The 72089-nt window shown below is 35.6% G+C and overlaps 1 protein-coding gene across 1 annotated transcript; it reads left to right on the forward strand.

Moving 5' to 3' along the window:
* The first annotated feature begins 46700 nt into the window (after window positions 1–46700).
* On the forward strand, window positions 46701–50120 carry LOC139900632 (phytosulfokine receptor 1-like). The gene is made up of 2 exons (XM_071883397.1): window positions 46701–46873; window positions 47256–50120. Exons 1-2 carry the CDS (start codon window positions 46701–46703, stop codon window positions 50050–50052), a joined length of 2970 nt encoding a protein of 989 aa, XP_071739498.1. The 3' UTR covers window positions 50053–50120.
* The last annotated feature ends 21969 nt before the right edge of the window (window positions 50121–72089 follow it).

Here is a 72089-nt window from a genome sequence, read left to right on the forward strand (position 1 = left end):
CGGGAAAACGCTCGAAGAAGTAATATATAACAATTATCGTGTTTTTCGAGCGTATTTTGAGGTTTTAGCTATTGGGGTTTAGATATTAGGGTTTAGATATTAGGGTTTATATATTAGGGTTTAGAAATTTAGGGTTTAAGGTTTAGATTTAGGGTTTAGATTTAGGATTTAGTGTCATAACCCGACCTTAACCATAAGGACGAATACAATAACATATGATTTCATCGCGAGGTATTGACCTCTATATGGGACATTCTTCAAAAACTGCATTCGTTTTTACAATACAAACCATAGCTTTTATTACAAATACAAGGTTTAAACAACTTAATAATGATTATCATTTAGCGATAATCTTAGACTTACAAACTTTACATGTGATAATAACAATACGACCTCCAACATATTTTACATTACAAATCCTCCGATATGCAGTTTTATTTTTGACACAAATATGCATACTCAAGATCTTGCTTAAATTCAACATGTTGCAGCGGAAGCTTTTAGTTATCACCTGAGAATAAACATGCTTAAAACGTCAACATAAAGTTGGTGAGATATAGGTTTAATGCCGGTAGCGTTATAAATATAGACCACAAGATTTCATATATAAACGTTTTAATAAAAATATTCTAAGTTGTTGCGCACTTGATAACCATACTTAACATTTAATCAACGTCGCATATTCCCTTTATTATGAAATCTTACTACACCGTACCAAGTGTAGTCACCGAAACAAAGTACTGTGCAACCGTTGAATACTGGTCGTCCAGTCCGGTTGAGGTTGTCAGGCCCGATAGATCTATCAACAGGATTCGCGTTTACAATACCTCATGTAAATAATAGTTACCAAGCTACAGGGAAGTATGCCAGTGGTACAACTCAACGTAGAATATATATTTTTAATCACTTGTGTCCATAACGTAAATCATAAAATGCATGTATTCTCATCCCGAAATATTTAGAGTTTAAAAGTGGGACTATATACTCACTTTTGCCTTGAAGGTAATAAACACGACTTGGTCTCCGATTGATATCACAAACCTAACCATATATATAATATATCAACATATTTTCTTTTCAAGTAATCGTTACACATATATATATATATATACATACTTTTAATACTTTTAATATTTTCTTAGTCCGTAGTTAGCAGTCCGATGTTAGTGGTCCACAATTAGTTGCTTAAATAAAATAAATAAAGACCCCATCGTATTCGTATTGATCAGAATTAATCTCGACCCATGGTACCATGTTGTCAAGTGACGTGTTGCGTACATAAAGTACCGTGTTGTCAAATGACGTGTTGCGTACAATCATGAGGTCTTATGATTAATCTTCTCGTGTTGTTTACGGGTGGTCCTGAAATATATAAAATCAAATCATAAGTAAATATATATTAAATATTATGTTAATTAGCCAAGATATGATTAATCCGATTTTGTCATAATATGATATATTACAGGTCTTGAAGTGTTTTTAAAAATCAAATTAGAAGGATCTATTTAGTTTGCGAACAAGTTTGAAATCACTCAAACTATGTTCTTGTTGTTAAAATTTTACAACACAAAATAAGATAGCTATATAAATATGAATCGAATAAGGTTATGAATAAGGTTACTACCTCAAGTTACTTGGACAAAGCTACTAGAAAAGGTAAGAAAAATCTTGGAATCAAAAGAGTGGTGGAGTGGGATTGAAAGATTGGAAGTAATCTCCTTGAAATCGAATGACTATATTGATACGTTCTTGAGTAGGTAAATGAAGAGAGATTAGGGAGTGAATTAACTTGAAAGAAAATTGGAAATGAAATTGTATGTATGTGTGTGCAAAATAGCATGATTATGGGATGGATATATAGGAGATTTAGTTTGTTTTCTTGCACAAAAGTCACACATGAGGTTAAATGGCTGGTTCCCACATGTAACATCATGTCTAGTGGCTGATCATTGAAGTTTATTATTGGTATATACCAATAGTAAATACGTATAGAAGCTGGGTATGATACGGTTACATATACCCTAGATATACTTGTAGCAATTTTGAGGAATCGGATCAAGAATTCAAATATGGACGGGTTTATAACTGTAAAAGAGGCTCAAAAACTGGGCTTTTATTTTTGGGTCAAACCGGGCCAAAATAAAATTTTAAGACATTTTTAATAAAGCAATGTTAGCACAAAAACATACAGCTCGACCCCAGCCAGGGGCTCTGCCCCTTGGACCCCGCCAGGGGTTGCCACCCCTTGGACCCCGCTTATCGGGGGCGCTACCCCCGAACCCCCGTCATAATCAAGATAAGTTCAAACAAGTGTGCACTCCACACTTCCCCAAACTTATTCGATATTTATCAAGATTATTTTGGTTACAAGTTAATCCCATTACACTTAAATCATATTGGTGACATAGATCACCAACACATTATAGATTGTAAGTATATATGTCAAAGAACGTTACATATAGTTATCGTTTTGAAAACTTAAGTTTGTGGTCTCAAAGTATACTTATAACTCATTGTTGTTAATTCACAATGAAATGTTAAACCATCCTTAAATCATGTTAAATATGTATAGATATGTACATATACATAATCGTATAATTATCGTGTGTTATATAGTTCGTGATATCATCAGTCAAATTGGACGGTCAAACGTTGTGTGAAACTCTTTTCAAAAACATAAGTGTCAACAGTTTGGATTGCTTATCATGTTGGTAAGGTTTATTTTATTTAAATATTAATCTCATAAGTATAAAACGATCGAAAAATCCGGGTCGTTACAGTACCTACCCGTTAAATAAATTTCGTCCCGAAATTTTAAAGTTGTACCTATTTTGCGTTGTCGGGAAACAAATGTGGATACTTTTGTTTCATATGATCCTCTCATTCCCAAGTAAACTCGGGACCCCTTCGAGCATTCCAACGAACCTTGACGATTGGTATGTTGCTCTGCTTGAGTTGTTTAACTTCACGGTCCATGATTTCGACTGGTTCTTCTATGAATTGTAGTTTCTCGTCGACTTGGATTTCTTCAAGAGGAATGGTGAGATCTTCCTTTGCAAGACATTTCTTGAGGTTTGAGACGTGAAATGAATTATGTACCCCGGCGAGTTGTTGTGGTAACTCGAGTCGATAAACTACCGGTCCGATGCGTTCGATGATCTTGAACGGGCCTACATACCTTGGGTTCAGTTTACCCTTTTTTCCAAAACGCATTACACCTTTCCAAGGTGACACCTTTAGCATAACCATGTCACCGATCTAAAACTCTAATGGTTTCCTTCGGACATCGGCGTAGCTCTTTTGGCGACTACGGGCTGTTTTCAATCTCTCCTTGATTTGCACTATCTTCTCAGTAGTTTCATGGATGATCTCGGGACCAGTTAATTGTCGATCTCCTACTTCATTCTAACAGATAGGGGATCTACACTTCCTTCCATACAGTGCTTCGAATGGTGCAGCTTTAATGCTCGCATGATAACTATTATTATACGAGAATTCTGCTAATGGTAGATATTTATCCCATCCGTTTCCAAAATCGATCACACATGCCCTGAGCATGTCTTCAAGAGTCTGAATTTTTCTTTCACTCCGTCAGTTTGCGGATGATATGCGGAGCTCATATCCAAACGGGTTCCCAGGGCCTCCTGTAGTGATTGCCAAAACTTTGATGTAAATCTACTATCACGATCGGATATAATGGAAATAGGTATTCCATGCATTGAAACAATTTCCTTTATGTATAATTGTAATAGTTTCTCCATTCTATCTGTTTCCTTTATAGGCAAGAAATGTGCAGATTTGGTGAGACGATCAACTATTACCCAAATGGTGTCATAACCCCAGGCAGTCTTAGGTAACTTTGTGATGAAATCCATGGTAATACCATCCCATTTCCATTCTGGGATTTCTGGTTGTTGAAGTAACCCTGACGGCTTCTGGTGTTCTGCTTTGACTTTGGAACAAGTTAAATATTCCCCAACATATGTTGCAACATCTGTCTTTAAATTAGGCCACCAATAATGCGTCTTAAGATCTTGATACATCTTTCCAAATCCAGGATGTATCGAGTATCTTGTCTTATGTGCCTCGTTCAATATCAACTTCCTTAATCCACCCAACTTCGGTACCCAAATACGGTTTGCGAAATATCGAATTCCGTCTTTCTGTATAACGAGTTGCTTCTCATACTTCTTCATTATTTCATTTCCTATGTTTTCTTTAGTAAGAGCTTCTCGTTGAGCCTCTTTGATTTGTGAGTTGAGATTCATGTGAAATTTTTATGTTCATTGCTCGTACTCGAATTGGTTCCCGTTCCTTTCTGCTTAGAGCTTCGGCCACTACATTCGATTTCCCGGGATGATAGCGAATCTCACAATCATAGTCGTTTATCAGCTCGACCCACCTACGTTGCCTCATGTTCAGCTGTTTCTGATCAAAAATATGTTGAAGGCTTTTATGATCAGTAAACACAGTGCATTTAACCCCATATAAATAGTGTCTCCATATCTTCAATGCAAACACTACTGCTCCCAATTCAAAATCATGCGTCGTATAATTCCGCTCGTGAATCTTCAATTGTCGGGATGCGTATGCTATAACTTCCTTCCGTTGCATAAGGACGCAACCAAAACCTTGTCGCGAAGCGTCACAATATATCTCAAAATCATCGTTCCCTTCAGGTAACGATAAAATAGGTGCTGTAGTCAACTTCTTCTTCAGTAATTGAAATGCACTCTCTTGCTCAGAAGTCCATTCGTACTTCTTCCCTTTTTGCGTTAACGCTGTTAATGGTTTAGCTATTCGGGAAAAATCTTGAATAAACCTTCTATAATAACCAGCTAAACCCAAAAATTGGCGTATCTGCGTTGGTGTCTTAGGAGTCTCCCATTTTTCAATGGCCTCAATTTTAGCTGGATCAACCTGAATTCCTTTGCTACTAACAACGTGGCCAAGAAATTGCACTTCTTTCAACCAAAATGCACACTTAGAAAATTTAGCGTATAACTGTTCTTTTCTTAACAATTCTAATACCAACCTTAAATGCTGCTCATGCTCTTGCTCACTCTTGGAATAGATAAGAATATCGTCAATGAAAACGATAACAAACTTATCTAAATACGGACTACAAACTCGATTCATGAGGTCCATGAATATAGCTGGCGCATTAGTCAACCCAAACGGCATGACCAAAAATTCATAATGACCGTAGCGTGTCCGAAAAGCAGTTTTTGGAATATCTTCTTCTTTGACGCGTAGTTGATGATAGCCCGGCCTTAGGTCGATTTTCGAGTAAACACATGATCCTTGCAATTGATCAAATAAGTCATCAATTCTCGGTAGTGGATACCGATTCTTGATAGTTAACTTATTTAATTCACGATAATCTATACACATTCAGAAAGATCCATCTTTCTTCTTGACGAATAAAATCGGAGCTCCCCACGGTGAAGTGCTCAGTCGAATGAAACCACGGTCTAGTAATTCTTGTAACTGGCTTTGTAACTCTTTCATCTCAGATGGTGCAAGTCTATATGGAGCACGAGCCACTGGTGCAGCTCCTGGTACTAGATCTATTTGAAATTCTACAGATCTAAATGGAGGTAATCCCGGCAACTCTTCCGGAAATACTTCAGGAAAATCTCTTGCCACAGGCACGTCGTTGATGCTCTTCACTTTTTTCCTTCGTTTTGACTTTATTAACATGCGCTAGGATAGCATAGCACCCTTTCTTTAAGCACTTTTGAGCTTTCAAACAACTAATGAGTTTTAGCTTTGAGTTACCCTTCTCTCCATAAATCATTAATGGCGTTCTATCCTTACGAGGAATGCGAATTGCCTTCTTGGTGCACACAACTTCAGCTCTTATTTTAGACATCCAGTCCATGCCGACTATTACATCAAAACTTCCTAATTCTACGGGTATCAAATCAATCTTAAATGTTTCTCCGGCTAAATTTATTTTACAATCACGGCAAATTTTATCGGCTTTAATTAGTTTACCATTAGCTAACTCAATCATGTACTTAGCATCTAGACGTAATGATGAACAATTCAATTTAGCGTGAAAGTCTCTACACATGTAACTTCTATCGGCACCAGTATCAAATATAATAGATGCGGATAAGTTATTAATGGTAAACGTACCCGTAACAAGCTCCGGGTCTTCATACGCCTCTCTAGCATTAATAACAAATGCTCTTCCACGTGCAGATCCGTTATTCTTCTCTGGATTCGGGCACTGACTCTTATAATGACCCTGTTTCCCACACCCATAACAAGTAACAGTGGCCAAGGCAGTTCTATTTGCATTGGTGGCAGGAGTCTTGGTACCGTTTGTATTTGTAGTGGGAACCCTACAATCTTCAGCAAGATGACCTTTTCGATTACAATTGTTGCACACCACATTACAATAACCAGAGTGATGTTTGTGGCATCTGTTACATAAAGGATTTCGTCCTTTGTAACCTGAGTTTGAACCGCTACCCGTACCTTGCGTGGTTTCTTGTTTCTTATTGGATTGTTGATGATTACCTTCCCACTTTCTTTTATTTCCCGATGTCTTGACATCGGTGTTCTTATCCAGAATAATCTGGTCCATCAACTCGTTCGCCATGGTGATAGCTTCATGAATAGTCTTGGGCTTGGATGCTGTAATATTTGCCTTGACCTTTTTAGGCAAACCGTCTTTGTACAGTTCAATCTTCCGTTCTTCGGTTGGTACCAATTCGGGACATAGCAAAGCTAATTCCATGAATCGCTGATTGTAGTTGGTGAGTTCAGTACCAACAACTTTCAAGCTTCTTAATTCAGCTTCCAACTTCCTAACCTCGTTCCTTGGACAATATTCGTTGATTAGCATTGTTTTGAATTCTTCCCAAGGAGTATCATAAGCTACATCTCCTCCTACGGCCTTCACATAGTTTTTCCACCATGTGAGTGCACTATCTTGTAGGGTGCACGATGCATACTTGGTTATATCCTTCTCAATACAACCACTGATTTTAAACACACACTCAATCTTTTCGATCCATCGGGTTAAACCAACCGGTCCTTCTGTTCCACTGAATGATGAGGGCTTGCAACCTTGAAAAGTTTTGTAAGTGCACCCCACACGAGGATTTGGGTTAACTGCAGCACCTCTTGCAGCCTCGACCCATAACATTCTGTCGTTCACTCGCTGATTGATGAGTTCATGGATTTCTTGTTCCGTCATTCGGTTCAATCGCGCCATAATCTTCAACAAGAATGAAAAAAAATAATTATTCACATGGAATATTATAGATGTAGTATGTATTTACAGTACATCGTAGCTTATTAATAATATGAACCAGTTATTATTATAAAAGCCTTTTCTTCTTATTAGCGTTTTATAATTATATCTAGGGTAGTACCTACCCGTTAAAGTTCATACTTAATAGCTTAGTACGAAAATCAATTACTACCACCCACATAATACTTAACCATGGAAAATTATTGCATTTCACACTTCACTATTTTACATATGCTTATCTTACATCAAACATTAAGCAAACCACACTAGTAATATTATACAAAACATTATATGATCCCATGGTTTAAAACAACAGCGCATCATTTAACCCAAAGCATTTGTGTTCAAAGAAATCGCTTAAAGGTTATCCTGGTTGTCTCCCTGCGTTTTGGCTGAGGAACCAAAGAACTGGATGTCGGGATAGAACTAATAGGAATAGCGGGAATAGGTGTGGAAGTATCTGGTGGAGTTGGTGCGACAACATTCTCTCTAGACTCGGAATTTGGATTTTCCATTTCAGTAGCCTTTCGTTTCTTTCCTCGTTCGAACTTGTCTTTCGTAATTTCCTGTATTTCTTCCTCCTCAGGATCACTTTCTGGTTCCTCTTCAATTGATTCATCCGGAACTTGTGAGTCTTCCCCAAAGGTGTCGTTTTCATCATCGGATAGGTTAATGACTGGAACACCATCTGAAGATTCTGGTTCGGAGTCGCTAAATGTGATAATAAGTTCTAAGCCAGACATCTATCACATAACAACTAGCACGTTAATACCACATAATATTTACATATTAATTTTTAACCAACAAGGATAAGCAATAGTTTTCGAAATCAAACACGGTCAAAGTCCAGACTCACTAATGCATCCTAACAAACTCGATAAGACACACTAATGCAAATGTTCTGGTTCTCTAAGACCAACGCTCTGATACCACATGTCATAACCCGACCTTAACCATAAGGACGAATACAATAACATATGATTTCATCGCGAGGTATTGACCTCTATATGCGACATTCTTCAAAAACTGCATTCGTTTTTACAATACAAACCATAGCTTTTATTACAAATACAAGGTTTAAACAACTTAATAATGATTATCGTTTAGCGATAATCTTAGACTTACAAACTTTACATGTGATAATAACAATACGACCTCCAACATATTTTACATTACAAATCCTCCGATATGCAGTTTTATTTTTGACACAAATATGCATACTCAAGATCTTGCTTAAATTCAACATGTTGCAGCGGAAGCTTTTAGTTATCACCTGAGAATAAACATGCTTAAAACGTCAACATAAAGTTGGTGAGATATAGGTTTAATGCCGGCAGCGTTATAAATATAGACCACAAGATTTCATATATAAACGTTTTAATAAAAATATTCTAAGTTGTTGAGCACTTGATAACCATACTTAACATTTAATCAATGTCGCATATTCCCTTTATTATGAAATCTTACTACACCGTACCAAGTGTAGTCACCGAAACGAAGTACTGTGCAACCGTTGAATACTGGTCGTCCAGTCCGGTTGGGGTTGTCAGGCCCGAAAGATCTATCAACAGGATTCGTGTTTACAATACCTCATGTAAATAATAGTTACCAAGCTACAGGGAAGTATGCCAGTGGTACAACTCAACGTAGAATATATATTTTTAATCACTTGTGTCCATAACGTAAATCATAAAATGCATGTATTCTCATCCCGAAATATTTAGAGTTTAAAAGTGGGACTATATACTCACTTTTGCCTTGAAGGTAATAAACACGACTTGGTCTCCGATTGATATCACAAACCTAACCATATATATAATATATCAACATATTTTATTTTCAAGTAATCGTTATATATATATATATATATATATATATATATATATATATATATATATATATATATATATATATATATATATATATATATATATATATATATATATATATATATATATATATATATATACTTTTAATACTTTTAATATTTTCTTAGTCCGTAGTTAGCAGTCCGATGTTAGTGGTCCACAATTAGTTGCTTAAATAAAATAAATAAAGACCCCATCGTATTCGTATTGATCAGAATTAATCTCGACCCATGGTACCATGTTGTCAAGTGACGTGTTGCGTACATAAAGTACCGTGTTGTCAAATGACGTGTTGCATACAATCATGAGGTCTTATGATTAATCTTCTCGTGTTGTTTACGGGTGGTCCTGAAATATATAAAATCAAATCATAAGTAAATATATATTAAATATTATGTTAATTGGCCAAGATATGATTAATCCAATTTTGTCATAATATGATATATTACAGGTCTTGAAGTGTTTTTAAAAATCAAATTAGAAGGATCTATTTAGTTTGCGAACAAGTTTGAAATCACTCAAACTATGTTCTTGTTGTTAAAATTTTACAACACAAAATAAGATAGCTATATAAATATGAATCGAATAAGGTTATGAATAAGGTTACTACCTCAAGTTACTTGGACAAAGCTACTGGAAAAGGTAAGAAAAATCTTGGAATCAAAAGAGTGGTGGAGTGGGATTGAAAGATTGGAAGTAATCTCCTTGAAATCGAATGACTATATTGATACGTTCTTGAGTAGGTAAATGAAGAGAGATTAGGGAGTGAATTAACTTGAAAGAAAATTGGAAATGAAATTGTATGTGTGTGTGTGTGCAAAATAGCATGATTATGGGATGGATATATATGAGATTTAGTTTGTTTTCTTGCACAAAAGTCACACATGAGGTTAAATGGCTGGTTCCCACATGTAACATCATGTCTAGTGGCTGATCATTGAAGTTTATTGTTGGTATATACCAATAGTAAATACGTATAGAAGCTGGGTATGATACGGTTACATATACCCTAGATATACTTGTAGCAATTTTGAGGAATCGGATCAAGAATTCAAATATGGACGGGTTTATAACTGTAAAAGAGGCTCAAAAACTGGGCTTTTATTTTTGGGTCAAACCGGGCCAAAATAAAATTTTAAGACATTCTTAATAAAGCAATGTTAGCACAAAAACATACAGCTCGACCCCAGCCAGGGGCTCTGCCCCTTGGACCCAGCCAGGGGTTGCCACCCCTTGGACCCCGCTTATCGGGGGCGCTGCCCCCGAACCCCCGTCATAATCAAGATAAGTTCAAACAAGTGTGCACTCCACACTTCCCCAAACTTGTTCGATATTTATCAAGATTATTTTGGTTACAAGTTAATCCCATTACACTTAAATCATATTGGTGACATAGATCACCAACACATTATAGATTGTAAGTATATATGTCAAAGAACGTTACATATAGTTATCGTTTTGAAAACTTAAGTTTGTGGTCTCAAAGTATACTTATAACTCATTGTTGTTAGTTCACAATGAAATGTTAAACCATCCTTAAATCATGTTAAATATGTATAGATATGTACATATACATAATCGTATAATTATCGTGTGTTATATAGTTCGTGATATCATCAGTCAAATTGGATGGTCAAACGTTGTGTGAAACTCTTTTCAAAAACATAAGTCTCAACAGTTTGGATTGCTTATCATGTTGGTAAGGTTTATTTTATGTAAATATTAATCTCATAAGTATAAAATGATCGGAAAATCCGGGTCGTTACATTTAGATTGAGTTTTTAACACGAACGGTTTAGAGTTTAGGGTTTAGGGTTTAGGGTTTAGGGTTTGGTGTTTTGGGTTTATGGAATAAACCCAAAACACCAAACCCTAAACCCTAAACCCTAAACCCTAAACTCTAAATCGGGCTAAATTTTACTTCACAAAACATGGAAAAAAAACGTTCATATTCTTCACGAACAATATTATCTTGAATGTTATTTTTGTCGATCGTTTTCCCGCCTAAATAATAACATTCATCACGAAGTGTCTCTTCTAAATGTTCATATTTTTGTGTGATCTTGATGCCGGAAAAAAAAAAATTTCAAAAAAAAAACGAAAAAAAAAAAATTTTGCTTCCCCCTGCTTCCCCCCTATTGGTTACTTCCCCATTGATCCTGCCCCTATATATATATATATATATATATATATATATATATATATATATATATATATATATATATATATATATATATATATATATATAATTGCTCGATTACGATTATATATATTAATATATATAAATGATATAAGTTCGTGAATCCAAGGCCAACCTTACACTTGTTCAATGTGTCATATGTATTTTTACTACAAAATACAGTATAGTGAGTTTCATTTGCTCCCTTTTTAAATGCTTTTGCAATATATATTTTGGGCTGAGAATACATGCGCTGCTTTTATAAATGTTTTACGAAATAGATACAAGTACTCGAAACTACATTCTATGGTTGGATTATCGAATCGAATATCACCCCTTTTAGCTTGGTAGCCTAAGAATTAGGGAACAGACTGTAGTGACCCGAACTTTTCCATGTTTATATATATTAATTGAGATTAATATTTACATGATTAAATGTTTCCAACATGTTAAGCAATCAAACTTGTTAAGACTTGATTAATTGAAATATGTTTCATATAGACAATTGACCACCCAAGTTGACCGGCGATTCACGAACGTTAAAACTTGTAAAAACGACATGACGATATATATATGGATATACATATGGTTAACATGAGATTATGATAAGTAAGTATCTCCATAAGTATATTAACAATGAGTTATATACATATAAACAAGACTACTAACTTAAGGATTTCGAAACGAGACATATATGTAACGATTATCGTTGTAACGACATTTAAATGTATATATATCATATTAATATATATTAATATATCATAATATCATGGTAATATAATAATTTAACATCTCATTAGATATAATAAACAATGGGTTAACAACATTAATTGAGATCGTTAACTTAAAGGTTTCAAAACAACACTTACATGTAACGACTAACGATGACTTAACGACTCAGTTAAAATGTATATACATGTAGTGTATTTAGATGTATTAAAATACTTTTGGAAGACTTCAAGACATATATCAAAATACTCATACTTAACGAAAATGGTTACAGTTACTTTCCCATTCTTTTCTTTCATCAAGAATTCTAGTCGTATTCTTACCCGTATTATACACAGCTTCAAAACGTACTTACTATGGGTATATACCAATAGGAACTAGCATGGGATTCCACTCTTGATTATGTCATGTATGACTAATCAATTTTAACTTCTACCATGAGCTAGTCAACTAACTAGAACTCCTTTTAACCCCACTCACCACTCACCAATTACCACTCATCATTCACTCCATTTCACTTCCAATTCTCTTTCTAATTCTCTGTCAACACACACACACACACACTATTATGAACGTATTTTTTCAGTAGTTAATCATCATCTTCATCAAAAATCACTTCAAGAATCAAGCTATAATCATCATAGGAAGAACACTTCAAGAACACTTCAAAAATCCCTTCAAGTTTACTAATTTACTTCCAAGCTTTCTAATCCATTCCAAGTAATCATCTAAGATCAAGAAACCTTTGTTATATACAGTAGGTAATCTTTATTATTCAAGGTAATATTTATATTCAAACTTTGATTCAATTTCTATAACTATAAACTATCTTAATTCGAGTAAAAATCTTACTTGAACTTGTTTTTGTGTCATGATCCTACTTCAAGAACTTTCAAGCCATCCAAGATCCTTTGAAGCTAGATCATTTCTTGTCACTTCCAGTAGGTTTACCTACTAAACTTGAGGTAGTAATGATGTTCATAACATCATTCGATTCATATATATAAAACTATCTTATTCGAAGGTTTAAACTTGTAATCACTAGAACATAGTTTAGTTAATTCTAAACTTGTTCGCAAACAAAAGTTAATCCTTCTAACTTGACTTTTAAAATTAACTAAACACATGTTCTATATCTATATGATATGCTAACTTAATGATTTAAAACCTGGAAACACGAAAAACACCGTAAAACCGGATTTACGCCGTCGTAGTAACACCGCGGGCTGTTTTGGGTTAGTTAATTAAAAACTATGATAAACTTTGATTTAAAAGTTGTTATTCTGAGAAAATGATTTTTATTATGAACATAAAATTATATCCAAAAATTATGGTTAAACTCAAAGTGGAAGTATGTTTTCTAAAATGGTCATCTAGACGTCATTCTTTCGACTGAAATGACTACCTTTACAAAAACGACTTGTAACTTATTTTTCCGACAATAAACCTATACATTTTCTGTTTATATTCATAAAATAGAGTTCAATATGAAACCATAGCAATTTTATTCACTCAAAACGGATTTAAAATGAAGAAGTTATGGGTAAAACAAGATTGGATAATTTTTCTCATTTTAGCTACGTGAAAATTGGTAACAAATCTATTCCAACCATAACTTAATCAACTTGTATTGTATATTATGTAATCTTGAGATACCATAGACACGTATACAATGTTTCGACCTATCATGTCGACACATCTATATATATTTCGGAACAACCATAGACACTCTATATGTGAATGTTGGAGTTAGCTATACAGGGTTGAGGTTGATTCCAAAATATATATAGTTTGAGTTGTGATCAATACTGAGATACGTATACACTGGGTCGTGGATTGATTCAAGATAATATTTATCGATTTATTTCTGTACATCTAACTGTGGACAACTAGTTGTAGGTTACTAGCGAGGATAGCTGACTTAATAAACTTAAAACATCAAAATATATTAAAAGTGTTGTAAATATATTTTGAACATACTTTAATATATATGTATATATTGTTATAGGTTCGTGAATCAACAGTGGCCAAGTCTTACTTCTCGACGAAGTAAAAATCTGTGAAAGTGAGTTATAGTCCCACTTTTAAAATCTAATATTTTTGGGATGAGAATACATGCAGGTTTTATAAATGATTTACAAAATAGACACAAGTACGTGAAACTACATTCTATGGTTGAATTATCAAAATCGAATATGCCCCTTTTTATTAAGTCTGGTAATCTAAGAATTAGGGAACAGACACCCTAATTGATGCGAATCCTAAAGATAGATCTATTGGGCCTAACAAACCCCATCCAAAGTACCGGATGCTTTAGTACTTCAAAATTTATATCATATCCGAAGGGTGTCCCGGAATGATGGGGATATTCTTATATATGCATCTTGTTAATGTCGGTTACCAGGTGTTCACCATATGAATGATTTTTATCTCTATGTATGGGATGTGTATTGAAATATGAAATCTTGTGGTCTATTATTATGATTTGATATATATAGGTTAAACCTATAACTCACCAACATTTTTGTTGACGTTTTAAGCATGTTTATTCTCAGGTGATTATTAAGAGCTTCCGCTGTCGCATACTTAAATAAGGACGAGATTTGGAGTCCATGCTTGTATGATATTGTGTAAAAACTGCATTCAAGAAACTTATTTTGTTGTAACATATTTGTATTGTAAACCATTATGTAATGGTCGTGTGTAAACAGGATATTTTAGATTATCATTATTTGATAATCTACATAAAGCTTTTTAAACCTTTATTGATGAAATAAAGGTTATGGTTTGTTTTAAAATGAATGCAGTCTTTGAAAAACGTCTCATATAGAGGTCAAAACCTCGCAACGAAATCAATTAATATGGAACGTTTTTAATCAATAAGAACGGGACATTTCAGTTGGTATCCGAGCGTTGGTCGTAGAGAACCAGAATTTTGCATTAGTGTGTCTTATCGAGTTTGTTAGGATGCATTAGTGAGTCTGGACTTCGACTGTGTTGACTTGAAAAATGATTGCTTAACAAATTTTGTTGGAAACTATATATTTTTAACATGTGAATATTATGTGATATATTAATCTCTTAATGCGTTTGATATTATGTGATAGATGTCTACCTCTAGAACAAGTCCCATTGACTCACCTAATAATAATGAAGAGTCAAATGTAAATTGGAATGATTCGTGGACTGATTCACAAGTTCCCGAAGAGGAACCGGAAGAAGAGTCGGAACCAGAAGAAGAATCGGAACCGGAAGAAGAATCGGAACCGGATGAAGAAATAGAACCGGTAGGGGAAATAATAAAACGGTTAAGTAAAAGAAAATCCTAAACCAACCGACCAAGGTTAATTATGGTCAATGGTGTTTCCGCTAAGGAAGCAAAATATTGGGAGGATTACCAATTCTCCGATGAATCGGATTCTGACGAGAATTCCGATGATGTTATAGAAATTACCCCAACTGAATTTAAAAAGGCAAAAGAAAATAATAAGGGAAAGGGCATAAAAATAGAGAAATCTAATTCCAACCCCGATGAACTTTATATGTATCGTCAACCCCCGAAGTCCTTAAGTTGTAATAATGACCCGGGAACCTCTAAACCACCAGATTTTTCTAAACCAATGTGGAAAACGACGGCTCGTATTAGGGGAACATCATATATCCCTAGAAACTTGGCAAAACGAACCAAACCGAAGAAGAAGAAACAAGCGAGTCGGAATAATATAGTTGTATTCGTGTGGTGTAATATATGTAATATAGTGTGCTTATGCTTTATGATATATGTAAAAATTGCTTGTATTAATAAGTATTTTTTTTATGAATCTAACTCTTGTCTATTTTACAGTATAAAAACACAAAATGGATAGACAACCCAATATTTTAAGAGACCTACCCGGAGACATGATTGATGAAATCTTGGCTAGAATCGGTCAGAATTCTTCGGCACAACTATTTAAGGCGAGATCAGTTCGTAAGACATTCGAAGAACTTTCCAAGAATGCCTTGGTTTATAAAAGGCTTTTGTTCGAAAGATGGGGGATATCACATTGGGAAATCCATAAGTTACGATGTGTTTACTTTGACGCATATATTGCGGGGAACCCAAATGCTATTTTACGCAATGGGTTAAGAAATTATTTTGACTCAATATATCCGAATATTGGACTTCGTGATTTAGAAAAAGCAGCTAACATGCAACATAAAGAAGCATGTTATGCTTACGGATTAGTAATGTTCGCTTCTCACCAAAGTGAGAACAAGAACATCGGGCTACAACTATTAAACAAAACGTTCCCACAAGTGACGGAGTCGGTAATTAGGGTAAGAAATGAGGTTTTTAGATTGTTACGGGACTGTTGGACATTACGTAACCCTCGTCCCTTTGACGACGTTACAACACGCTGTCTTATCAATGGCCATAACGGTTATGTTCCACAAGACCAAGGATGGGAAGTAATCCTAGTAAAACCAGAATGCATGACTTGTTTCTGGACGTATGAATTACGTGTCTTTATTGCCTTTGCTGAACGACTTGTGTACTAGCTAGAATTATCTTCACAACCATCTTGTATCAAATTTATTGTGTGCTATATTTCATGCTATATGTAAAATAAGCGGTATTGTAAGTTTGTAAAATATTGTGTAAAAGTTTGAACGCGAAATATTATTATAATCAGTTTTTCATATAGAATTGTAGTAGTTGAATTGTATATTAGCTACTAAGTATGAACTTAACGGGTAGGTACTACCCGAATTTAAACTTATAAAATGCTAATATGAAGAAAAAGCTTTTATAAATGAGTTCATATTATGCTACGAAATACTATTAACTACTCTTAATATTCTGTATGATTAACTTGTTCCATTTGACTATTTTGAAGGAAATGGCACCGACTACTCGACACACCGTGAATATGAATGAAGAGGAATTCCGTACTTTTCTAGCTTCAAACATAGCCGCAGTACAGGCTGCGCTACATACCAACAATAACCTTGGATCTAGCAGTACAGGAAATTGTGTAGGATGCACCTACAAAGAATTCACTGCCTACAAACCTTTGGAATTTGATGGAATCGAAGAACCGATCGGATTGAAACGGTGGACCGAGAAGGTCGAATCGGTGTTTGCCATAAGTAAGTGTACTGAAGAGGACAAAGTAAAGTACGCTACGCATACCTTCACAGGTTCTGCGTTAACATGGTGGAATACCTATCTAGAGCAAGTGGGACAAGACGATGCGTACGCACTACCGTGGTCAGCATTCAAGCACTTGATGAACGAGAAGTACCGTCCCAGAACCGAGGTCAATAAGCTCAAGAAAGAACTTAGAGGGTTACGAACCCAAGGATTTGATATTACCACGTACGAAAGACGATTCACAGAATTGTGCCTATTGTGTCCGGGAGCATTCAAAGATGAGGAAGAGAAGATCGACGCGTTTGTGAAAGGATTACCGGAAAGAATCCAAGAAGATATAAGTTCACACGAGCCCGCCTCCATACAACAGGTATGTAGAATGGCTCACAAACTAGTGAACCAGATTGAAGAAAGAATTAAAGAACAGACTGCTGAAGAGGCCAATGTGAAACAAGTCAAAAGAAAGTGGGAGGAAAATGGTGATAAGAATCACCAATACAACAACAACAGCAATTACAACAATAATCGCAACAATTATCCCAACAATCGCAACATCAATTGCAACTACAACAAATGGCCCAACAACAACAGCAACTACAACAATCATCCCAACAACAATAATAACCGCAACAACAACAACAACAATCAGAAGCAGCTATGCCAAAGGTGTGAAAAGTATCACTCGGGGTTCTGCACCAAATTTTGCAACAAGTGTAAAAGAAATGGTCATAGCGCGGCGAAGTGTGAGGTCTACGGACCAGGGGTTAATAGAACGAAAGGAACAAATGGTGTCGGAACGAGTAATGGCGGAGCAAGTAGTGTCGGAGCAAGTTATGCCAATGTAGTTTGTTATAAATGTGGAAAACCGGGCCACATTATTAGAAATTGCCCGAACCAGGAGAACACGAATGGACAAGGCCGCGGAAGAGTTTTCAATATTAATGCGGCAGAGGCACAGGAAGACCCGGAGCTTGTTACGGGTACGTTTCTTATTGACAATAAATCTGCTTACGTTTTATTTGATTCGGGTACGGATAGAAGCTATATGAGTAGAGATTTTTGTGCTAAATTAAGTTGTCCATTGACGCCTTTGGATAGTAAATTTTTACTCGAATTAGCAAATGGTAAATTAATTTCAGCAGATAATATATGTCGGAATCGAGAAATTAAACTGGTTAGCGAAACATTTAAGATTGATTTGATACCAGTAGAGTTAGGGAGTTTTGATGTGATAATCGGTATGGACTGGTTGAAAGAAGTGAAAGCAGAGATCGTTTGTTACAAAAATGCAATTCGCATTATACGAGAAAAAGGAAAACCCTTAATGGTGTACGGAGAAAAGGGCAACACGAAGCTACATCTTATTAGTAATTTGAAGGCACAAAAACTAATAAGAAAAGGTTGCTATGCTGTTCTAGCACTCGTCGAGAAAGTACAAACTGAAGAAAAGAGCATCAATGATGTTCCCGTCGCAAAAGAATTTCCCGATGTATTTCCGAAAGAATTACCGGGATTACCCCCACATCGATTCGTTGAATTTCAAATAGATCTTGTACCAGGAGCTGCACCAATAGCTCGTGCTCCTTACAGACTCGCACCCAGTGAGATGAAAGAACTGCAAAGCCAATTACAAGAACTTTTAGAGCGTGGTTTCATTCGACCAAGCACATCACCGTGGGGAGCTCCTGTTTTGTTTGTCAAGAAGAAAGATGGTACATTCAGGTTGTGTATCGACTACCGAGAGTTGAACAAACTTACCATCAAGAACCGCTACCCACTACCGAGAATCGACGACTTATTTGATCAACTACAAGGATCGTCTGTTTATTCAAAGATTGACTTACATTCCGGGTATCATCAAATGCGGGTGAAAGAAGATGATATTCCAAAGACTGCTTTCAGAACACGTTACGGTCATTACGAGTTTATGGTCATGCCATTTGGTTTAACTAATGCACCAGCTGTGTTCATGGACCTTATGAACCGAGTGTGTGGACCATACCTTGACAAGTTTGTCATTGTTTTCATTGATGACATACTTATTTACTCAAAGAATGACCAAGAACACGGTGAACATTTGAGAAAGGTGTTAGAAGTATTGAGGAAGGAAGAATTGTACGCTAAGTTTTCAAAGTGTGCATTTTGGTTAGAAGAAGTTCAATTCCTCGGTCACATAGTGAACAAAGAAGGTATTAAGGTGGATCCAGCAAAGATAGAAACTGTTGAAAAGTGGGAAACCCCGAAAACTCCAAAACACATACGCCAGTTTTTAGGACTAGCTGGTTACTACAGAAGGTTCATCCAAGACTTTTCCAGAATAGCAAAACCCTTGACTGCATTAACGCATAAAGGGAAGAAATTTGAATGGAATGATGAACAAGAGAAAGCGTTTCAGTTATTGAAGAAAAAGCTAACTACGGCACCTATATTGTCATTGCCTGAAGGGAATGATGATTTTGTGATTTATTGTGACGCATCAAAGCAAGGTCTCGGTTGTGTATTAATGCAACGAACGAAGGTGATTGCTTACGCGTCTAGACAATTGAAGATTCACGAACAAAATTATACGACGCATGATTTGGAATTAGGCGCGGTTGTTTTTGCATTAAAGACTTGGAGGCACTACTTATATCGGGTTAAAAGTATTATATATACCGACCACAAAAGTCTTCAACACATATTTAATCAGAAACAACTGAATATGAGGCAGCGTAGGTGGATTGAATTATTGAATGATTACGACTTTGAGATTCGTTACCACCCGGGGAAGGCAAATGTGGTAGCCGATGCCTTAAGCAGGAAGGACAGAGAACCCATTCGAGTAAAATCTATGAATATAATGATTCATAATAACCTTACTACTCAAATAAAGGAGGCGCAACAAGGAGTTTTACAAGAGGGAAATTTAAAGGATGAAATACCCAAAGGATCGGAGAAGCATCTTAATATTCGGGAAGACGGAACCCGGTATAGGGCTGAAAGGATTTGGGTACCAAAATTTGGAGATATGAGAGAAATGGTACTTAGAGAAGCTCATAAAACCAGATACTCAATACATCCTAGAACGGGGAAGATGTACAAGGATCTCAAGAAACATTTTTGGTGGCCGGGTATGAAAGCCGATGTTGCTAAATACGTAGGAGAATGTTTGACGTGTTCTAAGGTCAAAGCTGAGCATCAAAAACCATCAGGTCTACTTCAACAACCCGAAATCCCAGAATAGAAATGGGAAAACATTACCATGGATTTCATCACTAAATTGCCAAGGACTGCAAGTGGTTTTGATACTATTTGGGTAATAGTTGACCGTCTCACCAAATCAGCACACTTCCTGCCAATAAGAGAAGATGACAAGATGGAGAAGTTAGCACGACTGTATTTGAAGGAAGTCGTCTCCAGACATGGAATACCAATCTCTATTATCTCTGATAGGGATTGCAGATTTATTTCAAGATTCTGGTAGACATTACAGCAAGCATTAGGAACTCGTCTAGACATGAGTACTGCCTATCATCCACAAACTGATGGGCAGAGTGAAAGGACGATACAAATGCTTGAAGACATGCTACGAGCATGTGTTATTGATTTCGGAAACAGTTGGGATCGATATCTACCGTTAGCAGAATTTTCCTACAACAACAGCTACCATTCAAGCATTGAGATGGCGCCGTTTGAAGCACTTTATGGTAGAAAGTGCAGGTATCCGATTTGTTGGAGTGAAGTGGGGGATAGACAGATTACGGGTCCGGAGATTATACAAGAAACTACCGAGAAGATCATCCAAATTCAACAACGGTTGAAAACCGCCCAAAGTCGACAAAAGAGCTACGCTGACATTAAAAGAAAAGATATAGAATTTGAAATTGGAGAGATGGTCATGCTTAAAGTTTCACCTTGGAAAGGCGTTGTTCGATTTGGTAAACGAGGGAAATTAAATCCAAGGTATATTGGACCATTCAAGATTATTGATCGTGTTGGACCAGTAGCTTACCGACTTGAGTTACCTCAACAACTCGTGGCTGTACATAACACTTTCCACGTCTCGAATTTGAAGAAATGTTTTGCTAAAGAAGATCCCACTATTCCGTTAGATGAAATCCAAATCAACGAAAAACTCCAATTCATCGAAGAACCCGTCGAAATAATGGATCGTGAGGTTAAAAGACTTAAGCAAAACAAGATACCAATTGTTAAGGTTCGATGGAATGCTCGTAGAGGACCTGAGTTCACCTGGGAGCTTGAAGATCAGATGAAGAAGAAATACCCGCATCTATTTCCAGAAGATTCGTCAACACCTTCAACAGCTTAAAATTTCGGGACGAAATTTATTTAACGGGTAGGTACTGTAGTGACCCGAACTTTTCCATGTTTATATATATTAATTGAGATTGATATTTACATGATTAAATGTTTCCAACATGTTAAGCAATCAAACTTGTTAAGACTTGATTAATTGAAATATGTTTCATATAGACAATTGACCACCCAAGTTGACCGGCGATTCACGAACTTTAAAACTTGTAAAAACGACATGACGATATATATATATGGATATACATATGGTTAACATGAGATTATGATAAGTAAGTATCTCCATAAGTATATTAACAATGAGTTATATACATATAAACAAGACTACTAACTTAAGGATTTCGAAACGAGACATATATGTAACGATTATCGTTGTAACGACATTTAAATGTATATATATCATATTAAGATATATTAATATATCATAATATCATGATAATATAATAATTTAACATCTCATTAGATATAATAAACAATGGGTTAACAACATTAATTGAGATCGTTAACTTAAAGGTTTCAAAACAACACTTACATGTAACGACTAACGATGACTTAACGACTCAGTTAAAATGTATATACATGTAGTGTATTTAGATGTATTAAAATACTTTTGGAAGACTTCAAGACATATATCAAAACACTCATACTTAATGAAAATGGTTACAGTTACTTTCCCATTCTTTTCTTTCATCAAGAATTCTAGTCGTATTCTTACCCGTATTATACACAGCTTCAAAACGTACTTACTATGGGTATATACCAATAGGAACTAGCATGGGATTCCACTTTTGATTATTTCATGTATGACTAATCAATTTTAACTTCTACCATGAGCTAGTCAACTAACTAGAACTCCTTTTAACCCCACTCACCACTCACCAATTACCACTCATCATTCACTCCATTTCACTTTCAATTCTCTTTCTAATTCTCTCTCAACACACACACACTATTATGAACGTATTTTTCCAGTAATTAATCATCATCTTCATCAAAAATCACTTCAAGAATCAAGCTATAATCATCATAGGAAGAACACTTCAAGAACACTTCAAAAATCCCTTCAAGTTTACTAATTTACTTCCAAGCTTTCTAATCCATTCCAAGTAATCATCTAAGATCAAGAAACTTTTGTTATATACAGTAGGTTATCTTTCTTATTCAAGGTAATATTCATATTCAAACTTTGATTCAATTTCTATAACTATAAACTATCTTAATTCGAGTAAAAATCTTACTTGAACTTGTTTTTGTGTCATGATCCTACTTCAAGAACTTTCAAGCCATCCAAGATCCTTTGAAGCTAGAACATTTCTTGTCACTTCCAGTAGGTTTACCTACTAAACTTGAGGTAGTAATGATGTTCATAACATCATTCGATTCATATATATATAACTATCTTATTCGAAGGTTTAAACTCGTAATCACTAGAACATAGTTTAGTTAATTCTAAACTTGTTCACAAACAAAAGTTAATCCTTCTAACTTGACTTTTAAAATTAACTACACACATGTTCTATATCTATATGATATGCTAACTTAATGATTTAAAACCTGGAAACACGAAAAACACCGTAAAACCGGATTTACGCCGTCGTAGTAACACCGCGGGCTGTTTTGGGTTAGTTAATTAAAAACTATGATAAACTTTGATTTAAAAGTTGTTATTCTGAGAAAATGATTTTTATTATGAACATGAAATTATATCCTAAAATTATGGTTAAACTCAAAGTGGAAGTATGTTTTCTAAAATGGTCATCTAGACGTCGTTCTTTCGACTGAAATGACTACCTTTACAAAAACGACTTGTAACTTATTTTTCCGACTATAAACCTATACTTTTTCTGTTTAGATTCATAAAATAGAGTTCAATATAAAACCATAGTAATTTGATTCACTCAAAACGGATTTAAAATGAAGAAGTTATGGGTAAAACAAGATTGGATAATTTTTCTCATTTTAGCTACGTGAAAATTGGTAACAAATCTATTCCAACCATAACTTAATCAACTTGTATTGTATATTATGTAATCTTGAGATACCATAGACACGTATACAATGTTTCGACCTATCATGTCGACACATCTATATATATTTCGGAACAACCATAGACACTCTATATGTGAATGTTGGAGTTAGCTATACAGGGTTGAGGTTGATTCCAAAATATATATAGTTTGAGTTGTGATCAATACTGAGATACGTATACACTGGGTCGTGGATTGATTCAAGATAATATTTATCGATTTATTTCTGTACATCTAACTGTGGACAACTAATTGTAGGTTACTAACGAGGACAGCTGACCTAATAAACTTAAAACATCAAAATATATTAAAAGTGTTGTAAATATATTTTGAACATACTTTAATATATATGTATATATTGTTATAGGTTCGTGAATCAACAGTGGCCAAGTCTTACTTCTCGACGAAGTAAAAATCTGTGAAAGTGAGTTATAGTCCCACTTTTAAAATCTAATATTTTTGGGATGAGAATACATGCAGGTTTTATAAATGATTTACAAAATAGACACAAGTACGTGAAACTACATTCTATGGTTGAATTATCAAAATCGAATATGCCCCTTTTTATTAAGTCTGGTAATCTAAGAATTAGGGAACAGACACCCTAATTGACGCGAATCCTAAAGATAGATCTATTGGGCCTAACAAACCCCATCCAAAGTACCGGATGCTTTAGTACTTCAAAATTTATATCATATCCGAAGGGTGTCCCGGAATGATGGGGATATTCTTATATATGCATCTTGTTAATGTCGGTTACCAGGTGTTCACCATATGAATGATTTTTATCTCTATGTATGGGATGTGTATTGAAATATGAAATCTTGTGGTCTATTATTATGATTTGATATATATAGGTTAAACCTATAACTCACCAACATTTTTGTTGACGTTTTAAGCATGTTTATTCTCAGGTGATTATTAAGAGCTTCCGCTGTCGCATAGTTAAATAAGGACAAGATTTGGAGTCCATGCGTGTATGATATTGTGTAAAAACTGCATTCAAGAAACTTATTTTGTTGTAACATATTTGTATTGTAAACCATTATGTAATGGTCGTGTGTAAACGGGATATTTTAGATTATCATTATTTGATAATCTGCATAAAGCTTTTTAAACCTTTATTGATGAAATAAAGGTTATGGTTTGTTTTAAAATGAATGCAGTCTTTGAAAAACGTCTCATATAGAGGTCAAAACCTCGCAACGAAATCAATTAATATGGAACGTTTTTAATCAATAAGAACGGGACATTTCACAGACACCCTAATTGACGCTAATCCTAAAGGTAGATCTACGGGCACTAACTCCCCCCATACTGGAAAATGGTATGCTTTAGTACTTTGAGTTTATATTATACAGATGGATTTCTGTTTTGGGGATATTCTATATGCATGATGTTAATGTCGGTTACCAGATGTTCAATCCATATGAATGATTTTTAAACACTTGCGAGTGTATGATTATTGAATAATGGAAATCTTGTGGTCTATTAAAATTATGGAAATGATTGTTTATGTTAAACTAATGAACTCACCAACCTTTTGGTTGACACTTGAAAGCATGTTTATTCTCAGGTATGAAAGAAATCTTTCGCTGTGCATTTGCTCATTTTAGAGATATTACTTGGAGTCATTCATGACATATTTCAAAAGACGTTGCATTCGAGTCGTTGAGTTCATCAAGATTATTATTAAGTCAACTATAGTTGGATATATTATGAAATGGTATGCATGTCGTCAACTTTCGATGTAAAGAAAGTTTGTCTTTTAAAAACGAATGCAATGTTTGTAAAATGTATCATATAGAGGTCAAGTACCTCGCGATGTAATCATATGTTATTGTATTCGTCCTTATGGTTTAGGACGGGTCGTTTCAGGTAATAATTATAATACCATTTCAGATGTCTGTTGTTTGTAAAGAATACTTAGAAATGAAGTGGATATCTTTTTTGTTACAGAAAAGTGGCAGTAATCATCTTCATACAAATAATGGGTTAATTCAAAAGTAGGGTTACCAATGTCCGTAAATCGAATATAATCAAATTCATTCACATCAAACAGTTTGCGAATGTTTTCCTTACCCATGGTGAAATGCACTTTTAAACCATCTCTTCGAACTCCCATCCTCAAAGTACGTCGTCCATCTTCTTTCTTCACAAATATATCAATCTATTCCTCCCATGAGAAGTTGTTTCTAACAAAGCCTTTCGGTATAAGCTGTCAGTTAAATAAATGAAATCAACAATATATATTGTTCATTATATATTCATTAATTTGGGACTGGTTAATCATGTTGAAATATAATATTTTCATTATTTGTATCCGTAAACAAATGGTAGTATTACCAAGCGAGATAGAAAATGCTTCTTCCGTGATCTTGATCATGAACATCCTTCTCGATTCATCTCCATTGTATGAAAATTTATGACAACAAAATATAAAGTAAATAAAGGAATCAGGTATCATTATAAAATATAAAGGATTTTTAAACATTATTAGTTATAAGTTTGTGTAAATTATAGTAGCAAAATTCATCATAGTACACATTTGGATCATTCGGTTCGCATTACATAATTAGTTTCTAAAAATTAGATTGATATTCATGGAGATAAGAAAAAATATTACAACCACATTGACCAACATTAAATTAACCTTAAAATAAAATTTATATTTGACAAAGCTAACATAATTAATTAAACCTTACAGCCATTCTATGATGGTAACCTTAATGGTGGTAAGCTTAATGTTGGTAACCTTAATAACTCATTATGCTTAACACACATACACACACACACTCTCTATAGTGTACTATTTTAATATATTTTATAAAAAAATATTATGAGATATCTATAATACAGATGCGTGTTATACGATGGAAAGCATAATCAACAGTATTAAAAATGAGTTAATGGTCAAATTGTACCTTTACGGCTAAACTAAATCAAGGAAGATATACAGTTAAAGTTGAAGGTAGAGTGAAGAACCTGCTATCTAAGTCGATTATTCAAGTATATTATTAAGTACTCCGTATAAAATTAATTTTTGACTTTTGATTATTTTAGTCTTCACCTAACAAAGAATCAAAGTGTGTATATTGTTGAGCTAATTTTTCGGACATGTCTAAATAGGTTTCGAGAGTGGGGTATAATAGTTTTATAATATATCATGAGCCAAAGATAATTTATGGTTTTAAAAAAGTAATATACAAAATTTATTTTGATAAAAAAATTTCATTATATCTTTTATCAGTTGATGGAGTTTCATTTTAAAAATCCTTATAAAAAAAAATATTTGTCTTCTAGTTTAAAACCGGATAGGTCGAATTCTGTTGTGATTTCTGGGCACTTAGGATTACATGTGAAAGTTACAAATAATACGGGAGAGCAAAATACACGAAAAAGTGCCATAGCATCATGATAATTCATAACTTTGAGTGCATCATTATCTCCGACCTTAATGATACTGGTAGATGTGGACATTATTTAAAAGTAAAATGAAAACAAACAAAAATTAAGAAAATAAATTATCATGAAATAAATAAGTTATGAATAAATAACCAAAAATAAAACATGGTGAATTATGGAATTAAGAAATTTGAGTAAAATAATAATACCTGGATGAGTCTGGAATTTGAAATCGAGAGGCAAAACAGAATTAAATCATCATTGCAAATACACTATAATTAAGAAAATCGAGTAAAAATATTATACCTGGATGGGTGGGTGTGCAACGATTATGAAATCGAGAGAGAAATGAAACTGGAAATAAGAAAGAAGATTTTGAATAAAATGATATAATGGGCGGGATTAAGCAAAAATGAGATTTGTCAAGATAAGATATGTTGGTAAATGTGTGCACTTGAATGTATTTTTGAAAAAGAGTACTTTTTGAAAAAATGTGCGCACTTGAGTGTATTTTTGAAATAAAGCAACATTCTCACCTCTTTCTATAAAAAAAAGAATTTTGAATTTAAACTGATATCACTATTCGGATGCAATGTAGGATGATGAGGTGGTGTATGTATTGTATGTATAGGTTTGGTGTGAGGTAAAAAAAATAGCAACAAATAGTGTATATGTATAGATTTTTTGTGAGACAAACTTTTCTCCTACATGGACCGAAAATTAAGGGTTGAAGGACATGTGGACAAAAGCTTACCGATTTATATGTATACATAGATACATAGATAGATATATATATATATATATATATATATATATATATATATATATATATATATATATATATATATATATATATATATATATATATATATATACATATAAGGTGAGGATCCAGAGAGAACGAATAAGAGAGAACTCACACACTAAACTCAATATGTAATCTGTAGTGCAGATTGACTCAATTTGTGTGCATGTCAGTGTTGTAAATCTCCCGAGATCTCCCCGAGATCTCCCCCGAGATCTCGTTTTTAGAAGGCAACCGAGACGAGATGTTCATCTCCCGAGATTTCTCGGTCAACGGGGTCAAACTTCGTCAAAGTCACGATTTCTCGGATTTTCTTGCTAATTTGTAAGATTTTCTTGTAAAATTTGTAATTTCTAAGATTTTCTCGTTCATTTCTCGGATATTTTTGTAAAATCTCGTAAAAACGTATATAAATATACATATATTTATGTTTTTATGTATATTTTTATTAAAAAAAACTATAAAGTCAACATAAGTCAACGTCCGAGATCTCCCCGAGATTATTCCGAGATGCTGAGATTGAAATGTCCCGTTCTTATTGATTAAAAACGTTCCATATTAATTGATTTCGTTGCGAGGTTTTGACCTCTATATGAGACGTTTTTTTCAAAGACTGCATTCATTTTTAAAACAAACCATAACCTTTATTTCATAAATAAAGGTTTAAAAAGCTTTACGTAGATTATCAAATAATGATAATCTAAAATATCCTGTTTACACACAACCATTACATAATGGTTTACAAAACAAATATGTTACATCGAAATCAGTTTCTTGAATGCAGTTTTTACACAATATCATACAAACATGGACTCCAAATCTTGTCCTTATTTTAGTATGCAACAGCGGAAGCTCTTAGTATTCACCTGAGAATAAACATGCTTTAAACGTCAATAAAAATGTTGGTGAGTTATAGGTTTAACCTATATATATCAGATCGTAACAATAGACCACAAGATTTCATATTTCAATACACATCCCATACATAGAGATAAAAATCATTCATATGGTGAACACCTGGTAACCGACATTAACAAGATGCATATATAAGAATATCCCCATCATTCCGGGACACCCTTCGGATATGATATAAATTTCGAAGTACTAAAGTATCCGGTACTTTGGATGGGGTTTGTTAGGCCCAATAGATCTATCTTTAGGATTCGCGTCAGTTAGGGTGTCTGTTCCCTAATTCTTAGATTACCAGACTTAATAAAAAGGGGCATATTCGATTTCGATAATTCAACCATAGAATTTAGTTTCACGTACTTGTGCCTATTTTGTAAATCATTTATAAAACCTGCATGTATTCTCATCCCAAAAATATTAGATTTTAAAAGTGGGACTATAACTCACTTTCACAGATTTTTACTTCGTCGAGAAGTAAGACTTGGCCACCGATTGATTCACGAACCTATAACAATATATACATATATATCAAAGTATGTTCAAAATATATTTACAATACTTTTAATACATTTTGATGTTTTAAGTTTATTAAGTCAGCTGTCCTCGTTAGTAACCTACAACTAGTTGTCCACAGTTAGATGTACAGAAATAAATCGATAAATATTATCATGAATCAATCCACGACCCAGTGTATACGTATCTCAGTATTGATCACAACTCAAACTATATATATATTTTGGAATCAACCTCAACCCTGTATAGCTAGCTCCAACATTCACATATAGAGTGTCTATGGTTGTTCCGCAATATATATATAGATGGGTCGACATGATAGGTCAAAACATTGTATACGTGTCTATGGTATCTCAAGATTACATAATATACAATATAAGTTGATTAGGTTATGGTTGGAATAGATTTATTACTAACTTTCACGTAGGTAAAATGAGTAGTTTTTATCAATCTTGTTTTACTCGCCATTTCTTCGTTTCTAATCCGTTTTGAGTGATTCCAGTGGCCACGGTTTCGTATTGAACTTAACTTTATGAATCTAAATATAAAAAGTATAAGTTTATAGTCAGAAATACAAGTTACAAGTCATTTTTGAAAGAGGTAGTCATTTCCGTCGAAAGAACGACATCTTGATGACCATTTTGAAAAACATACTTTCACTTTGAGTTTAACCATGATTTTTGGATATAGTTTCATGTTCATAACAAAAATAATTTTTCCAGAAGTATAGCTTTTAAATCAAATTTCTTCTTAGCTTTTAATTATCCCAACCAAAACAGTCCCCGGTTTTACTACGACGGCGTATATCCAGTTTTATGGTGTTTATCGTGTTTCCGGTTTTTAAATCATTAAGTTAGCATATCATATAGATATAGAACATGTGTTTAGTTGATTTTAAAAGTCTAGTTGGAAGGATTAACTTTATTTGCGAACAAGTTTAGAATTAACTAAACTATGTTCTAGTGATTACAAGTTTATAACGTTGAATAAGACAGCTTTTTATGTATGAATTGAATGATGTTATGAACATCATTACTACCTCAAGTTCCTTGGATAAACCTACTGGAAATGAGAAAAATAGATCTAGCTTCAAAGGATCCTTGGATGGCTTGAAAGTTCTTGAAGCAGAATCATGACACGAAAACAATTTCAAGTAAGATTTCCACTCGAAATAAGATTGTTATAGTTATAGAAATTGAATTAAAGTTTGAATATGATTATTACCTTGTATTAGAAAGATAACCTACTGTAAGTAACAAAGGTTTCTTGATCTTGGATGATTACTTGGAATGGATTTAGAAAACTTGGAGTAAACTTGCAATCTTGGAAGTATTCTTGATTTTATGAAACTAGAACTTTTGGAATTTATGAAGAACACTTAGAACTTGAATATAGAACTTGAGAGAGATCAATTAGATGAAGAAAATTGAAGAATGAAAGTGTTTGTAGGTGTTTTTGATCGTTGGTGTATGAATTAGATATAAAGGATATGTAATTTTGTTTTCATGTAAATAAGTCATGAATGATTACTCATATTTTTGTAATTTTATGAGATATTTCATACTAGTTGCCAAATGATGGTTCCCACATGTGTTAGGTGACTCACATGGGCTGCTAAGAGCTGATCATTGGAGTGTATATACCAATAGTACATACATCTAAAAGCTGTGTATTGTACGAGTACGAATACGGGTGCATACGAGTAGATTTGTTGATGAAACCGAACGAGGATGTAATCTGTTAAGTAGAAGTATTTTGATAAGTATCTTGAAGTCTTTCAAAAGTGTATGAATACATATTAAAACACTACATGTATATACATTTTAACTGAGTCGTTACATGTAAATGTTGTTTTGAAACCTTTAGGTTAACGATCTTGTTAAATGTTGTTAACCCAATGTTTATAATATCAAATGAGATTTTAAATTATTATATTATCATGATATTATGATGTACGAATATCTCTTAATATGATATATATACATTAAATGTCGTTACAACGATAATCGTTACATATATGTCTCGTTTCAAAATCATTAAATTAGTAGTCTTATTTTTACATATGTAGTTCATTGTTAATACACTTAATGATATATTTACTTATCATTTAACATAATTAACCAAGTGTATCAATATCTTAATATGATTCATATGTACCTAGTAAGACGTTATAACGATAATCGTTATATATATCGTTTTCGAGTTTCTTAATTTAATAGTCTCATTTTTATGTATATAACTCATTGTTAAAATACCTAATGAGATACATACTTATAATAAAATCATGTTAACTATATATATAACCATATATATGTCATCGTATAGTTTTTACAAGTTTTAACGTTCGTGAATCACCGGTCAACTTGGGTGGTCATTTGTCTATATGAAACCTATTCCAATTAATCAAGTCTTAATAAGTTTGATTGCTTAACATGTTGGAAACACTTAATCATGTAAATATCAATTTCATTTAATATATATAAACATGGAAAAGTTCGGGTCACTACAGAGATCTCCCTAAAAAAGTCCAAACGAGATCTCCCCGAGATCCGAATTCTCTAACCTTGGTGCATGTGCATAGATTGAACCAATATGTGTGCAGATTGAGCTTAATCTGTGAGTTCTATGAGTTCTCTCTTACCCTTAGTTATCGATCTGGATCCCTTTTATATAATATACATATATATATATATATATATATATATATATATATATATATATATATATATATATATATATATATATATATACATATATATATCTATATATGTATATATATATATGTATATATATATATATATATACATCTATGATATTAATTACGAACCACACAAATATAACTATTATAATATTAATTATACATGAGACTTCCGGAGTAACATTATTTTGCTAAAATTACTAACAGCTTTTCTAAAATTAAACTCGCGGGTTACATTTTTATTCAAAAAATAATTGTATACTCCGTATAATAATTCTAAAATAATACTCTAACTTAAACTTTACTAACGTCCCATGACAAAGTTTCAATGTACTCATATTTTATCTAAATATTACGTAGTATATAATTTATATAAAATTATAAAGATAAGTATTGTGAGAAATAATTGTAGACATTAAGTTCTTAACACCACCCAAAACTACTTTTAAAATTTATTACCACCTCGAGTTCTTAAACTCGAAAGTACTTTTATAATTTGTCAATACCACTGGTTCTTAAACTCAAAAGAATAATTTGAAAAAGGAATTAATTTTGCAAACGATTATTTTACCCACCGTACAACGTACAATTTTTAAAATTTATCAACACCACGGGCTCTTAAACTCAAAAGAACTTTTAAAATTCGCCAACATCACGAGCTCTTAAGCTCAAAAGGAACTTTTAAAATTTGTCAACACCACGGACTCTTAAACTCAAAAGAAATTCTAAAATTTTTCTACATCACAGGCTCTTAAATAATTCTTATACTTATCTTATTTTTTTAGTATCGCTATTTACATACCAATATGAACAACATATTACATTTTTTGTACGATTTTTTACACAACCACGGGCTCAAAAACCTAGTATGTATATATATATATATACATACACACATACACACGCACACACACACACACACACATATATATATATATATATACTTTCTATTAAATTGCTAAAATGATGATGTCATTTTAACTCTATTTTAACCCATCATTTAACACATGTTATCTTCACAACAATCATGATGATGTCATTAATATTTTAATAATTTAAATAAATAAATAAAACAATTTAGGAAGTGATTATTACCATAATTGAAAAAACAAGCTTCTAAATCTATCATTTTTTTAAGATATTAAAATTTAATTTTAAAATGAGACTTACACTCCATAAGCTTAAAAAAATCTACTAATTCTTTTTTGAAATATTAAAAGAAGCTTACCATTGTGTAGTATAATTTTGTATTTTGAGTGAAAGTGCTATTAAAGCTATTGATTTTTAGCTATGTTTAACAATTGTCTTTTAAATTTTTATATGAGAATATCTATCAAAAGTTTGATAGTCATGTGTAACATTTAATTTATATCTCTAAAATGATAATGTCATAAATAAATCAGATTTAAGTTTAAAAAAATTCTAAAATAAAAGAGAAAATTTTAAACCCCTATGATGATGTCATTAAAATAATTAATTGTATTTGATAAAAAAAATCAACATGTTAATTGTATAATATATGAAGCATAATGTACAACTTTATGATAAAACATCTCATTACCATATGAACAATATTTGAGGCATTATGTACAACCTTATGATAAAACACATGCATAAAAATGTATAAACTTTAAAACAAATAGTACAATCTTTTACAAAACACCCCATAATAATATAATAATTATTATTATTATATTATTATTATTCAAATGTGAGTTCTTTTTACGAGATTAATTACGTTATATATGTATACGAAATACATGTTTCAATAAAAGATGTAGTGTATGCTTTTATGACAAGGAAAATAATAATTGTGATAAAAACTGAAAGATGATGGTGAAAGAATAAATGTAGTTCATTTATTCTGATCAATTTACGTAGGTCAATATGTTTGTAAAACGACGACAACTTTTTTAGTCGAAATTCGTGATTTCACGGGTCATTAAACTAAATGACTTTAACATTTACGTTCACTTAATACCTAAAATATATCATATTAAAACTGTTTCGTTTAGATAAACCCGTTGTTCCACATGTCATTTCACTAATATATATATATATATATATATATATATATATATATATATATATATATATATATATATATATATATATATATATATATAATTTTTTTGCTTAGGTCTCATTTTGTTATTAAATTAAATTAATTATTTATTATAATTTAATATATACATATAAATATATATTTACATATATATGTATAGATTTACAATTAATATATTAAATATATTTTTATATTACTCGATACACGTTCGCAATACCATTTATCTTTGAAAATCAAATCTAATCACATATATAAATAACAAAAATAGATGCATCTTTATATGTGTATCATTTTTTTGGAATACGTAGCCACGTAGGTATATGTTTCAAATATTAATTTCATCCGTAATTTCACCATCCACCACATATCATCACACCTCAATATTAGACTTTTGTGTTACTTTTGTGTGCTTCTCACCTGAGCACTTTTGAGCATGTATATTGCTCAGTTTGTTTGTACATTGTATTTGTTGTTATATATATTAAGGTTAAAGTTAAAAATAGGCTACAAACTTACATAAATGTACTGATGTGGTCCACAAATTCATTTCCGTCCTACTGTCGCCTACAAACTTATAAAAAATGTGCTAATATAAACAAAATACTTTTTTTAACCGTCAACCAAAATGGTTGATACGTGCTTCTATGTAGTCATGACACGTCGGTGATACGTCGAAACAGAACTGAAAGTATATTGTAACACCCGAATATTTTATACGCGAGAAATGGATATATACATATATATATGTATATACATGGGCGTGGAGATATTAAAGTATGTATAGATATACCTTTATGGTTTGGGTTGCGTGAAAATGCACGTATATATATTAGAACGAGAAGTACGCGGAGTACTTAGTGTACATTGCATGTATGTATAAGTGTATATATGGGTAAAAGGTGATGGATACGCATGCATGCAAGGGTTGTTGGTTTAGGTTCACTTTGGGGTTTCCTAGAAGGGTTTACTTGCGTTAACAAGTCGGGATTAGAGCGTACGAGTGGAACAATGAGACAAGGGTTCGTTTAGACAAAAATGGTAGCAAAACAGCTTATTGTCGCGCCGCGACAGAGGCCGTCGCGCCGCGAGAAATCAAGCAAAGATGGGACAGAAGAGGGCTCAAACAGAAGTACCAGTTGCAGTACATTGTCGCGCCGCGACAATTAGGGCCGCGCCGCGACCAGTCTGGGTTCAGACCCGATTTCCAGCTTTTAAAAGGGTGTGTTCAGGGGTAAATCCGTCTTTTCACGTGTGGATCAGATTATAGACTCAAACCTCATCCACTCATCTCATTTAATCATTTTCTTTTTCATTTTTCCTTCCACTTTTCTCTCAAAACATAAAACCCCATTTGATTCAAAGTGTGATTTGGAAGGGAAGAAGTGGGATTCAATCTTTGGCGTAGTTGGAAAGTGTGTTCTCCTCGTTCTTGGCTACGTGGTGATACTAGTGGTAAGCTCTAACTCCGAAATTCGTTTTTGTGTTCATCATTCAATTTTAGGGCTTTTGATTGTATGATTCTTAGATGAAACCCATTTAGTTGTTAATTGGAGATTAACACCAATACTCGGGTTTATTGTGATTATTGGCGGGTTTTGGGTTTGGTGTGCAAGTTTGAGTTTAAAGGACTTGTTAATGGTGTTTAATCACTAGTGTTAGTGATTATTGAGGTTTTGGTGTTAATTAGGGTTCTTGAAGTTGACTAATTTTGACTAGAGTCAAAATTAGGGTTTTATGATGATTTTGACCCGATTGTGGATTAAGCGAGGTTTATGAACTTAAAATGGATTAAGTTGAAGTGTTAAACCGATTCCAATGTGTTTTGGTGTTAAAACTTGTAAGGGACGAGATTTTGGTCTTAATGGGTCAAAACTAGGGTTTTGGTGTCAAAATGGGCAAGACACGTGTTTAACACTCGTGTTCGAGTTTAATTGGCATATTAGGACCATTATCACTTGTGTTAGTGATTATTGGTTAAGTTTGGGTGCGGTTTGTACTTGGAAGTGCATTTGGGTCGAGTTTGCACTAAGTGTCGAATTGGGTTGGTTTGTAAATCCAATCTAATTGTGTTGTGATATTTATGATAATGGAATAGGTACTTTCCATTGACGTGTTGCGGATTACTTGGAAGCTTTTCTCAAGACTTCAAGGTGAGTGTTAATATCCTATGTGCATATGTATGTGTAGGATGGGTGCGGGTCGGGTGAAGTGATTCTCGATTATAGAGCTCACTTCACATATAGGTGGATTTGATGGACTTGTGTATAGGTCCAATTGGCACGGTTGTGCGTATTGGTTGGCCACCTTTGGCGAGGTACACGTTTGTGTGCATGTTATCACACGTGGTTGTGATTTGGATGTTATAACCCAATGGCGAAGGGTTGAGATGGTTGAGATGTGTATGGCCCCGACGTGGTGGATTTTATAATCCCGTGACCGTGGGTCTTGGTGTTGAGAAATGAATCTCGGGTAGTGCGGATTCATGATGACTTGGGTTGTTCGGTCATCTTACTGCGGAGGTAGTGAATCTCGGGTAGTGCGGATTCATGATGACTCGGGTTGTTCGGTCATCTTATGGTTGAGAAGTGAATTTCGGGTTGTGCGAATTCACTAAGGCTCGGGTTGTTCGGCCAATGTTAGTATGATTAAGGTTAAGGGGTTAACCTTGTGTATTATTATTATTGTATTATATTAATGTATTGTTGTGTTGTAGCTAGCCCTCCGGGTGTAGCTATTTGGCGTTGTTCGCATCGTTGATGGTGAACTTGTATATTATTGTTGTTGTATCTTAGCTCGTGCTTAGTGTTGTATGGTACGCCTAGACTAGCTTACTTTATTGCTTGGACGTTCGGTATGCGGTATTTGTTATTGTTTGGCGTGTCCATTTCATACATATATATGTATGTAGTATGTTAGCACTCACTAAGCGTTAGCTTACCCTCTCGTTGTTGACATTTTTACAGATTGCATGCTTGGCGGTTCGGGTGAGCTTGGGATTAGAGATCTTTGCTAGGTTGCTTAGAAGATCTTGCTTTTGTACTTGATTAGGGTTTGGGTAGCGTTGTCCCAAATCACCATGCTCGGTTTATGACTTCGTTAATGTATCGTTGCATTAAAGGGTTTAAAATATTAATGTTGTTTTGAGTTATTAAACTTATTATTGTGTTAAGGACGTTTTGGAAATAATAATGGGACCTAATGTATGAATTATAACGTATTAAAAGGAAAAAAATTTTATGGGTCGGATTTTAATGCGGGTTGGGTTGTTACAAGTGGTATCAGAGCATGGTCTAAGGGATTTAGGTGACTTGAGATAGGTGCCTAGACTTAGACTTTTGTGTGCGCGTAATTTGTTGCGGGACTTGTAGGATTACGGGTCAGGAACGGGTTTAGTTAGTGCCTTGTTTATAGGTCGACTAACGTTTATATTAGTAATGCGGATATTATTAATATATTATTTGTGTTGTGGTGTAATTCTCGCGTGTGCTTCTATCGCGTAGAATTTTGTTTGTGTTTGTTTATAGCATCGAGCGAGGCGGTCGTTGTACTAACGAGTCGATGCGGCGTGCGTGCGTAATAAGAACTTGCAGACCTTATTACGGGTGCAAATCGTGTCTAACGAGTAATGTACGACGAGTGTTTAGCAAGATGGGGTGGTGTTGCGCGTGTCGTTTCATACGTGCGTGGACTAATCGTTTTGCATTCTTTAGAATGACGACGCGAAACGAGACCGAGATGAACGACACGGAATTTAACGCTAGAGTTGCGGCCGCCGTTGCGGAGCAAATGCGTGGGTTGGAAGAAAGAATGGAAAGGAAGTATTCCGAACTTCAATGTAGTAGTGAAATGGAGCGTTATCTTAAAAGCTTCATGAGGACTAAACCCCCGATGTACGACGGAAAACCGGATCCTTTGGTAAGCACAACTTGGATTTCGGATGTCGAAGGGTGTTTTCGTACTATGGATTGCCCTCCCGAGAGGAAGACGAGACTCGCTACGAGTTTGTTGCGGGGTAGGGCAAGGGATTGGTTGGATGGTAAGATTGATCTTGTCGGTGTTGAGACGTTTATGGCCTTATCGTGGGATGAGTTTAAGGAGGACTTCTTTGAGGAGTTCCGGACTTCGGCCGATTTGTGGGAATTGCGCAATGAATTGCGAAATTTGCGACAAGGATCTATGGATTTGAGTACTCTTAAGGCGACCTTTATGGAAAAAGCTCGTTTTTGTCCGGAGTATTTGGGGAATGATCGATTGTTAATGGGGGATTTCTATCGGACCTTGAATGATGACTTGAAGAGTAAGATTAGCCGGGGCTACGCGAAATCGTTTGCTGAATTGTTCGCCGTGGCTAGAGGTTTCGAGTCTTATACGCGATCAAAGGTGGGTGAACCTTCAAGTGAAAGGAGGGTTGTTTCTTATGGTGCTCCGAGTAAGAGGACTAAGGGTCCGAGTGCGAGTACGAGTGATGTGGTAAAAGGCGCGACGGATTCTCGTGCGCCTAGGTGTTTCAATTGTGGTGTTAGGGGCCACAAGTTGTGGGAATGCACAATGCCGAGAAGTGATAACGGAATGTGCTACTATTGTCATAAAGAGGGACATCGCAAGCCGGATTGTCCCGAGTTGGCGGCGGCGAATGCCGCAAGGAGACGCTGAGGTACGTTTCGATTTAATAAATATGTCTTTTGAATATTTGTTAATGTGGCGTTTATGTTTGGATTTGTTAAATGCATGGTGTCGTGCATGTTATTGTTAAGGGTGACGTTCCTAATGGAAGTACCCTGTGCCGATGTTTGATTTTTGGGACGAAGGGCGTAAGGCTTGGTGCAACCAAGCATTCCTTAGTATTTGGGAAGTGTTTCTACCAAGCCACGGAAATGGTTTTGGTGTTCGATTGTTAAGCGCGCGTTCTCTAGTGTGTTGAAGATGATGAACCATGGGGTTCGTCGGGTGATTTAAAACCCGAGAGATCGAGTGTTTAAAATCTCGATGCGTGTTGGTAATGGAATCTTTATGACGCGACATTAGGTGCCTCTTTTATACCTACTAGCGTGGTGTCGACTCCGATTGTGTTGTGGTTACATTGTACTTAGGGCACCGGGAGAAACCCGTAGGTACATGAGTGACTAGGTGAAACTTGACAAACTAAAGCAATTGGATAATTGCGAGGGTATGGTTTGTGTAATCGTGGTACACTTTTCGTTCGAAGTGTTTAAGGATTGATTGAAATCCTTCATATGCTCAAGGTCGGAGCAAGTTGTGGTGATGGGTCGTGTGTACCCAATTGTTGGTGAAGTCTACCTTTGGTAGCATTGTACGAGTGTACAAGTTGTGATATAGGAACGTGGTTCCAAGTGGGGGAGTCGCACTCCCGCACGAGGAAGTTTTAGTGTGATATTTCGGATGATACTTTTGGTAGATCCGGAAATCTTGTCGAGACCTAGTTTTGGTCGATTTGTGGTAGAGTACGATTTCGGATAAATTGTACTTATGGTTTGGATTGGAATTACCACCGAGGTGGTAATGTGATAAATCTCGTTGAGAGATAATGGTCGTGTTTGGTGAGCAAGGTGAAATCCCTCGGTTAAGGGATGTGTGTGAGTTGGATTCTCTTACAGAGAAGTATGGTTTTGTGCCTATGTTTGATATAGGTGGCTTCTTGCTCGAGTATGGTGAATGGTTAGTGTTATCCGTTAGGATTCACTATGGCGTAGCAGAGCGCGATGTTACGCTACTCGTCGTTCGAGGCCAAAAAGGGCGTTGATTGATGAAGCATGACTTTCGGAGTCTGCTGACTTCATCATGGTATTGTGATTAATGAAGCATGACCTTCGGGGTCCGCTGACTTCATTATGGTACGGTTGAGTGATGGAGCATGATCTTTAGGGTCCGCTGACTTCATCACGGGAGTACATGATCGGTGAAGCATGATCTTCGGGTCCGCTGACTTCATCCGGTATTGAGATTGGTGGAGCATGACCTTCGGGGTCCGCTGACTTCATCAAGAGTGTTGTGTTGTGGGACGTGAATATCAGGTTGTTCGTATTCACAATATTTCGGGTTGTGCGAATTCACTAAGGCTCGGGTTGTACGGCCATCCTCGGTTATACTATGTGGCGGTGGTAGTGAATATCGGTTTGCGCGTATTCACGAGGACTCGGGTTGTGCGGTCATTTCGTTATGAGATATATGGATTGGGTTGGTGGATTTCGGGTTGTGCGAATTCACTAAGGTTCGGGTTGTTTCGACCATCCTCCATATGTGTTTTGGCTCGGGTTGTTTCGGCCATGTTGAGTTGTGAACTATTGGTTGTTTATATACCAATGGTGGGGTCGTGAGGACCATGTCGTGTTGTGAACTATCGGTTGTTGTATACGCCGATGGTGGGGTCGCGAGGACCATGTTGTGTGATTAGTGATGCGATAGCCGTGTTTCGCTCACATGTTGGTTACGGGTGTGACGATGGTTGATTTCGTACACCTTGGGATTTGCGTTTCCATAGTCGTTTGGACGCTACCGGTTTTAGCCGTGTGATCATGATGTTACGGTAGTTGCGTATTGGTCGTATTGCGCACTACAAGGGATGTTTCACGATTGGTGATATCCGTAAGGATTCGTTTGGTTCGGTCTTCATTGTTTCGGGTTGTAGACCCTAGGTTGAGGCTTGGTTGCCTTTAGTGTTGTACTCGGTAATAGTACACTAAGGAATTAATATCTCGGTATGAGATTGGTTGAGTTTCCCGATGTTGGGGAAATGAGCATGGTTTTAGTGCTCGGATTGTGAACTTGAGAAATCGCGAGTGACGATTTAGTTGTAAAAGGCAATTCGTTGGAAAGAATTGCTTAGGAAAGTCGGATTGGGACTTAAGTCGAGGACCGTGAGGTGAGGTCCATTTGGTTAAGCGATGAGGATCACGAGGACGTGATCGAGCTTAAGTGGGGGAGAGTTGTAACACCCGAATATTTTATACGCGAGAAATGGATATATACATATATATATATGTATATACATGGGCGTGGAGATATTAAAGTATGTATAGATATACCTTTATGGTTTGGGTTGCGTGAAAATGCACGTATATATATTAGAACGAGAAGTACGCGGAGTACTTAGTGTACATTGCATGTATGTATAAGTGTATATATGGGTAAAAGGTGATGGATACGCATGCATGCAAGGGTTGTTGGTTTAGGTTCACTTTGGGGTTTCCTAGAAGGGTTTACTTGCGTTAACAAGTCGGGATTAGAGCGTACGAGTGGAACAATGAGACAAGGGTTCGTTTAGACAAAAATGGTAGCAAAACAGCTTATTGTCGCGCCGCGACAGAGGCCGTCGCGCCGCGAGAAATCAAGCAAAGATGGGACAGAAGAGGGCTCAAACAGAAGTACCAGTTGCAGTACATTGTCGCGCCGCGACAATTAGGGCCGCGCCGCGACCAGTCTGGGTTCAGACCCGATTTCCAGCTTTTAAAAGGGTGTGTTCAGGGGTAAATCCGTCTTTTCACGTGTGGATCAGATTATAGACTCAAACCTCATCCACTCATCTCATTTAATCATTTTCTTTTTCATTTTTCCTTCCACTTTTCTCTCAAAACATAAAACCCCATTTGATTCAAAGTGTGATTTGGAAGGGAAGAAGTGGGATTCAATCTTTGGCGTAGTTGGAAAGTGTGTTCTCCTCGTTCTTGGCTACGTGGTGATACTAGTGGTAAGCTCTAACTCCGAAATTCGTTTTTGTGTTCATCATTCAATTTTAGGGCTTTTGATTGTATGATTCTTAGATGAAACCCATTTAGTTGTTAATTGGAGATTAACACCAATACTCGGGTTTATTGTGATTATTGGCGGGTTTTGGGTTTGGTGTGCAAGTTTGAGTTTAAAGGACTTGTTAATGGTGTTTAATCACTAGTGTTAGTGATTATTGAGGTTTTGGTGTTAATTAGGGTTCTTGAAGTTGACTAATTTTGACTAGAGTCAAAATTAGGGTTTTATGATGATTTTGACCCGATTGTGGATTAAGCGAGGTTTATGAACTTAAAATGGATTAAGTTGAAGTGTTAAACCGATTCCAATGTGTTTTGGTGTTAAAACTTGTAAGGGACGAGATTTTGGTCTTAATGGGTCAAAACTAGGGTTTTGGTGTCAAAATGGGCAAGACACGTGTTTAACACTCGTGTTCGAGTTTAATTGGCATATTAGGACCATTATCACTTGTGTTAGTGATTATTGGTTAAGTTTGGGTGCGGTTTGTACTTGGAAGTGCATTTGGGTCGAGTTTGCACTAAGTGTCGAATTGGGTTGGTTTGTAAATCCAATCTAATTGTGTTGTGATATTTATGATAATGGAATAGGTACTTTCCATTGACGTGTTGCGGATTACTTGGAAGCTTTTCTCAAGACTTCAAGGTGAGTGTTAATATCCTATGTGCATATGTATGTGTAGGATGGGTGCGGGTCGGGTGAAGTGATTCTCGATTATAGAGCTCACTTCACATATAGGTGGATTTGATGGACTTGTGTATAGGTCCAATTGGCACGGTTGTGCGTATTGGTTGGCCACCTTTGGCGAGGTACACGTTTGTGTGCATGTTATCACACGTGGTTGTGATTTGGATGTTATAACCCAATGGCGAAGGGTTGAGATGGTTGAGATGTGTATGGCCCCGACGTGGTGGATTTTATAATCCCGTGACCGTGGGTCTTGGTGTTGAGAAATGAATCTCGGGTAGTGCGGATTCATGATGACTTGGGTTGTTCGGTCATCTTACTGCGGAGGTAGTGAATCTCGGGTAGTGCGGATTCATGATGACTCGGGTTGTTCGGTCATCTTATGGTTGAGAAGTGAATTTCGGGTTGTGCGAATTCACTAAGGCTCGGGTTGTTCGGCCAATGTTAGTATGATTAAGGTTAAGGGGTTAACCTTGTGTATTATTATTATTGTATTATATTAATGTATTGTTGTGTTGTAGCTAGCCCTCCGGGTGTAGCTATTTGGCGTTGTTCGCATCGTTGATGGTGAACTTGTATATTATTGTTGTTGTATCTTAGCTCGTGCTTAGTGTTGTATGGTACGCCTAGACTAGCTTACTTTATTGCTTGGACGTTCGGTATGCGGTATTTGTTATTGTTTGGCGTGTCCATTTCATACATATATATGTATGTAGTATGTTAGCACTCACTAAGCGTTAGCTTACCCTCTCGTTGTTGACATTTTTACAGATTGCATGCTTGGCGGTTCGGGTGAGCTTGGGATTAGAGATCTTTGCTAGGTTGCTTAGAAGATCTTGCTTTTGTACTTGATTAGGGTTTGGGTAGCGTTGTCCCAAATCACCATGCTCGGTTTATGACTTCGTTAATGTATCGTTGCATTAAAGGGTTTAAAATATTAATGTTGTTTTGAGTTATTAAACTTATTATTGTGTTAAGGACGTTTTGGAAATAATAATGGGACCTAATGTATGAATTATAACGTATTAAAAGGAAAAAAATTTTATGGGTCGGATTTTAATGCGGGTTGGGTTGTTACATATATGGGCGACATCGGAACAGAACTGAAAGTATACGGGCGACATCGGAACACAACTGAAAGTATATGGGCGACATCGGGACATAAAATGAATAAAAAAAGTTAAATAATTAACTTTACCGGTTCAGCAGGTAACCGGTAACAAAATGTTAACATCGGCACATTTTTTATAAGTTTGTAAGTGACAGTAGGACGGCAATGAGTTTGTAGGCGATATCGGTACATTTGTGTAAGTTTGTAGCCTATTTTTTGCTTTAACCCTATATATTAATCTTACCTTGCCTTTCAAAAAAATAAAAAATAATATAACTTAAACTATACTAACGTTACATTCCATGACATATTTTCAATATACTAATATTTTTCACTAAATATTACGTAGTATATAATTTATATATAATTATAAAGATCTTAATGGTAAGAAAAAAATTGTAGATATTCAGTAATAACACCACCCAAAACCATTTTTAAAGTTTGTCAACACAACAGTCTCTTAAATTTAAAAGAACTTTTAAAATTTATCAACACCACGGACTCTTAAACTCAAAAAAATAATTGTTTGAAAAATCAATTAATTTTGCACGATTATTTTATCCACCGTGTAACGCACAATTTTTAAATTTATCAACACACGGGTTCTTCAATAATTCTTATACTTTTTCTTTTATTTATATCGCTATTTACATATCAATATGAACTGCAAATTACATTTTTTGCACGGATTTTTACACATCCGTGCAACGCATGGGCTCAAAAAAAAAAACACACACACACATACACACACACACACACATATATATATATATATAGTGAGGATCAGGGAGAACCAAAGGTAGTAGAGAACCCATGGAATCATCGACTTACCTTTCATACTTGCGTGCAGATTGACTTTTTTTGCAGTTTTTTTTACAGATTAACTTTTTTCTTTGCAAATTGACTTTTTTTTTGCAGATTGAGAAATATATTTTTTTTTTTTGTACAGATTAAGTCAATCTGCGTGCAGATTGACTTTTTTGCAGTTTTTTTTGCAGATTAACTTTTTTTTCTGTGCAGATTGACTTTTTTTTTTGCAATTTGACTTTTTTTTTTGCAGTTTTTTTTGTTCAGATTGACTTCTTTTTTGTGCAGATTGACTGTTTTTTTTTTTTTTTGCAGTTTGACTTTTTTTTTTTTGTATATTAAAGCTAAAACTCAATCTGCTCATAGATTGAAGCTCAATCTCCACATAGATTGAAGCTCAATCTCCACATAGATTGAAGTTCAATTTATGAGTTCTTTATGGATCCTTTCACTATATATATATATATATATATATATATATATATATATATATATATATATATATATATATAAAAGATGGAAATTAATTTATACGGAGTAATAACTTATTTATAATGAAATATGAAAAGTAGGAAAGTTGGTGTAGTTCAATGGCCCATGACTTTTCCACTAAAGAGATGTCCCATGTAAAGACACACATTTTTGATTTATTTTTATTTATTTATTTAGTTTATTTTTTGCAAAAAAACGAATACTTTATAACAAATTTTTTGTCGGAAAGAGAAAAATAGAAACAAGATACAAGAATCTAACACGGACAAAGTTCGAAACGAAAAACTAAACATGCTAAATATAACTAAACACAAACCCCGTCGAAAGCCAACAGACAAACGACAACACATGCCTCTCATACCTTCCCTTTCTTAAAAAAAACTTCCATCAAACCAAAACCAAAAGATCTCAATTACACATTCGAATTTATACCCCTCACCCCACGAGTGACCCTCCTCTCAACATCGGTCATGCATATATGGATCCTGTCATCACCTAATTAAAAATTGAAAGTTATATATATATATGTATATATATATATATATGTATATATATATATATATGTGTATATATATATATGCATATATATGTATATATATATATATGTATATATATATATATATATTAGACTATTTGTTAGTTTCTTTTGGAATATCAAGTACAAATAATAAAAAATGAAACATTCATCACAAAAATCATTACTTAAATTATCACATACGGAGTACTATATTCACTTCTCCAATAAAAAACATATGTTAATAAATCATTTTGCATATTAATATTGTTATTAAGATTTAATTATTAAATTTTATCATTATTATTATTTATTTAAATTAATAATGAATATCTATGATATTAAAAAAATATTTTCATGATACAAACCAACAGAGCATTTCTTTTTAACAAAAAATATGGAAGTAATTTGAATTTACAGTTTAGGTCCTTAAAATATTTATGAACACGCAAATATAACTATTATAATATTAATTATACATGAAGACTCTTCCGAGTACTATTATTTTACTGAAATGACTAAAAACTTTTCTAAAATTAAACTCGCGGGTTACACTTTTATTCAAAAAATAATTGTATTTAATATTTCTAAAATAATATATCTTATACTTTACTAATATTACGTTCCATGACAAATTTTTAATTTACTATAAATATTACGTAGAATATAATTTATATATTAAAAAGATATTATTGGTGAGGAAAAAAGAATATAAACATTAAGTTATTAACACCACCCAAAATCACTTTTAAAATTTGTTAACATCACGGGCTCTTAAACTCAAAAGAACTTTTGAAATTCGTCAACACCACGGACTCTTAAATTCAAAAGAAAATTTTAAAATTTGTCAATACCAAGGACTCTTAAACTCAAAAGAATTTTTTAAAATTTGTCAACACCACCAGCTCTTAAATAATTCTTATATTTTTCTGATTTTTTAGCATCGCTATTTACATACCAATGTGAACTGCAAATTACATTTTTTGCACGGTTTTTACATACCCGTGCAACGCACGACCTCAACAACCTAATATATATATATATATATATATATATATATATATATATATATATATATATATATATATATATATATATATATATATATATATATATATATATATATATATAATGGGAGGTGATTCTCACACACCACTTTTTGATCCATGCACACTTTATCTCATAAACTTACAGTTATGGCTCTAAAGAGTTAAACATATATTATTATTATTATTATAGATTATAGATAGATATAATTAAAGGTAAAATGAGTAATTAAATGTAGATAGATTAAAAGTAGGGTGTGAAAATTACTTTCATATAAAATACTCTCTATAATTATTATAAGGAGTATTTTACGTTATTTTTCTTTCAAGAATAACAGCATCTTTTAGTCTTCATAGCCCCCTTTAATTATGGCTGTGTTTTCACTACTTCCACCAACAACAACGGCTTCCTATAATCCCCTGTTTCTCTCTTTAAATTCTTTGACTGTTATCTCTCTCTACAAAAAGCAATACAAAAAGCAAAACCCTAAAAGCAATCTCATATTTGCTCCAGCTACCTGCACATCATTTCAATTTTGCTGGTATGTTCTTCATTTCTCAATCAAAAAGCAGTTAATTTTAGGTAACCCACATCAAGAAAACTTGATTTCTTTAATGGGTTTTCTCATTTAACACTAAAAGTTACAAACTTTATCATCATTCTGTGCTTTTAGGCTCAATTTTTACATTTATTGGGATGGCTCAAGAAGTCAAGATATGGGTTCTTGTCTTTTGTTTTGTTTGTTTTCTGATTCTTGTGAATTCACAGAATTTGACTTGCAATTCCAATGATTTAAGAGGTCTGAGAGGGTTTATAAATGAATTAAAGTCCCCAATTGAAGGATGGTTTTCTTTGAATTCAAATTCATCATCTTTCAATTGTTGTAATTGGGTAGGAATTAACTGTAATATTAATTCTGGCAGGATTGTTGAATTACAACTCCCAAATAAAAGATTAACTGGTGGTTTATCTGATTTAGTTTCTAGTTTAGATCACCTTCAAACACTCAATCTTTCACATAACTTCTTCACAGGCCCTGTTCCAGGTTCGTTATTTCGGTTAGCTTATTTGGAAGTAGTTGATTTGAGTAGTAATGATTTCAATGGTGTTATCCCATTTAGTATAAACTTACCTGCTCTTCAAGTTCTAGACATAACTGATAATGGGTTTAATGGTTCTATTCCTGCTGGTATTTGTGCTAATCTGAATCGAGTTCGTGTACTTAAATTTGCGATGAATTCGTTAAATGGAAATATTCCATTCGAGTTTCGAAATTGTACATTCTTAGAACATATATGTGTAGCTTCCAATTTTCTTTCGGGTGCGGTCCCTGAATTCTTGTTTCAGTTACCAAGATTAACTGAATTGGATCTTCAAGATAATGATTTCAATTTAATCGATGAAATTGGTGATTTTTATAGCCGGATCACCCGTTTAGATGTTTCATTGAATCGACTATCAGGAAGTTTACCCGATTTCTTTCATAAATTTCCAAACTTGACTCATTTTTCAGCTCAATCGAATCGTTTCTCTGGTGGGATTCCTTCATCGTTGTCGAATTCACCAGCAATTTCTTTGATTAACCTGAGAAACAATTCTTTAAACGGTGTTCTTCAGTTCAATTGCTCGATAATGACGAATCTTACCTCACTTGATCTTGGTACCAATAACTTTTCGGGTTCCATTCCTGATAATCTTTCTTCCTGCAAAAAGTTAAAAGCTTTGAATCTCGCTAGGAACAAATTCATAGGCGAAATTCCCGAAAATTTCAAGAATTTTCAATCATTATCTTATCTTTCGCTCTCGAATTGCAGCTTCAGTAACCTTAAAACCACTCTCAAAATCCTACAACACTGCCCGAATTTAACCGTATTGGTATTAACCATGAACTTTCGCGAAGAACAACTACCAATTGACGACACGCTTCGTTTCAACTCACTAAAAGCTCTCGTAATCGCAAATTGTGGGCTCACGGGCCCCATTCCATTATGGTTAAAAGGCTTAACCCGGTTACAGTTGTTGGATTTATCATGGAATCGTTTAACAGGAACAATTCCATCGTATATCGGTAGTGATTTTCAGTCACTGTTTTACTTGGATCTGTCGAACAACTCGTTATCAGGTGAAATCCCGAAAAGTGTCACTCAATTACAAAGTTTATGTTTACAAAACGTGTCGTTAGAAGAAGGTTCACCCGATTTCCCGTTTTTTAAGCGACCGAATATGAGTAACAGAGGGGTAGCGTTACAGTACAATCAGATTATGAGTTTCCCGCCACTTCTCGATCTCAGTCACAACTTTTTAAACGGATCGATTTGGCCTGAATTCGGGAATATGAAAAGATTACATGTTTTGGATCTGAAACACAACAATATATCAGGTGAAATACCGAGCGAGTTATCTGGGATGACGAGTATTGAAACTCTTGATCTTTCATATAACAATTTATCTGGATCGCTTCCTTCTTCGTTGGTGAGTTTGACTTTTTTGTCAAAGTTTTGTGTTGCTTATAATGATCTAAGCGGTTCAATACCGAATGAAGGTCAGTTTGCAACTTTTGCAAACTCGAGCTTTGAAGGAAACAAGAAGTTATGTGAATTTACATGTGAGGATAGCGTTTTCCGTCCTTCTTCAACCAAGGTATCGAAGAAAAGCAAAGCGGAAATTGCTGGTATGGCTATCGGGATTGGGCTCGGAATGGTTTTTATTCTTGCACTTATGTTTGTGATCGTACTTCGTGCAACGAGTAAACAAGAAATCGATCCTGAAAAAGAAGATAACGATGATGACGATAAGGAAGAACATGAGCCTAGGTTAGTGTTTCTTTTTGAAACGAAAGAAGAGCTTTTACTCGATGATGTTTTGAAATCGACCGATAGTTTTGATCAAGCAAACATAATCGGGTGTGGTGGGTTTGGGCTCGTGTTCAAAGCGACACTTCCTAATGGTCAAAAAGTAGCCATCAAACGGCTCACGGGTGACTCGGGTCAAGTGGATCGTGAGTTCCAAGCAGAAGTCGAAACTCTCTCAAAAGCTCGACACCCAAATCTCGTCCTCCTTCAAGGCTATTGTCAACACAAAAACGACAAGTTTTTAATCTACTCGTATATGGAAAATGGTAGTCTTGATTATTGGTTACATGAAAAACCCGATGGACCTTCGAAACTTGATTGGGACACACGGCTAAAAATCGGACAGGGTGCCATAAAAGGTCTAGCTTACTTGCACCAATCGTGCGACCCACATATCCTCCATCGAGATATAAAATCGAGTAATATTCTTTTAGATGAATATTTTGAAGCTCATTTAGCCGATTTTGGTCTTGCGAGACTAATGCTTCCTTATGAGACTCATGTAACAACTGATTTAGTTGGGACTTTAGGGTACATTCCTCCCGAGTATGGTCAAGCGTCGGTTGCATCATATAAAGGAGACGTTTATAGTTTTGGGGTCGTTTTGTTGGAGCTTTTAACGGGTAAGAGACCAATGGATATGAGTAAACCGAAGGGTAATCGAGATGTGATCTCGTGGGTAATGCAAATGAAGCGAGAGAAACGGGAAAACGAGGTTTTTGATCCGTTAGTTTTCGATAAAGAAAATGCGAAAGAGATGTTGTGGGTGCTTGAGATTGCTTGTGTTTGTTTGAATGAGTTGCCAAAGTTAAGACCTTCAACTCAAGAATTACTTTCTTGGCTTTATCATAGTAGTCTTCATACTTAGCATTGTTTTGTTGTTTATTTCATTGTTTGTTTGTATGTCTTTTTGGTGTATATATGTTACATTGCTAATGATACTATTAGATTTCCAAGATTATTTCTATTTGTCTAATTAATAGGGCTATGTTGTTCCATGAGGGCATATAAGTAGACGTTACTACTTACTAGATTATTTCCAAGACTATTTCTATATGTTACTAGAGCCTACAAACATTGAAAGATTCTTGTGAACCATATTGAAGTCTAACCAACGCCACTACATAAAGATAAAACGAGAGTAGCTAAAAACAATCAAGTTGCAACCCTGTCCAGTTCCGTTCATATTGATATACAACCCCACAAGCCCGACCAAACTCACGAAAGACCTCCTGATCCACCACCTCACCATCATGTCACAAAGAGCAACACTCGATCATCAGCAAACAACAACCACGTCCACCGGGTTGGGAAACCCAAGAACACCTACCATGAGACCAAGAAACCGAAGAAGACCCCCACTTAAAACTACCGAACTGGCAGTCGAAAAGCCCTCGAGAGACAACACATGTAAACCTCATTTTTCGAAACCGACAAAGTCGACAACGATGGTAACACCGTAACAACCTGAACCGGAAACAACGACATGGTAAGTGGAGTGAAACAGAACCAAATCAACAAGCAAAGAATCAAACCCACCCCAAAAACCCATAAACTTCCGGCAGCCAAAATTTCGGCAGGAAATTCGGCCACCACAGCCCAGACCCCAGACGTAATAGACCCAGCGGCAACCACACGATCGCCATTTTTAAGAGATAAAAAGGAGAAAAAAGGAAATGGCTCCAAGAACCGACAAAAAGTCTCTGGAAAAAGTCTTCGACAAAAAAGAGACGACGGCTTACAAAAAAAAACGAATCTCACCCATGAAGAACACAAATCTCGCAAGAGATTGTCGCCTGTGAAACGGGATTTTAATGACACTATATCTTGGGGTGCTAGGAAAAATGTCAAAATGAGTTACAAAATAACTCGATTAGATAGTCTTCATCTAAGTAAATATATTTGTCCTCATGAAGTAACCTGAACAAAATTTCATTTTACCCGTTTGAACTGTTTTATACGATATACTATCATTTAAAAAGATATACGTATGTGACACGTATTAGAAGAACCCCGATTTAACTTAAAAACCCTAAAAACAACTAACCATTAACATCGGCATTGTGAATGGATCATTAAGTGGGGTCAAATTTTGACATACAAAATGATTCATGAACATATGACCTCTTTTTGGTCTTTGCCTTACCTCAGGGTTCATCAACCATTATTCCACATGTGATCGATCATGTCTTGAATCCTTAACAAGTCAACATGAATGGTGCGTTGGGAAATCATTAAGGTTGTATTCTCGAGTCTTTCTTTTAGCGGAAAAGAGTAAAGAAGAAAGGGGATGAGAGTGTTTTACTATCCTTCCCAATCCGTCCAAATATGAGCGGAGAGTTTTGGTGACAAAATTTAAAGGTACTATCATTTCTAGTCATCTTCTCTCTTCTCATTTTCGCTGAAATTTAAAACTCGAGAATCGCTGTTATTTTTTAATCTATCAATCTCTTCTCCTTTCCATCCTTAATAAATCTCGAGAATACAACCAGGGTGATGATAAATGCATAAAAATAAGGATCTTCCCACTAAAATAGAAATCCCTATTTGAGAAATTAAAATGAGACCTTTTAAACATTAAATTTTTGGATACATAAAAAAGATAATACTAACAAAATGTTATGAATAGAATTTAATTATTTTATGTAAAACAACTATAACAAAGCGTGTTATCTCAAACAAATATAATCTCATTATATTTAAAACTATTGGTTATAACAAAGTTGTTGATCAATTTTTTATAATCAACACTCTTCAATATGTCGTTCACAATAGCAATCAACATCAATACATTAAATTAAATATTGTAACATGCTAGATCGCAAGCAAGCCTTCAATAACTTCAGTTATGAAAGAAAAATTTTGCAGATGTAATGGTCATTGCAATGGTTAACACTTTTCGATAAACAATTATTAGATTAGAAAAATAATTGATAAACAAATACTCCATATTTTTTATTTATAAAAAAATGTTAAAAGATCATTGAGGACAAATTGAACAGTAGCAACGCTTCAAGGTTTAGTATATACGGATATACTTGCTGACGGGCCGGTCAAGGATTGGTAGTGATAGTGATTGACCAATCATGTTGCGTATCGAAATGTGACATGATCAAACCATAGTTACTAAAAGTAAACGTTTGTTCTAGTTTTGGAATTTGTAATGTATTTGTTGACAGACTTTGTTGCCAGGGTTATAACGGGTCAACACCGTCGACATCAAAAGTCAAAATCAGACCATTCACATCTGCACACGGACTTGGAGTTGCTACAAAATTTTCTATTTTTAATTTTTATACCGTAATTATCATTATCATTATCATTATCATTATCAATATATTCAACAGAATAAATAGATTTACTATTCACTGCATTATTTAATTCTTAAAGTGTATTTTGGTATTTTTACACGGAAGATATTTACTACCTTATGTTTCTAAGCTGCTTCTGCATCCTTCTTGCCCATTCTCAGTCACCCTTTTACACCACCTCATCTACTTACTTTCGGCAAATATCAATGGCTTATACCATCGTCTTCTTCACGGCCATCATCTCCGGTTACACCACCATCGTCTTCATCGTCTCTTACCGTCAACGTCTTTCAGTGGCGGAACTTGAGTAAACTTTTTGGGAGGGCCGTAGATATAAGATTTCAACATTCATTTACATTTCGTATGAAAATTGCTACCGATACGCCATCTCATAGACTATACTGTTAAATTTGTATAGACGAGTAATAATATATCGTCATGAGATTGAAAAGAAAAGACCACGAAATTGTTGTTATTTTTTATATATTTAGTTCAGGTAAGAATAAGCAATAATTATATAGATGTAATATAAGACATAATTTTTTTGTTTTTTTTTTTTTTTTTCTTTGATGAAGTTAACCAGAATATGTAAATTATTGTTTATGTGAGGGTTAGGTGCATGTAAAATGTTTAGACATCAATTTATTTAAAAAGCATAATATGAAAGTGATCAGACTAAATTATAATTTTGGTTAACTAGAAAATGTGAGATAATAATAATAATCCGTAAGATATATGTAAGCACGGAACATGAAATGTATCATTAGACGGTTGGACATAATAATATAGGGAAGTGGAGGCTAAGTTCAAATATTTGAGGTGGCCAACATAAAAATACAACAATCACCTTTAAAAATACTTCATAAAAATTAATGATACCGCAACCCACATGCGCACCTCATATGCATGCGGGCGCTTAATAGTGTGCGTATGCGTGTGCTTGTGTGCGCTATGCGGTATGCGGATTGTATCTGATTCCTTTGTTCCCGGTACGGCGGTTGCTTAGCTGTCAAGTAAATATCTTTTCCATAATTATATCCGTGATTCGGGGGAGTCAGTTATGGATGAGATTATCATGATCTGGGACGGTTCTAGAATTAGGGTTTGCCTATAAATACAAACCCTAATCATCATTCACCAGACACGGCACATTACGTAACCATCACATACGATACACATTACGTAAAACAGCATCATTCAGCATCTTTTCAAGGTTAATAGGTTAGTCTTTTGTAAGCTAGTACCTACGACCTTATTTGGGGCCTCTTGATCGACGACCGTTATCGGAGGTGGACTTAATCACTTGGCCACCCCGCCGACATCATCATGTCGGCCAGGGTTATTCACGGTAGCCGGACCGGAGAGCCAGGTTCTAAGATCCTTAAACCCCTCTTTATGTATTGAGCAGGCATATTAAACCCTACGGTTAAAATATGCATGATCAAATGGTGCTTTCATTGAGAGTCGAATTAATTCAAGACTGTTTAATTGCTTTTTCTTTTAAGGTTTTGAATTGTATGACTCGTCATTCACAAAAATTTTGAATTTTTTTTTTCTTTAACAGTGTCATGACTTCCGAGGAATCATCGGAACATACCCAAACAGATATTCAAAACGCACCGTCTGGTAGTCAACAGACACCGGTTATGACTACGGAGGCGGCTATTCAGGCGGGGTACACGATGTACCCTCCACCTATATCCGGCGAACCCTTTCAGAGGTACAAGCCGATATATTCAGACGAGATTACACCGCCAAGAGCAAACTCACCAGTCACAACCACGAGACTGGACTTTTCGTCAGTGGATCCAAGGGTCATCTTGGCAAGCACTAGCGGTGGAACAACGGGGCCGCATGTGGTTTGCTGCGGCCAGGTACCTATTTACAGTACCACTGTTTCAATACCTCTGCATACGCAGAGCATTCAGCAGAATTCGTCATTTACACCGTTGCAACCTTGGCAACCACCCCGCCCAGTTTCACAATTTTTAACTCCTGCGGATGCGCAGGCGTTACTTAATAGTTGGGGGTTTGGTGTCATCCCAGATGCAAACTCTCATTGGGCGCCGATAACAGCACAGCAGCAAAGCACAGCGCATACAGTTGGGCTTTTAAGTGTGTATCCTCAGGTTTCGCAGATATCCGTGCCACAGGTTTCGCTTCCTTTACAACCACCTGTGTACTCTGTGTCTTCAAGTTATCCCTCTTTTCCAACGCAGCAGCCTTGGTTATATCCGCAGACGCAGGGTCAACCTTGGCAAAATGTTCAAGGGTAGGCAAATCTTGCAAGTCAATTCATGCAGGCCGCACCTCCTGATATGGTTCACTTATTTTCACAACCTGACTTTGTTCAGGACATGATGAAGCGTTTCTTTGCAAACTTGAAAGGGGATCCTGTTAAACCACCCTTCGAGCTACCGACTACCTTTGACAAGTTTCCTCCGCATATATCCGCATACCCGTTTCCATCAGCACCAAAGATACCTAGCACGTTGGGTACTTACAATGGCCTGACCGATCCAGATGATTTTTTACAGCGTTTCGAAGGCGCAATGCGCACTCAAGGCTGGGTGGATCCGGTTGCGTGTCAGATATTTCCTATGACACTACAGGGTATTGCTCGTGAGTGGTTTAATAAGTTGCCGGCGGGTAGTATTGCCGGGTTTATGGATATGCGGACAAAGTTTTTACTGCAATATCAGAATCAGAGACCACGCAAGCGCACTCACATTGAATGCCATGACATCGTGCAGAAGTCAAAGGAATCTTTGGGTGAATTTCTCACAAGATATACTAACGAGTGTCTGCGCATACCAGATCTCAAACCAGAGCAACAGATTTCCGGACTCATACATGGTATAAACTCAGAACGTCATCCAACACTGGTAAGGCGTCTGCGCCATACAGTCCCAACAACTTATGCTGAGGCGCTTAATGAATGCCACGACTATATGCGGAGTGGCGAAGATAATGACATCCCAATAGCTAGCTCACGCAACGAGAGGAAGGACGACGATGATCGTTCGCGCGATCAAAATCGCGGTAACAACTCTCGCGGAAGGTATCCTAGCGGTGGTCCTATCAGGAATGATAAAGGGAAATCAAATGGCAATTATCGAAACAATAATCAGCGCGGCATCAATAATCAGAACTATGCGCTACTCAAAAGTTTGTCTAAAACGCCAAAAGAAATTTTGGCAACCGAACCGGTATGCGCAACCTTTGCGGTTCCAACTCCGCTTACAGAATTTGGTAAGCGGGATAAAACAAAGTATTGTGAATTTCATGACGATTATGGTCACGACACCAATCGGTGTAAAAACTTGATGGAACGGGTTCTGGAAGCGCTTCGCGCGGGCAAATTGGATCATCTAAAACCACCTAAAAAGGACAAGGGAAAGGCCGCAGAAGAGGCTTCGAAGTCTAAGACTTTCGCGTGGCAGAAAGTTGACAAAGCGAAAAATGCCGACTTAACCATTAACATGGTTGACGCAGAGAAAATCAGCCAACGGAGAAAGTACAATGATCACCAGGATTGGGAGCTTCTCCCAATCACTTTCCCTCCTGTAATGTCAATTGATTCTATTAATGAGCCCATTATCATCAAGTGTCGCATCCCTGATTGCAGAATCCAGATTAAGCGCATTCATGTTGACACTGGCAGCGGTGTCGAAATTATGTATGAGCATCGTTATCGTTTCCTTCCGGCAGAAGTCAAAGCGCAGTTACGCCAGCCTGATATTACGCTATCAGGGTTTTCCGGAGAAAACTCGTGGCCGCTAGGCCGGATAGAATTAATGATAGAGCTTGCGGATGACAGGAACCTGCAGATGATCAGGCATGAATTGGTCGATTTTTATGTGGTTCGTTCAACTTCACGATATAACGCACTGCTAGGGAGAAACTTCATACGGCGTTTCAACATCATCCCATCGGTAGTGCATGGTTTGATTAAGTTTCCCACAGTAGGAGGCGTTGCCACAGTTGCGTCACATCAAGCAACCGAACTGTGTGGCTCTGTCGCGTCTGTAAGCGCTCCTAGCGTAGGAGAGCAACTTGCAAACTGTGCAGTAATAGCAAATCGCTTGCATCCGGATAAGCGAATTAAAATCGGCGCAGGCTTGTCAGCCGAAATGAAGGGCAAGTTGCATGGAATACTGTCAGCTAACGCAGATATTTTCGCATGGCGCGAGTCAGACATGACCGGGGTTCCGCGGGATATTGCGGAACATAAGTTAAACGTTAATCCATCATTGACACCCGTTAGGCAAAAGAAGCGGCATATGGCCCTAGACCACAGTGATTGGTTGTGCGCAGAGGTGGACAACCTTGTCAAAGCAAACATTCTGCGGGAAGTGCGTTATCAGACGTGGGTTGCAAATCATGTGTTAGTAAAAAAGGCTGACGGTAACTGGCGAATGTGCGTTGATTTCAAGGACATTAATAAGGCATGTCCTAAGGACAACTACCCTCTCCCGGAGATAGACTGGAAGGTAGAATCACTATCGGGATTTAGGTACAAGTGTTTTTTGGACGCATACAAGGGTTATCACCAAATCTTAATGGCTGCGGAAGATGAGGACAATACTGCTTTTCATACGCCGCAGGGTATTTATTGTTACACGAAGATGCCTTTCGGTTTAAAGAATGCGGGCGCGGCCTATCAGCATGTAATTGACGCAGCATTCAAGCACCAAATCGGTAGAAATCTTGAAGCGTACGTCGACGACTTGGTAATTAAAAGTAACACCGAAGAACACATGCTCGCGGACATCCTGGAAACGTTTGCATCTCTGCGCATGATCAACATGAAGCTTAACCCGCTTAAATATAGTTTTGGGGAAGAGGAAGGCAAGTTTTTAGGTCATGTGGTGACAGCGCGGGGTATCAAGGCCAATCCCAAAAAGATTGAAGCCATTGATAATTTGCCATCTCCGAAGACAAAGAAAGATGTGCAGAGTCTAACGGGGAAGCTTGCGGCTATCACACGGTTTCTGTCGAAAGTCGCAGAACGACAGTTACCATTCTTCAATACTTTGAAAATTTGTTTGAAGAAAAAAGACTTCGTATGGACTCAGGAAGCAGAATCAGCCTTTCAGAAGATGAAAAAGGTGCTTGCAGAATTACCAACACTTACTGCGCCAGTATCAGGAGAAACGCTAACGCTATACCTCGCGGCATCGAAGGAAGCTGTCAGCTCAGTTCTCATCGCGGATCGCGGAAAGGTAATCCATTAATTTACATGCTTTATTTATATCGCAGAAACTTAACGACTAAGGTTTTTCTCAGACGCAAATGCCGGTCTACTTCGTAAGCAAGACGCTGACATCAAGCGAAGTAAACTACTCACCGATAAAAAAGCTTGTATATGAGCTGGTCCATACGGCGCGGCGTTTGCGCTGATATTTTCAAGCACATCCAATCGTGATCCTAACTGATCAACCAATCAAACAGGTTGGTAAACGCCTACTTTGAGGCAATGACCGGGGCTACCGCATTGACTAACGCAATCATTTTTCTTTCAGGTGTTATACAAGCCTGAGATTTCTGGCCAAATGGCTAAGTGGGCAGTTGAATTAGGTGAACATGAAATAAATTTTTCTTCGCGCAGTGCGGTTAAGGGTCAAATACTTGCTGATTACCTAGCAGAATTACCTGCGGATGTCGAGGCATCAGCAGAACATCAGGATCCACCTGCACCAACTTTGTCACCATGGGAATTGTACACCGATGGTGCGTGCAGCGCATCTGGTGCAGGTGCGGGTGTAATTTTAACAGGCCCAGATGGCGAAGAGCATACATACGCACTGCGGTTTAATTTTGCTGTTACGAACAACGAAGCAGAGTATGAGGCTCTGTTAGCAGGTATGCGCATTGCGCATAAGTTAAATGTTAAAATTTTGCACGCATATGTGGATTCAAAGCTAGTATGCAGTCAGGTCAGCGGAGATTTCGAAGCGCATGACATAGCCATGCAACAATATCTATCACTTGTTCACAACCTCGCTGACCAGTTTGAAGCTTTTCAAATCTCCCACGTAATACGGGGGCAAAATAAGAAAGCGGATGCGCTAAGCAAACTGGCTGCCTTGGCTTTAGATCATATGGGGAAGAAAGTTCTAATAGAAGAACTCAATGCGAAATCCATTGTTATGATGCCTTTAGTGGCACCAGTTGAGGAATCAAGCTCAACATGGATGACGCCCATTGTGGCTTTTCTGCGGGATGGCACTTCTCCTGTGGATTCCGCTGATGCAAAGAAAGTCCGCGTTAAGGCACCGCTGTATGCCCTTGAGGGTGACGTCCTATATCGAAAGAATTATTTGGGACCGCACTTAAGGTGCATTGGCCCGAAAGAGGCGGAGGAAGTTGTACGCGAGGTGCATGCGCACTCCATTCGGGGCACAGGTCCATTGTGTCAAAAATAATGCGGCTAGGATATTATTGGCCCACCATGTACGCGGATACTGCGCGCATAGTTAAGCAATGCGAATCATGCCAAATACATGCACCTATTAGCAGAGCACCTGCGCATCCAATGATACCAGTCTCCTCACCGTGGCCATTCTGCAAATGGGCAATCGACATAGTCGGACCATTCCCAAAAGGCCGAGGTAATTTTATCATTTATTTTCTGAACATGCTACTCACATCAGTATCTTACGCACATTCTGCACACGCAGGAAACATCAAATTCTTGATTGTTGCAATCGACTATTTCACAAAGTGGGTCGAAGCGAGACCGCTGGCAGCAATCTCAGGAAAAAGGGTGCGAAATTTTGTATGGAAAGACATCGTCTGTCGATTTGGTATACCAAACGAAATTGTTAGTGATAACGGTACGCAGTTCGCAGGTGACCCTTTTCGCAGCTGGTGCGCGGAGCTTAATATTAAGCAAACTTTTACATCTGTTGCGCATCCGCAGGCGAATGGCCAATGCGAAGTCACCAACCGGGATATAGTAGCTGGAATCAAAGCTCGATTGGGCCATGGCAGAGTTGGTTGGGTCGATGAACTACCGAAAGTTTTGTGGGCGCATAGAACAACGCCGAAAGCAAGCACTGGCGAAACTCCGTTCAGTTTGGTTTACGGGTCAGAAGCTGTTGTGCCCGCAGAGATTGGGGTACCAACGTTCCGCATACAGAATTTTGACGAACAAAATAACTCAGAAGCTTTGCGGGAAAATCTTAATCTGCTTGAAGAACGCAGACTCTCTGCGGCGGTAAACGAAGCCAATAACAAGCAGAAAATTGCAAAGTACTACAATCAGCGTGTGCGTTCGCGCTCTTATAAGTGCGGGGATTTAGTTTGGGGTCAGAATGACGCAAGTCGTGCGGAGGATACTGGGAAATTGGGCCCCCGCTGGGAAGGTCCGTATAGGGTAGCAAAAGCAAGCAACACCGGGGCATACCATCTCGAGACATTAGATGGAAAACCTGTACTTGGAACGCGACATTGTTGAAAAAATGTTATATGTAGCTGGATGGACCTGATCACTCCAATTTATTTTGGCACATTATTTTTTCTATGAATTTTCCGTCCGTTTGGATGTATCGCGGTTGTAATCATTATTAATGCCAATTGAATATTTACTCGCGCATACTTTTATTGTTTATGCGGTTCCTGCCTACTTAAGGGGTGTCCTCTAGCCCCCGTGCGGCAGAAGCCTGTTTGGTTACAAGGCTAGACATTAACGGCAGGCGAAGGGAATTGGTTTTCCCCTAGCCAAGCGCCACGCAGACTAGATGGCTGCAAAGTCGACTTAAAAAATTACAAGCATTGGTTTGCTTGTGTGTAATTACTCTCGCATTGGTCTGCTTGAGGAACTCTTAAGCATAAAGATATTGGCTTGTTTTTAGTTGCGTTGCTTACCATACAGCTACCGTGCACCTCTAGTACATGACAAAGCAAAAACGCAGTAGCTTCTGAGTCTAAATTATTAAAAGTAAATTGTTAAAGTATTGGTTTATTTTACGCAGTACCATCCGCATACGCATGAGTTTTGGTTAACTATGCGCACGGGCATGCGGTTCACCTTTTGTTTTGATTCGCGATATATAAACAAATAAACACACTACGCATGCATAACAGAAATATATATACATCAAATTAAGTTGTTACACAAATGGTAATTGTTTTAAACGTCTGCCCATCATGGGACCTATGGCTCAAAAATTGTATTTACAATTGCCTGCCTAAGCATAGGACTTACGGCGCAAACTATTAAAACAAACTAAAACTCCTCCTTGAGGAACCCATCAATCGACATATTAGGGTCCGTGGCAAACACATTAATTAGGGGGATCGGGATGGCAGTGATGGCTTCTTCCGCTTCCATGAGCACCGCAGCCGTACCCTCCTTCAATTTTTTCTGCACGACGTCGGGGTACGTGAAATGTCCCGTTCTTATTGATTAAAAACGTTCCATATTAATTGATTTCGTTGCGAGGTTTTGACCTCTATATGAGACGTTTTTCAAAGACTGCATTCATTTTAAAACAAACCATAACCTTTATTTCATCAATAAAGGTTTAAAAAGCTTTACGTAGATTATCAAATAATGATAATCTAAAATATCCTGTTTACACACGGCCTTTACATAATGGTTTATAATACAAATATGTTACAACAAAAATAAGTTTCTTGAATGCAGTTTTTACACAATATCATACAAGCATGGACTCCAAATCTCGTCCTTATTTAAGTATGCGACAGCGGAAGCTCTTAAAAATCACCTGAGAATAAACATGCTTAAAACGTCAACAAAAATGTTGGTGAGTTATAGGTTTAACCTATATATATCAAATCATAATAATAGACCACAAGATTTCATATTTCAATACACATCCCATACATAGAGATAAAAATCATTCATATGGTGAACACATGGTAACCGACATTAACAAGATGCATATATAAGAATATCCAGATCATTCCGGGATCCTCCATCGGACATGATATAAATTTCGAAGTACTAAAGCATCCGGTACTTTGGATGGGGTTTGTTAGGCCCAATAGATCTATCTTTAGGATTCGCGTCAATTAGGGTGTCTGTTCCCTAATTCTTAGATTACCAGACTTAATAAAAAGGGGCATATTCGATTTCGATAATTCAACCATAGAATGTAGTTTCACGTACTTGTGTCTATTTTGTAAATCATTTATAAAACATGCGTGTATTCTCATCCCAAAAATATTAGATTTTAAAAGTGGGACTATAACTCACTTTCACAGATTTTTACTTCGTCGGGAAGTAAGACTTGGCCACTGGTTGATTTACGAACCTATAACAATATATACATATATATCAAAGTATGTTCAAAATATATTTACAACACTTTTAATATATTTTGATGTTTTAAGTTTATTAAGTCAGCTGTCCTCGTTAGTAACCTACAACTAGTTGTCCACAGTTAGATGTACAGAAATAAATCGATAAATATTATCTTGAATCAATCCACGACCCAGTGTATACGTATCTCAGTATTGATCACAACTCAAACTATATATATTTTGGAATCAACCTCAACCCTGTATAGCTAACTCCAACATTCACATATAGAGTGTCTATGGTTGTTCCGAAATATATATAGATGGGTCGACATGATAGGTCGAAACATTGTATACGTGTCTATGGTATCTCAAGATTACATAATATACAATACAAGTTGATTAAGTTATGGTTGGAATAGATTTGTTACCAATTTTCACGTAGCTAAAATGAGAAATATTATCCAATCTTGTTTTACCCATAACTTCTTCATTTTAAATCCGTTTTGAGTGAATCAAATTGCTATGGTTTTATATTGAACTCTATTTTATGAATCTAAACAGAAAAAGTATAGGTTTATAGTCGGAAAAATAAGTTACAAGTCGTTTTTGTAAAGGTAGTCATTTCAGTCGAAAGAACGACGTCTAGATGACCATTTTAGAAAACATACTTCTACTTTGAGTTTAACCATAATTTTTGGATATAGTTTCATGTTCATAATAAAAATCATTTTCTCAGAATAACAACTTTTAAATCAAAGTTTTTCATAGTTTTTAATTAACTAACCCAAAACAGCCCGCGGTGTTACTACGACGGCGTAAATCCGGTTTTACGGTGTTTTTCGTGTTTCCAGGTTTTAAATCATTAAGTTAGCATATCATATAGATATAGAACATGTGTTTAGTTGATTTTAAAAGTCAAGTTAGAAGGATTAACTTTTGTTTGCGAACAAGTTTAGAATTAACTAAACTATGTTCTAGTGATTACAAGTTTATAACGTTGAATAAGACAGCTTTTTATGTATGAATTGAATGATGTTATGAACATCATTACTACCTTAAGTTCCTTGGATAAACCTACTGGAAAAGAGAAAAATGGATCTAGCTTCAACGGATCCTTGGATGGCTCGAAGTTCTTGAAGCAGAATCATGACACGAAAACAAGTTCAAGTAAGATCATTACTTGAAATAAGATTGTTATAGTTATAGAAATTGAACCAAAGTTTGAATATGATTATTACCTTGTATTAGAATGATAACCTACTGTAAGAAACAAAGATTTCTTGAGGTTGGATGATGATGTTTCGCGAGGTGTATATAAAATAGCTATTAATTTTAGCAGGAAATACTATTAAATACGATACAATTTTACACAAGATATTTATTTATTTAGAGAATGGATATACTTAAACCATGCTACAACACTTATAGGCAGTGTACCTAATCGTACAGTAGTGTAGTTTTTAGTAAGTCCGGTTCGTTTCACAGGGAATCTTTTTAAACAAAGCTTAACGCTATATTAGTTTACTTTTATAAAAATACAAATATATATATAAGTAATATTATTATTATAAAGGGGGGTTTTTACCGTTTAATGACCGGTTTGTCGATTTTAAAACTTTAGTCGCAGTTAAAACCAAATGTAAAATAATAAATAAATACAAGACTTAATTTAAAGCGTAAAGTAAATAACGATAATGAAATTGCGAATAATAAAAGTGCGATAAAATAAACTTGCGATAATTAAAAAGTACGATAATTAAAAGTGCAATTAAATACAATAACAATAAATAAAAATGCGATAATTAGAAGTGCAATTAAATGTAAAATAAAGGAAATTAAATATGAAATAAAAGAATTATGCTTATTTAAACTTCCGTAATCATGATGTTTGACGTGTTGATTTTAGTTTTATGCACATGGGTTAATTGTCCTTTGTCCTGGATTATTTAATATGTCCGTCTGGTTTTTGTCCATAACAGTCCATCAGTCATAAATATAAAGTGCGAGTATCCTCGTCAAATTATCCTTATACCCGAAGTTAAATATTCCAACTAATTGGGGACTTAAACTGTAACAAGATTTTAATACTTTGTTTAATAATTACACCAGGATGTCGACTGAGTGTAACCCAAGGTTTTAATATTTTGTTATCAATTATACCAAGTGTCCTTGTACATAATTTCACCCATGTTTTAATTATTCTAGTGGCTATTAATCCATTCCCGTGTCCGGTTAAATGAACGATTATTCGTACATATAAATACCCCGCCCATCGTGTCCGATCGAGTGTATATGGTAATTTATAGGGACGCCCAATTGTAAATCTTTATATTAACATTAACAAACTATCATTTAGTTAAACAAATATAAAGCCCATTAATAGCCCATAGTCTAATTTCCACAAGTGTCGTTCTTTTGTCCAAACCCCAATTATGGTACAAAGCCCAATTACCCAATTTTAGTAATTAGCCCAACATCATGATTACTTCGTTTTAAATAAGCATAATAATAACTTAGCTACGAGACATTAAATTAAAAAGGTTGAACATAACTTACAATGATTAAAAATAGCGTACCGTTACACGGACAGAATTTCGACTTACACCCTTACAATATTCTCTAACATACCCTTATTATTAGGATTAAAAATTAAAATTAAAATTAAAATATAAATTATATATATATTTTTACGTATATATTGAGAGAGAGATAGATATTAGATGATATAAAATGATCAGAATTCGGTTGGCTTTATAGGGAGTTTCAGACTTTGGGGCTCCGCGACTCGCGGCATTTTTTGCCTTCAAACTCCGCGAGTCACGGAGTTTGTAAATACCGCTCACACAATTTGGAGTCTTTCTTGCCGACGGTTTTTATTTATTTATATAATATATAAATAATTATAAGAATTATTTAAATATTATATTACATTTATGTGCATAGTTGACTTGTAATTTTTAGTCCGTTGCGTCGAGCGTTGAGAGTTGACTCATGTCCTGGTTCCGGATTTTCGAACGTCCTTGCGTACAATTTAATATCTTGTACTTTGCGTTTTGAATCTTGTACTCTTGTAATTTCGAGACGTTTCTTATCAATAATTGGAACCTCTTTGATTGTCTTTTGTACTTTTGAGCTTTTTGGTCGTTTGCGTCTTCAATTCGTCGAATCTGTCTTTTGTCTTCACCTTTTATTATTTAAACGAATATCACTTGTAAATAGAACAATTGCAACTAAAAGCTTGTCTTTCTTGAGGAATAATGCTATGAAATATATGTTCGTTTTTAGCATTATCAAATATTCCCACACTTGAGCGTTGCTTGTCCTCAAGCAATATCGTCTTGAAATACTAGAATCAATTCTTTATTCTTCACACTTTGTACATCAGTGATTTCTATACGGTGGTATAAACAATGGTAGTAACGATATGGTTTACAGTCCCACATGACTATAAAAATTTAGATCCATTAAGGAAATTGGATCTTTATGAAAACATTTGATCTTTTGAAAATTAAATCTAGTTTTTACCCTAGATAAGTTTTCCGGAATAACCCTTTACCGGTGTTTGCAAAATATTTTTGTGGGTTTGGTGGGTTTCAGATTTGAAAATTTTAGCTCAAAACTTATGGTTTTGTGTCACCCACTTGCTAACCTTGTATTTGGAAAGCAACACGTCCAGTTTACTTGTCCCGTATATTACTTTTCGGTAAACTACCGTCCGGTTGTAAAGGAAAGCATTGAACAAGCAACTGTTAAGGCAATGTCCCCTGACATGCTTTTAATTATGGTCTATAACGTATTGGACGCAATTACTATCCTTGGTAGGAGCAATAGTAAAGCTCACCCTTATGATTTTTCGGTCTGGCACAAGGTCCTGTCTTTGACCACTATGCAACCACCGTTCTTACGGTTGACACTCGATTTGGTTCAGGTGACCTAATGAATTCCAGGTGAATTCCTAGGATTTTACGTTTAATGGTAATGAACGCATTGAAAATAGGGTTTTCAGAAAACAAATCGGTTTGTAATTTTGATCAAAATATTTTCTCGTTCAAGCTCGAGTTTAGATATCATTGAATTCCATGAGTTTGTAATTCTCAATCTTTAAGGTCAATCTCAAGGATTGAGTAATATCAGGCTTAAAAGCTGATTTTTGATCTTTTAAGGAGATTATCCTTTCTGGGGATCTGATTTATTAGTCTTATCCAGCTAATTTGCATGGTGCCCCCCATTTTACGAGATAAATCCTCCCCATTTTACGAGATAAATTGTGACGACTCCGTCAAAACACTTAACGGCTCCGTCACTTGGTCCCACAGCTTGATCGAAACTCTATATGAATTTAATAAAACAACCTTGCATTCTTTATTTAAAAATGATTTCCTATAAAGGAAATCTACTAAAATGTATAAGTTTAGAAAAACTATACAATAATACTTTAACCAAAAGTTGACCAAAATAAAGTCAACAAACAACCACTTTTTAATGTAACAAAATAGAATGCAAGTTAATGTTTAACAAAAGCTGCCATCATAAATATGCAGACTCTCTAAGCACAGCGGAAGCAATCAATCATGAACCTGAGAATAAAACATGCGAGTAACTGTCAACAAAAATGTTGAGTGAATTATAGGTTTAATATTGCAAACAATATTTAATTTAAACAATAAAAATTTATGTTTGAAAACATAAAACTCCTTTTAAACCACCAAATTATATGCTAGAAAACATATAATAAAACATTATTCCATTTTCCGTGAGCCACCTGGTAACCACTTAACCATTTATTTACCCTTGCCAAACACAATAAATAATATACACCGAACAAGTGTATCTACAACAAAATACGAAGTACTAAACATTCCGATTATAAATTGCTAGCGCGACTAGCTCGAAATGGGGTTGTCAAACCCGATAGATCTATCCATAGGATTCGCGTTCACCAGTAGAAACCAGTGATTACAGTTACCAGACTAGGGAATATTTTTGTTCAACTCACAATGAATAATTTAAACCAACTTCCACATGTGTCCAAAATATAAAATAAATTGCATGTATTCTCATCCCAAAAGATTTAAAATAGAAAAATGGGACTATAACTCACCTTAAATAGCAACTGAAGAAATCTCACAAACAAACGAACAGCACGTAAAGTAAAGTGATCAAGAAAGATCACAACGCCGACCTATAAATAAAGCAGGTTGAAATAAATAACTAACTTAGGCCAAGTCTTAGTATGATAGCTATTGTACATGTTGCAAGTAGGCATAGAACATTACTCAGCAAGCATCGGTTTGATTGGAACAGCATAAGGACACACACTTTCTATTTTTAGAAAGTTTCTATTTTTAGCAGGTTTCCATTTTTGGAAAGTTTTCTATTTTAGGAAAGTTTCTATTTTTGGAAAGTTTCTATTTTTGGAAAGTTTCTATTTTTGGAAAGTTTCTATTTTTGGAAAGTTTCCAAATTTAGAAAGTTCTATTTTTAGAAAGTTTTGAAGTTAGGAAAGTTTCCTTATTTAGAAAGTCAACAGAAGTCAACTGAAAGTCAAAGTCAACCGAAAGTCAACTCAAAAGTCAACCTTGGTCAAACATAGTCAACATTAATTTTAAAAGTGTAAGTTATAATAATAACATAGGTTATAATGTTATTTAAAGTCAAAAGTGTATAATACTGTCTTAACATAAGTTTAATTAAATAAAATGAATTAGTAAAGTTAATATAAGTTGAAATGTTATAATTAGTATAACATAAGTATTTAATTAATTAATTAAATATCAATCATAATATAAATATTATTAATTTATAATAAATTTTAAATCATATCATAAGTATTATTAATTAATAATGAATTATTAATCATATCATAAGTTTCTAATTAAAATTATTAAATCATAAGTATTTAATAATTAAATCATAATTAAATAATAATTAAGTCTTATAATAATTAAATAATTATTTAATCTTTATTATAAGTCTTATAATAATTTCTCATAATTAAATTTAATACTTATCATAAGTATTTTCTTTTAATAAAAAAAAGTATTACTAATCATAAGTTTAATTAAAATGTTAATTAAATTATAATTAATAATTAAATAATATAATAAATAATTATATTAAAAGTCTTAAAATAAAATAATTACTTCTTTAACATAAGTAATTTATTTAATAATGAAATCCATAAATTTTTATCATAAGTTAAATCATTAACCATAAGTATAAATTTAAAAGTTCGCCGGGTCGTATCTTGAGCCCCGGGTGTCAGTTTCGGGCAAGCCACATATGTAACTTCACCTACTCAAACCACCCGACACATTTATGAACTCAAGAACACTCCAAGAACAGTCCCTAAGTCGTGCATATCAGCCATGACTTCAATTGGGAAAATCATTTTACTCAAAACGGTAATTCGGGCACAACGGGTGAACCGTGGCTCGGATTTAGGTGACCCGAACATGAATATTCGTCCCACCATCAGTCCTAACCAAATGAGACACCCTAAAGACACCAAGGATGGTCACAAAGTCGGACCCAACCTTGTTCATGCCAAGAACACCTTTCAATCTTTAACAAAAACCAAATTAAGCGTATCTAGGGCTCCGGGAATCGAAACGACATGAATCCGGAGTCTAAAATTAATGTCTTGATGAGAGGAACTCATTTATGTACTTTATTTTAACATTCATATCAGTTATATAGTCAGAATATACGAATCAAACTGCTGTCCAAAATTTACAAACCGAAAACATGAACAAACGAGTAATTCTACGCATTCCAACAACATTACAACAACCTATACATATCATACTAATCATATAACATATAAAATCAGTAATATAATTGAAAAATCAAATAGCTAGGGTTAGGGTTTATACCCTAATTGAGAAACAAAGTAGATGATCGCGTAGAGAACGGAGAGAGGAACACGATTATGCAAACGATTTAACGATCCAAGCTAGCTTTTTGATGAAGATGGTGGTTTATGGTGGTGATGGTGGCGGCACAAAGGAGAGGGGAGAGGAGAGGGTGAGAGCAAAAATTGGATTTTAGGTTTAGGCTTCTTAATTTGTGAAATAAAAATAAAACAAGAAAAAATGGAAAAGCAAGGGAGTGCTCCCCCTCCCTAATTCAGCCGAATTCTTTAGTGGGGTGGGCCCCACTTGGTCCATCTCACTTAAATGTAATTTCCTGATGGCCCGAAAGCCCGAACGAAACCCGAAACGCGAAAACACGCTTACGCGATTAAAAATCCGGAAAGATAACAAACGCGCGACGAAAAATAAATATAAATACACCTATTAATAATATGACCTTAAAATATCATATTTAAAATATTTAGGATTTAAAAATCCAGAAAACTCGACCGTTGGTTTAAAAACCGAAAAGATTCGCCGGATAGAAATCCGCGACTCGTAGGAACGTATAATTTAAAATATGAACACAAATATTCATATAACACATAATAATTAATATATTATTACAAAAATAATAATATAGGTCATAGAAATGACGTGGCACGAATAACAATTAACGGTCGTTAAATAGTTAACGGTAAAAGATAACGGAAAAAGTAGGGTCGTTACAGTACCTTCCCGTTACGGAAATTTCGTCCCGAAATTTAAGCAGGTGCAGGGGTTTCCTCGGCATCTGGGAACAAATGCGGTTACTTCTGCTTCATCTGACCTTCACGCTCCCAAGTGAACTCGGGACCGCGTCCGGTGTTCCATCTAACTCGAACAATAGGAATTTTACTCTGCTTAAGAGTCTTTACCTCTCGGTCCATAATTTCAACAGGTTCTTCAATAAAATAAAGTTGCTTATCAACATGAAGTTCATCAAAAAGAATAGTTTCATTGGCCTCGGCCAAACACTTCTTTAAATTCGATACATGAAAAACGTCACGAATAGCACTGAGTTCTTGTGGCAATTTCAAACGATAAGCCACTGGTCCAACTCTCTCAATAATCCAAAAAGGTTCAACAAAATGAGGATTCAACTTTCCCCTTTTACCAAAACGTACCACACCCTTCCAAGGTGAAACTTTCAACATAACACGATCACCGACCTGAAATTCAATATCGTTTCTTCTTTTATTGGCATAGCTCTTTTGCCAACTTCTGGCGATTCTCAATCTTTCCTTAATCTGTGCAATCTTCTAGGTAGTCTCGTGAATGATCTCTGGTCATGTGAGTTGAGCATCCCCAACCTCATTCCAACAGACAGGAGACCTACACTTTCTACCATACAGAGCTTCAAATGGTGCGGCTTTAATACTTGCATGATAACTGCTGTTATAAGAAAACTCATCCAGCGACAAATATTTATCCCACCCATTTCCAAAATCAATAACACACGCTCTTAACATGTTTTCTATGTTTGAATGGTCCTTTCACTCTGACCATCCGTCTGTGGATGATAAGCGGTGCTCATATCCAATTTAGTTCCTAGAGCACCTTGTTAGGACTGCCTCAGTCCAACATAATCGATACGGGAACACCATGTCTCGAAATAATCTCCTTCAAATACAAACGAGTAAACTTCTTCATTGAATATGTTTCCTTAATTGGCAATAAAAGAGTTGACTTAGCGAGTCGGTAACAATCACCCAAATGGTATCATAACCACCCACAACTCCCGGTAACTTCGTAATAAAGTCCATCTTAATACCTTCCCACTTCCACTCGGGAATTTCAGGTTGCACCAAAAGTCCAGACGGTTTCTGATGTTCAGCTTTAACCTTAGCGCAGGTCAAACACTTAGCCACATACGTAGCCACATCAGCTTTCACATTAGGCCACCAATACAGCTCCTTAAGATCATGATACATCTTTCCTGAACCAGGATGAATAGAGTACCTAGACTTATGAGCCTCATCTAAAACAAGTTTTCGTAGATCACCAAACTTCGGAACGCAAAGGCATCCCGCAAAATACCGAGTACCATCAGTTTGTACCTATAACTGTTTACTCAAGCCTCGGACCTTCCCGTTACAAAATTTTCCTCCTTCAAGGCTTCTTATTGTGCCTCAAGGATCTGCCTAGCGAGGTTTGTTTGAATTGTCATATTCAAGGCCCTAAACCTGCGAGGTTCAGCCCTTTCTTTACGACTTAATGCATCAGCCACATCATTGGCCTTTCCCGGATGATATAAAAGTTCGCAATCATAATCATTTAACGTCTCAACCCATCTTCGTTGCCTCATATTTAACTGTTTCTGATCAAGAATATGTTGAAGACTTTTGTGATCAGTGTACAATGTACCTTTGACCCCATATAGATAATGTCTGCAAATCTTAAGCGCAAACACAATAGCTCTCAACTCTAAATCATGGGTTACGTAATTCTGATCGTGAATCTTCAACTGACGTGACGCGTACGCAATAACTTTCTTTCGTTGCATCAAAACACAACCAAAGTCTTGACACGAAGCATCACGATAGATAACAAAATCATCATTACCCTCAGGTAGTGATAATATCGGTGCAGAAGTTAACTTCTTCTTCAGAGTTTGGAAAGCAGACTCTTGTTCACTCTTCCACTCGTACTTCTTCCCCTTATGCGTTAAAGCAGTCAGAGGTTTCGCTACTCGTGAAAAATCTTGAATGAACCTTCTATAATAGCCTGCTAATCCTAGAAACTGGCGAATCTGAGTAGGAGTTTTCGGAATTTTCCACTTTTCAATTGCCTCAATCTTGGCGGGATCAACTAGTATTACTTGTTTACTAACAATATATCCAAGGAATTGAACTTCTCTTAATCAGAAATTACACTTAGAGAACTTAGCGTACAACTCTTCTTTTCTCAATAAATCGAGCACCAACTTCAAATATTCTTCGTGTTCTTCATCACTCTTAGAATAAATAAGGATGTCGTCGATAAAAACAATAACGAATATGTCCAGATAGGGTCTGCACACACGGTTCATGAGGTCCATAAACACAGCAGGTGCATTTGTCAATCCGAACGGCATAACAAGAAATTCAAAGTGACCATAACGGGTACAGAAAGCGGTTTTCGGAATATCAGTTTCTTTAGCGCGTAATTGGTGATAACCGGAACGAAGATGAATCTTAGAATAAACGGACGAACCTTGAAGTTGATCGAACAGATCATCAATTCTCGGAAGAGGGTAACGGTTTTTAACAGTAAGCTCGTTCAATTCACGATAATCAATACACAAACGAAATGAACCATCTTTCTTCTCAACGAACAAAACGGGAGCTCCCCAAGGGGACGAACTGGGCCGGATGAAATAAAGTTGCAATAATGAAGGAAGAAATAAATATGGAGTAGTCACATCGGTGGCATAGATATTTAAGGCA

Source organism: Rutidosis leptorrhynchoides, chromosome 3, assembly GCF_046630445.1.
Source record: "Rutidosis leptorrhynchoides isolate AG116_Rl617_1_P2 chromosome 3, CSIRO_AGI_Rlap_v1, whole genome shotgun sequence".
NCBI classification, from domain to species: Eukaryota; Viridiplantae; Streptophyta; class Magnoliopsida; order Asterales; family Asteraceae; genus Rutidosis; species Rutidosis leptorrhynchoides.

Bases quoted from the DNA above. Each gene is read 5' to 3' on its own strand.
- LOC139900632 (XM_071883397.1), top strand. From the start codon at position 46,701: ATGGCTGTGTTTTCACTACTTCCACCAACAACAACGGCTTCCTATAAT. The intron at 46,874-47,255 runs GTATGTTCTTCA...TAATTCTGGCAG, and splicing joins ACATCATTTCAATTTTGCTG to GATTGTTGAATTACAACTCC.